General features: G+C 35.9%; 2 protein-coding genes, 2 long non-coding RNA genes and 1 pseudogene across 8 annotated transcripts; 3 read left to right on the top strand and 2 right to left on the bottom strand.

Annotated features, from left to right (window-relative positions):
- Positions 1-13,300: 13,300 nt before the first annotated feature.
- LOC113294604 lies at positions 13,301-17,333 on the bottom strand. The gene is made up of 3 exons (XM_026542991.1): positions 16,664-17,333; positions 15,528-16,187; positions 13,301-13,428 (listed from the first exon to the last, which is right to left on the bottom strand). The coding sequence occupies exons 1-3, from the start codon at positions 17,331-17,333 to the stop codon at positions 13,301-13,303; spliced, it is 1,458 nt and encodes a 485-aa protein (XP_026398776.1).
- A 19,703-nt stretch (positions 17,334-37,036) lies between these two features.
- LOC113297183 (ceramide kinase-like) lies at positions 37,037-44,209 on the top strand. Of its 2 annotated transcripts, XM_026545600.1 has the most exons (15): positions 37,037-37,539; positions 38,165-38,332; positions 38,426-38,593; positions 39,292-39,384; positions 39,958-40,050; positions 40,291-40,495; positions 40,606-40,632; positions 41,017-41,101; positions 41,586-41,735; positions 41,832-41,916; positions 42,010-42,014; positions 42,351-42,749; positions 43,313-43,379; positions 43,474-43,634; positions 43,892-44,209. In XM_026545600.1, exons 1-14 carry the CDS (start codon positions 37,354-37,356, stop codon positions 43,609-43,611), a joined length of 1,869 nt encoding a protein of 622 aa, XP_026401385.1. In that variant the 5' UTR covers positions 37,037-37,353; the 3' UTR covers positions 43,612-43,634; positions 43,892-44,209. The 2 variants fall into 2 exon arrangements, with proteins under 2 accessions (XP_026401385.1, XP_026401384.1); XM_026545599.1 differs by lacking the exon at positions 42,010-42,014 and having other exon boundaries at positions 37,040-37,539; positions 41,832-41,933.
- A 2,026-nt stretch (positions 44,210-46,235) lies between these two features.
- On the top strand, positions 46,236-48,360 carry LOC113292621 (annotated as a pseudogene).
- An 842-nt stretch (positions 48,361-49,202) lies between these two features.
- Positions 49,203-53,629, bottom strand: LOC113297182. 3 transcript variants are annotated; one of them, XR_003333361.1, is made up of 4 exons: positions 53,402-53,629; positions 53,093-53,240; positions 51,068-51,287; positions 49,203-50,900 (listed from the first exon to the last, which is right to left on the bottom strand). It is a non-coding gene; the product is annotated as an uncharacterized LOC113297182 (long non-coding RNA). The 3 variants fall into 3 exon arrangements; XR_003333359.1 differs by having other exon boundaries at positions 53,093-53,629; XR_003333360.1 differs by having other exon boundaries at positions 51,077-51,287; positions 53,093-53,629.
- A 12,205-nt stretch (positions 53,630-65,834) lies between these two features.
- LOC113297180 lies at positions 65,835-69,855 on the top strand. Of its 2 annotated transcripts, none has more exons than XR_003333357.1 (2): positions 65,835-68,658; positions 68,783-69,855. It is a non-coding gene; the product is annotated as an uncharacterized LOC113297180 (long non-coding RNA). The 2 variants fall into 2 exon arrangements; XR_003333358.1 differs by having other exon boundaries at positions 65,835-68,688.
- The last annotated feature ends 2,234 nt before the right edge of the window (positions 69,856-72,089 follow it).

Genomic DNA, 72,089 nt, shown 5'->3' with positions numbered 1-72,089 from the left:
AAATATTGTGGAATCACAAACGATGAGACGAAGATGTTTGTGACTACTTTTATATCTTGCCTATCAGAGATATTAATCTCAAGCCAATCGTTGCGATTGTACTCAAAACGATAGAATCAGCAAGATCAGATCATACAACTACGAGAAAGTAGTATCGGTCTGGCTTCACAATCCCAATGAAGTCTTTAAGTCGTTAACCTGGTTTTCAAGAAGAAACCTAAGGTTAAAGGAGAATCGACTCTAGATAATACAACTAGTATCACACAGGAGGTGTGAGGATTAGGTTTCTCAGTTGCTAGAGTTCCCCCTTATATAGTCTTTCATATCAGGGTTTGCAATCAATATTAGCTAGGTAACAAAGCATTCAATATTCACCGTTAGATGAAAACCTGATTAGATTCAAGCTAATATCTTTCAACCGTTGGATCGAAAACTTAGCTTGTTACACACAAATGAAATGCACGATTTTAGGTTTGTGTAACCGTACCCAAACATGTACATTTGTTGGTTCAACAATAGTTAACCAAATGGCTAGCTATATGAGCATTTTCATATCAACCACATTCTTCTTCACCATAATTAGTTCAAATGACTCAAATGAACTAGTTAGAGAGTTGTTCAATTGCAAGGAAATCTTATGTAACTACACAAGACACAATCGAAGCAAAAACGATTTGACTCACTCGCAAATCGGTTCATGAACTTTATAGCCACGGTTTGCATTTTGCATTCCTTAGTTAATATAAATATAAGTTCACAAAGAATCGTCTTTAGATATAACCAACTTAAGTTCGCAGACTTAGTTCGTGGACTTAAGCTCCCGGAAGGAGTTCTCAAACTCCAGCAGAATTTCTCGGGAAGAGAACTTCCGCCAGTTCGCGGACTGAGTTCACAGCTCTTGTTCCGGTTCTCTTGATCAACAAAGTTCGCAAACTTTGGTACAAGAAAAAAGGACTTATACATATATGTGTTACCACACAATGCTTATATCCATCATTGGTTATATAATCTAAATTCTCATTTCAATCATTGAAACATTCTTAGAGGACGTTATTATATAGTTGTTATTCACAAACTATTTTTCGTCAAAGTAAGCAATTTTCAAAGTGATTGAAACATAACATGACTTTCGTCACTAGGTAAAGATGAACTTGTCCAAAACAAAAGCTTACCAACACATATTTCGAGAAATAGATAGGCGAGATAAACTCGGCTCGAAATAGCAAATGTGTATAATCAAAAACTATATAGCAAAACGACTTTTGTCTCAAAATAGGAGATAGAGTAAATAGACTTTTGAGTGATAGATAAGTTCAAGTCTCCACATACCTTTTAGTCGATGAAGTTCCACCAGTTCCTTAGGTGGTTCTTCGTCTTTTATGATGATTTCCATGGAGTTCTTGAGCTCAACTACAATTTCTATCCTAGTCCGAGACTTAGCTATAGTATACTAGAAATCAAGACTTATAGTTTTGATCACTAACATTGACAAACATGCTTGAGATAGCAACGCATGCGAGTTCGACCGAGCAATGCTCTAACAATCTCCCCCTTTGTCAATTTTAGTGAAAAACTATCAATACATATGGAATACGAAAATAAATGAATTAACTTTTGTAGCTCCTATTCCACATACGAAAATAAACTCCAATATACTTTCAAGAGAATCAACTAGACTCAATCTTAACAAAGTACATCAAAGAGTTGATATCTCTCTTTCTCGATTCAATTCTTACTCAAGCAAATAGTAATCTGCGAGTCTAATTGAATACAAGAGAAATCACTTGAACGGTACCAAAGACCAATGTTCAAGTATCAATCAATTTCAATCAACAACAAAAGGTCGGATTTCCAATTGATTGATTCTAATGCACAACCTGTGATATTTCAATTATATAACAAAATATAATGCGTAATAGAAATACAGTAAAACCTCTGCTTCAGAATATTATTTGGACCGTATAAAAATATTCTTATATAGATTTTATTCTTATATGGAGGTAAGTTTTACAAAGATTAAGCCAAATTGGGACCAGAGTTTTTAATAGGTTATTCCTATGTAGAGGTTTTACTGTAACACAGACACCAGAATTTTGTTAACGAGAAAACCGCAAATGGAGAAAAACCCCGGGACCTAGTCCATATTGAAGACACATTGTATTAAGCCGCTATAGACACTAGCCTGCTACATACTAACTTCGGTCTGGAATTTAGTTGAACCCCAATCAATCTCACACTGATCCAAGGTACAGTTGCGCTCCTTACGTCTCTGATCCCATCAGGATACTATGCACTTGATTCCCTTAGCTGATCTCACCCAACTCTAAGAGTTGCTACGACCCAAAGTCGAAGACTTTAATAAACAAATTTGTATCACACATAAAAGTCTACAGTAATAGATAAATCTGTCTCCCACAAAAATACCTACAAGTTTTGTTCCGTCTTTTGATAAATCAAGGTGAACATGAACCAATTGATAAATCGGACTTATATTCCCGAAGAACAGCCTAGTATTATCAATCACCTCACAATAATCTTAATCGACGCGGCAAAAGAAGATATTGTGGAATCACAAACGATAAGACGAAGATGTTTGTGACTACTTTTATATCTTGCCTATTGGAGATATTAATCTCAAGCCAATTGTTACGACTGTACTCAAAACGATAGAATCAGCAAGATCTGATCACACAACTACGAGAAAGTAGTATCGGTCTGGCTTCACAATCCCAATGAAGTCTTTAAGTCGTTAACCAGGTTTTCAAGAAGAAACCTAAGGTTAAAGGAGAATAGACTCTAGATAGTAAAACTAGTATCACACATGAGGTGTTGGTATTAGGTTTATTAGAGCATAGCTCGGTCAACCTTGCATGCGTTGGTATCTCAAGCATGTTTGTCAATGTTAGTGATCAAAACTATAAGTCTTGATTTCTAGCCTACATAGCTAAGTCTCGGACTAGGATAGAAAAGTGTAGTTGAGCTCAAGGACTTCATGGCGATTCATCATACGACGACGAGGATCTATACAAGGAACCGTGGAACTTCATCAACAAAAAGGTATGTGGATACTTGAACTTATCTATCACTCAAAAGTCTATCTCTTCTATCTCCTACTTCTTATGAGACAAAAGTCGTATGCTATATAGACTAGAACATACACATTTGACATTTCAAGCTGAGCATTCATTGCTTATGTTTTATCTCGAAGTCGTGTGTTGGTAAAGCGTTTCGCTTTGATCAAGTTTATCTTCACCTAGTGACGAAAGTCATGAAAAGTTTCAATCACTTTGAGAATTGCTCTGACGTGAATCGGTCTGTGAATAACGACTACATAGCGTCCTCTGAGAATGTCTCAATGATTGAAATGAGAGTTTAGATTACATAACCATGTATTCCTTGAACCGAAGTTTTCCAACTTTGTTGATCAAGAGAAATCGGGAGGATTGTGGAATTGGCTTGCCAAGTCCGCGAACTGTCGGAAGTTCTCGACCGAGAATTTCTGCTGGGATTTTCCAAAACTCGTTTGTGTGCTAAGTCCGCGAACCCAGTCCGCGAACTGGCGGAAGTTCTCATCCCGAGAATTTCTGTTGAGTTTGGAAAACTCAACCGATTAACTTAAGTCTGCGAACTTGTTTGTGAACTTAAGAGGTTATGATCTAAGGATGTGCTCTGAACATGAAACATTAAATTACTAAGGAATGTTTTATGCAAACCGTGGGTATAATGTTCTTGAGCCGATTCAATCGAATCGAATCATATTTGTTTCAATTGTTTCTTGTGTAGTTATATAAGATCTCATAGCAATTGAACGACTCTTTAACTAGTTCATTTAAGTCAATTGAACTAGTTATGGTGAAGAAGAACAAGGTTAATATGAAATGCTCATATGGTTAACCTTTTGGGTTACTATGTTGAACCAACATACACGTACATGTTTGGACATGGTTTTCACGAACCCAGTAAACGTCTACCCAAGTGTGTGTGACAAGCTAAGTTTTCGATCTAACGGTTGAGAAATATTAGCTTGAATCTAAATCAGGTTTTTATCTAACGGTGAATAAGGATTGCTTTGTAACTAAGGCAAAACCCCCACACGTCTGTGTGCTACTAGTGCGTCCACTAGAGTCGATCTCCATTAACCTTTGATTTTCTAATCTAAAATCAGGTTAACAACTTAAAGACTTCATTGGGATTGTGAAGCCAGACCGATACTACTTTATCGTAGTTGTGTGATCTGATCTTGCATCTTCTATCGTACGAGTACAATCGATTGATTGGCTTGAGATCGTGAGAGTTCTCCGATAGGCAAGATAACGAAGTCACAAACATCTTCGTCTCACTGTTTGTGATTCCTCGACAATCCGCTTGTGTAGTCAGAAAGGATTGTAGAGAGGTGATTGATTAATCTAGGCTGTTCTTCGGGAATATAAGACCGGATTATCAATTGGTTCCTGTTACCTTGATTTTATATCTAAAGACGGAACAAAACCTAGGGTTTATCTGTGGGAGACAGATTTATCCTCTTATAGACTTTTCTGTGTGAGACAGATTTGTTTATTATCAATCTGTGATTTTGGGTTACAGCAACTCTTGGTTGTGGGTGAGATCAACTAAGGGAATCAAGTGCGCAGTATACTTCTGGGATCAGAGGCGTAGGAGTACAACTGTACCTTGGATCGGTGGAAGAATGATTGGGGTTCAACTATAGTCCAGTTCGAAGTTATTTTGCAGTAGGCTAGTGTCTGTAGCGGCTTAATACAGTGTGTATTCAATATGGACTAGGTCCCGGGGTTTTTCTGCATTTGCAATTTCCTCGTTAACAAAATTTCTGGTGTCTGTGTTATTTCTTTTCCGCATTATATTTTATATAATTTAAATAATACAGGTTGTGCGTTCGTGATCATCAATTGGAAATCCAATCTTTGGTTGTTGATTGATATTGATTGATCCTTGGACATTGGTCTTTGGTACCGTCCAAGTATTCCTTGTATTTGATAAAGACTCGCTATTGTTTTTAGCTTGAGTAAAAATCAAATCAAGAGAGAGATATTAACTCCTTGATATACTTTTATCTAGATTGAGTCTAACTATCTAGTTGATTCTCTAGAAAAGTATTTCAGAGTTAGTTCATACAGATTGCTAAGAGAAATATTGGGTGGTGTTGTTAGACCCCCGCTTTTTCAATTGATATCAGAATGGGAAAACACGTTTAAGACCTCATCAGCCTGTGTTTGTAGCGATCTGACTCAATGGACAAGAGTATTATCTCTGATAACGCAACATCAGGTCAGGGTTATTCTGATAAGATTTAGAGATATGAAACCTTTGAGAAAAACTCCTTCTCGTCTCCTTCTGCCGAATCTGCATTCAACTGGAAAAAATCTCTTGATGAACAGTTGGATGATCTTTCAGATGACAGTGATTCAGAAGAAGAACAGAGTGTTGATAAGGAAGTTTCTCAATATATCATGTTGTTTAATCGTGAATTAAAAGAAACCAAGACAACTGCTTCCCTAAGAAAATTCATGGGTCCTCTCTGTCAAGAAAACAGAAAATTGAGAAAACTCTTCAAGGGTTATGATGGTGGATACACACTATTACAATCTACCGTTAAAGATCATGAAGAAGAGGTACGCTCAAAAAAACTGAATACGATAATCTTCTTCGTAACCTCGGTGTGTTAAAAGAAAGGCTTGACGAAACTGAAGCAAGATATGAATCTCAGCGTAAATGGTTCAAGGACAAAGAACATCAGTTTCTTACCAAAGAAAAATCCTTGAAAACTAAACTTGCGGCTGCGCTTGAGAAGGTAAAATCTCTGGAGGAAAATCTGAAGAGATTCAACATTAGCTCTATAAAGATATCATCTATGCTTGGAGCATGTAAAGAACATCGTGATACACATGGTCTGAGCTATAAAGGTATAGACATTCCAAGCACAGGTAAGATCAACTTTGTTAGAGCCGTTAATAATACTTCATGTGAAAGACCTGCGTCATCTTGCAAGAACAAGGATTCTACTCCAACAGTCTGCTAGTAAGAGAACCACTGAATATAAATCCTTTCACTGCTATTTCTGCGGGAACAAAGGACACTCGGAGCAAAGATGTCGTATTCGGAAAAGTAACGAAAAACTTCGTAACATTCTTACGTGGATGTCTAAAGAAATTGTTAAACCTGTATCACAAATTGGCAGAATCAAGGACTCTCGCTATCAAGGGATGAAGTGTGATAAAGTTGATCCTTGTCATGTTCCTTCGAAGGATTTGTACAAAGGAAGAAAAAAGAATGGCAAAAGTCTAACGGATCTGTTAAATCAGTCTGAAAAGAGAAAAAGGAACATAAGGAAGAAAAGGTCAGGTTCCTCAAATTCTCTCAAAAAGGACTGTAAATCCAAGACTTCCAATTCAGACTTCTTACATGTCAACAATCGTGTCTCTGATCTGAAGATTCACATAAACAGACTAAGACGGAATATCAAGAAAACATGGAATGTTGTTAACCCATGTACTTATAAACCTTCTCTTGATAATACTTCTTCAACTAAACCAGGTAGTTTGTTAAATACCGATGGAAAGGAAAAATAAGAAGTAAACAATGATGAGCAAGATGCTCATCTTATTACACCCTGACATGTTCATGTTGCATCTCTTTTTAATTTATGTCCTGTTAAAAAGGGATGCTCTTGATTCTCAAGATTTTTCGTCTTGAGAAAGCTGTCAGGATTGTACTGCATTCGTTGTTACTTTATTCCGTTTGCTCCTCAACATCTTTTTTTTTTTGGGCTTCCTGGTCTATCTTAGGCCCATTTCTCTAGCACACGCACCAACCCTCACGAACGTCATGGTTCCTAGGGTTTGAAGGAATTTCTTATATATATATATATATATATATATATTGTGTTCCAAAGGTGCAGAAAGATTTTCTAAAAGTCTTTTTGGTGCACAATGAAGGGAAGCAACAAAGTTGATGATGTTGAGCTATATCATGTTGATATCTCATGCTTTCATGCTCTTGATCATGAAAAGGAAGACAAACTACCAGTTCAGATTTCTTTACAATTGGTAGGAAATCTTCTTGGAGACTTTAAGATCGTTCGCGACAACTTGGTATCACAACACGGAATCTAGACTACCTAAAAGACGAACTAAGGAAGGAAACTGAGGAACTCGTTCTTGTTCAATCCCTGGTTGCAGACAGGATTTAGCGTTTCGTCTGATCTTGGTTCTAGTTGTTTACCTAGTATGTCTTCCGTTTTGGATTAGTTGGAAGGATAACTAGTGCTTTGAATAGCGATGATTGTGACTACACATAGCTATTTTTGTTTTCATCTTCTTATGTTATTATTTAGGTTTATCGGTATTAAATTCTAAAAATATTTGGAGGATGATGTTTATTGCAGTATTTTAATGGTTTGTGATATTGCAATATTTTTATGGGATATGTATTGTTTACGTCCGTGAACTTGAAGGTCCCATGTTGTAGTCAAAAGTAAAGTCGTTCATGAATCGGTATTCGTATTGATGAAAGCACGAATGGACTTTTGACATATACAAAAGTTAAGCCTATGTAATCATTAATTTGATGGAAAATAGGATAAAATCTTTTGTTCAACAAGGATAAAGTCTATTATGCCGTTATGATGGAAAATAGAATAGATCCTTGTATGTTATCCACGGTATTGATCTTCATTGATCCATTTTATTATGTTTTACCATGAAGGCTCCATTGTGTGTCTTATGTTGATCACCTTACAACTAAGTCGATTTACCTTGGCTTTGTTGGTTGTTCCATAAGATGCTATATGTTGAGCATTATGAACTAAATTAATCAACTAGTTTGGTTATTTAGTTCGTACTCCATAAGTTTTCTTTCTTATGTCGAGTACATGTACGGTTAAGGTTGTCATATCCTATGATGAACTTAGTCGGGGTTCCATAAGTTCTTTTATGTTGAGCCCAAAATAATTAATTGATTACTTCGGTGATTAGTTTGGTTATTTGTATTCCAATTAGATTAATTATAGGTTCTCTTGTAATTAATCTAGTTGAGTTTTCATATATTCCACAAGTTCTTGTGTTGAGTATATGAAAGGATACACTATCATGTTCTTTGGTTAATGTAGTCATATATTCCATAAGGTTTTCCTTATGTTGAGTATTTGAACGGTTAAGTTAGTCATCTCCGTGTGATTGACTTAGTCGTAGCTCAGTGAGTTTACTTATGTTGAGCACTTTCAATTAAATTGATCACTTTTGTGGTCTGACTTAGTTGCGTATTCCAATTGAATTAATCATGGGTTTACTTGTGGTTAATTTGGTTGAGATTTGGATATGGAAAATCATTCCTATGGTTTTTGGTGTCCAATATAAAATGCTTCTTTTCTTTCGAAATTAAGGTCGCTCTTGTTGTTCTCTCGGGAAAGACATCAAATGGGGGAGAGTTCTTTTGAACTTGTGCTTAATGCTAATATCTTGCGGGGAGTGCGGCTGTGGAATTTTATAGGGGTTATCTTGTATCTTAAAACTCCTTGATGAATGTTGTTAGCTTCGGCTATTAGATTGCATCCAAATTAAGTTGGTATGTATTTTTTTCTTTTGGTCATTAAATGTCTCTTGTGGAAATTTCATTATGATCCCATTCTTGTACCTTTGCAAATTTTATTGACAGAAAGGGGGAGAAATATTGTAGTTCACACTACAAATACATATGGTTTTCGGATCATTGTGTAAAGGGGAGTGGTTTCCATGATCGAGATGGAGTATTGACTAAGGGGGAGTGATACATATCACCGTAGTATTGTTGTTAAAGTCGTGATACAATTGGACTTTGATGTTATATAATAATACTATGACACTGTATAATAATGATCGAAAATCTCGATTTCTCTCATTGTTATAGCTACGGATCTTCAACAACGATGGTGCTAAACTTACAACCTTTGGGATCATTGGAGTACTTGGAAGGACGAAGATTTCAAGGAACGTTGAAGATTAGACTATGGAATAGGAGCCAATAAAGTTTATCTTTTTTGTAAACCATATGTATTAATAGTTTTGTCACTAAAATTGACAAAGGGGGAGATTGTTAGAGCATAGCTCGGTCAACCTCGCATGCTTTGCTATCTCAAGCATGTTTGTCAATGTTAGTGATCAAAACTATAAGTATTGATTTCTATCCTACATAGCTAAGAATTGAACTAGGATAGAAAAGTGTAGTTGAGCTCAAGGACTTCATGGAGATTCATCATACAACGACGAAGATCTATACAAGGAATCGTGGAACTTCATAAACAAAAAGGTATGTGGAGACTTGAACTTATCTATCACTCAAAAGTTTATCTCTTCTATCTCCTACTTCTTATGAGACAAAAGTCGTATGCTATATAGACTAGATCATACACATTTGACATTTCGAGCTGAGCATTCATTGCTTATCTTTTATCTCGAAATCGTGTGTTGGTAAAGCGTTTCGCTTTGATCAAGTTTATCTTCACCTAGTGATGAAAGTCATGAAAAGTTTCAATCACTTTGAGAATTGCTCTGACGTGAATCGGTCTGTGAATAACGGCTACATAGCGTCCTCTGAGAATGTATCAATCATTGAAATGAGAGTTTAGATTACATAACCATGTATTCCTTGAACCGAAGTTTTCGAACTTTTTTGATCAAGAGAAATCAGGAGGATTATGGAATTGGATTGCCAAGTTCGCGAACCTAGTTCGCAGACTCAGTCCGGGAACTGTCAGAAGTTCTCGATCGAGAATTTTTGCTGGAATTTTCCAAACCTCGTTTGTGTGCTAAGTCCGCGAACTGGCAGAAGTTCTCATCCCGAGAATTTCTGTTGAGTTTGGAAAACTCAACCGATTAACTTAAGTCTGCGAACTTGTTTGTGAACTTAAGAGGTTATGATCTAAGGATGTGCTCTGAACATGAAACATTAAATTACTAAGGAATGTTTTATGCACACCGTGGCTATAATGTTCTTGAGCCGATTCAATCGAATCGAATCATCTTTGTTTCAGTTGTTTCTTGTGTAGTTATATAAGATCTCATAGCAATTGAACGACTCTTTAACTAGTTCATTTAAGTCAATTGAACTAGTTATGGTGAAGAAGAACAAGGTTAATATGAAATTCTCATATGGTTAACCTTTTGGGTTACTATGTTGAACCAACATACACGTTTGGGCATGGTTTTCACGAACTCAGTAAACGTCTACCCAAGTGTGTGTGACAAGCTAAGTTTTCGATCTAACGGTTGAGAAATATTAGCTTGAATCTAAATCATGTTTTCATCTAATGGTGAATAAGGATTGCTTTATAACTAAGGCAAAACCCTGATTTGAAGGCTATATAAAGGAGACATTTAGCATTGTGCAAAACTAATTCCCACACGTATGTGTGCTACTAGTGCGCCCTCTATAGGCGATCTCCATCAACCTTTGATTTTCTTCTCTAAAATCAGGTTAACGACTTAAAGACTTCATTGGGATTGTGAATCCAGACCGATACTACTTTATCGTAGTTGTGTGATCTGATCTTGCATCTTCTATCGTACGAGTACAATCGATTGATTGGCTTGAGATCGTGAGAATTCTCCGATAGGCAAGATAAAGAAGTCACAAACATCTTCGTCTCACTGTTTGTGATTCCTCGACAATCCGCTTGTGTAGTCAGGAAGGATTGTAGAGAGGTGATTGATTAATCTAGGCAGTTCTTCGGGAATATAAGACCGGATTATCAATTGGTTCCTTTTACCTTGATTTTATATCTAAAGACGAAACAAAACCTAGGGTTTATCCGTGGGAGATAGATTTATCCTCTTATAGGCTTTTCTGTGTGAGACAGATCTGTTTATCATTAAGTCTGTGATTTTGGGTTACAGCAACTCTTGGTTGTGGGTGAGACCAGCTAAGGGAATCAAGTGCGCAGTATCCTGCTGGGATCAGAGGCGTAAGAGTACAACTATACCTTGGATCGGTGGGAGACTGATTGGGGTTCAACTATAGTCCAGTCTGAAGTTAGTTTGCAGTGGGCTAGTGTCTGTAGCGGCTTAATACAGTGTTTATTCAATCTGGACTAGGTCCCGGGGTTTTTCTGCATTTGTGGTTCCCTCACTAACAAAATTTCTGGTGTCTGTGTTATTTCTTTTCCGCATTATATTTTATATAATTGAAATAATACAGGTTGTGCGTTCGTGATCATCAATTGGAAATCCAATCTTTGGTTGTTGATTGATATTGATTGATCCTTGGACATTGGTCTTTGGTACCGTCCAAGTATTCCTTGTATTTGATAAAGACTCGCTATTGTTTTTAGCTTGAGTAAAAATCAAATCAAGAGAGAGATATTAATTCCTTGAGATACTTTTATCTAGATTGCGTCTGACTGTCTAGTTGATTCTCTAGCAAAGTATTTCGGAGTTAGTCCATACAGATTGCTAATTGAAATATTGGGTGGTGTTGTTAGACCCCCGCTTTTTCAAGTTTCCCAGTTGCCAGATTTTTCCCTTATATAGTATTTGAAATCAGGGTTTGCAATCAATGTTAGCTTGGTAACAAAGCATTCAATATTCACCGTTAGATGAAAACCTGATTAGATTCAAGCTAATATCTTTCAACCGTTGGATCGAAAACTTAGCTTGTTACACACAAATGAAATGCACGATTTTAGGTTTGTGTAACCGTACCCAAACATGTACATTTGTTGGTTCAACAATAGTTAACCAAATGGTTAGCCATATGAGCACTTTCATATCAACCACATTCTTCTTCACCACAACTAGTTCAAATGACTCAAATGAACTAGTTAGAGAGTTGTTCAATTGCAAGGAAATCTTATGTAACTACACAAGACACAATCGAAGCAAAAATTATTTGATTCACTCGAATCGGTTCATGAACTTTATAGACACGGTTTGCATTTTGCATTCCTTAGTTAATATAAATATAAGTTCACAAACAATCGTCTTTAGATATAACCAACTTAAGTTCGCAGACTTAGCTCGCGGACTTAAGTTCCCGGAAGGAGTTCTCAAACTCCAACAAAAATTTCGGGAAGAGAATTTCCGCCAGTCCGCGGACTGGGTTCGCGGACTGTATTCGCGGACTGAGTTTGTGGACCGAGTTCACAACTCTTGTTCCGGTTCTCTTGATCAACAAAGTTCGCAAACTTCGGTTCAAGAAAAAAGGACTTATACATATATGTGTTACCACACAATGCTTATATCCATCATTGGTTATATAATCTAAACTCTCATTTCAATCATTGAAACATTCTTAGAGGACGTTATTATATAGTTGTTATCCACAAACTATTTTTCGTCAAAGTAATAAATTTTCAAAGTGAATGAAACATAACATGACTTTCTTCACTAGTTAAAGATGAACTTGGCCAAAGCAAAAGCTTATCAACACATATTTCGATAAATAGATAGGCGAGATAAACTCGGCTCGAAATAGCAAATGTGTATAATCAAATTCTATATAGGAAAACGACTTTTGTCTCAAAATAGGAGATAGAGTAAATAGAATTTTGAATGATAGATAAGTTCAAGTCTCCACATACCTTTTAGTCGATGAAGTTCTACCAGTTCCTTGAGTAGTTCTTCGTCTTATATGATGATTGTCATGGAGTTCTTGAGCTCAACTACACTTTCTATCCTAGTACGAGACTTAGCTATTGTAGACTAGAAATCAAGACTTATAGTTTTGATCACGAACATTGACAAACATGCTTGAGATAGCAACGCATGCGAGTTCGACCGAGCAATGCTCTAAAAGTTTCCATCCACTTAGACTGGTTAGTGTCATCCTGAATTGGCACAAATTTCTAGGCTCTGGAGTTTAATTTTTAATTTTTTTTTATTTTAAAAAAACGCACCCCGATGGTATATTATTAAAGAACAAGGTCAAGATTACAGGGAATGGTGGGCAGCCTAGCAACAAGCTGCACTTTGTTTTTATTTTTATTTTTTTTATTTTATTGAAAACTAACTAAAAGTTTTTCCCTCACCCCCAAACTTAAACCTAACATTGTCCTTAATGTTTCAAATTAAAGTGTAGTATCAAAAATATAAGTAACAAGAGGAATAAAGAGGTAAGTCAGAAAGATAGTACCCGGATGAAGCATAGCAATCCTTCCATGGGAGCAAGAAAGAAAGAAACTAAAAACAAAAACAAAACTAAGGTACAACAACAGCAGGGTCCTCCAGAGGGACCTTAATATAACCATGTATGGGTTGCCTCCCAATAAGCGCTAAGTTTAGTGTCTTCGGCCAGACTTTATTGCCCGTAAAAATTAATCCTGGTAGACAGGATCTCTCATCTCCGATTCTTCTATTGCATGACTGGGTAACTCAAAGAATGGTTTCAACCATTGACCGTTAACCTTGAAAGTTTCTCCATTCTTAGGATTTTCAAGTTCAACTGCACCATGAGGAAAAACAATTTTGACAAAAAGTATGGTCCGGTCCACCGAGACCTCAATTTACTAGGGAAAAGATGTAGACGGGAATTGTAAAGGAGAACTTTTTGCAGTCTACGGTGATCACCAGTAATCGATTACGAATCATTACGAATTTCTTCTAACTCATTGAGTTGCAGTCTACGGTGATCACCAGCAGTAGATAGGTCAATGTTTAGTCATTTAATGACCCAATAAGCTCGGTCTTCTAATTCTACAGGAAAATGACAGGCTTTACCGAAGACAAATCTATACGGAGACATCCCAAGTGGAGTCTTAAAAGCGGTTTGGTAGGCCCACAATGCTTCTACTAAGCGCAAAGACCAATCCTTTCGGGTAAGGTTTAAGGTCTTTTCTAAAATCTGTTTAATCTGCCTATTAGATACTTCAACTTGGCCACAAGTTTGTGGGTGGTAAGGTGTAGAAACCTTATGGGTAATGGAGTATTTCTTCATGAGCGTCTCGAAAGACCGGTTACAAAAAAGGGAACCTCCATCACTAATGATTGCTCTAGGCATACCAAATCGAGAGAAAATATTGTCTCTAACAAACTTGATCACAACATGACGATCGTTTGTCTTGGTAGCTATTGCTTTTACCCACTTAAACACATAGTCAACGTCTAATAAGATGTAAAAGTTACCATGGGAATTGACAAAGGGACCCATAAAATCTATACCCCATACATAAAATATTTCCATTATTAGTATAGGACTAAGTGGCATTATATTACGTCGGGTCATCTTTCCTAACTTTTGATATCTCTCACAACTTTGACAAAATAGGTGGGAGTCCTTAAACAGAGTTGGCCAATAAAGACCGGATTGCAAAACCTTCGCAGCTGTTTTTTTAGAACTAAAGTGACCCCCACAAGCTCTAAAATGACAAAAAGTCAAAACACTGGATATTTCGTTGTCAGGAATACAACGACAGATGATCTGATCAGGGCAGTATTTAAATAAGTATGGATCATCCCAGAAAAAGTATTTAACCTCAGACAAGAATTTAGCTCTATCCTGTTTAGACCAATGGTCGTGGATTTGACCAGTTACCAAATAATTGATAATGTCAGCAAACCAGGGTAACAAAGAGATGGAAAATAATTGTTCATTAGGGAACGTGTCAAGGATCAGTCTCTCAGCATCTCTAGTCTCATCAAGGATACAGGATAAATGGTCAGCTACTACATTTTCAGACCCTTTCTTATCACGAATATCTAGAGTAAATTCTTGGAACAATAATAGCCATCTAATCAGCCAAAGTTTTGAGTCCTTCTTTGAAATGATATATTTGAGGGCGGCATAATCAGAATAGACTATGACCTTAGACCCTAGGAGATATGATCTAAATTTCTCCAAAGCAAAAATGATGGCTAACATTTCTTTCTCATTGGTAGTGTAATTCAACTGGGCATCATTTAGGGTCCTAATAGCATAATAAATCACATTATGTGCTTTATCACGTTGTTGGCCAAGGACAGCACCAACCGCATAATCGGACGCATCACACATGAGTTCAAATGGGAGGTTCCAATCGGGTGGTTGGATGATAGGGGCAGAAGTCAACAATAATTTTAGTTTCTCAAAACCTGCAACACAAGCTTCATAAAACACAAAGGCACTATCTTTAGCAAATAGGTTCGATAGGGGTAAAGAAATCTTATTAAAGTCTTTGATGAAACAACGACAAAATCCAGCATGACCAAGGAAAGATCTAACATCTGTTACATTCTTAGGTGGTCTTAATTTTGAAATTAGTTCAACCTTGGCTTTATCAACTTCTATTCCCTTAGAGGACACCACATGTCCTAACACTATTCCATATTTAACCATAAAATGACACTTTTCCCAATTAAGGATTAAGTTCTTTTCTTTACAACGTTCTAGAACTAGTGTAAGGTGGTGCAAGCATTCATCGAAAGAGGATCCAAAAACCGAAAAATCGTCCATAAAGACCTCGAGAAATCGCTCAACCATGTCCGAGAAGATACTTAGCATGCAACGTTGGAATGTTGTGGGTGCATTACACAACCCAAAAGGGATACACCTGTAAGCAAAATTACCAAATGGACATGTGAAGGTTGTTTTCTCTTGGTCCTCCGGTGCTATAGGGATTTGGTTATAACCATAATATCCATCTAAGAAATAATAATGGCTGTGGCCAGCTAATATTTCTAACATCTGGTCGATGAATGGTAAAGGAAAGTGATCTTTCCTAGTTGATGAGTTCAGCTTACGGTAGTCTATACAAACTCTCCACCTGGTAGTAACACGGGTAGGGATAAATTCATTGTTATCATTCGCAACTACCGTAATCCCAGACTTCTTTGGGACAACCTGGACAGGGCTGACCCATGTACTATCAGATATGGGGTATATGATACCCACATCTAATAGTTTGAGCACCTCAGTGCGAACAACTTCCTTCATATTCGGATTTAAACATCTCTGCATTTTTCTTGAGGTTTTGGCACCTTCTTGTAAGTAGATGTGGTGCATACAATCAGCATGACTAATTCCTTTCAAATCGGCTATAGTCCACCCTATTGCATTCTTATGCTCTCGGAGAACACTAACTAGTATACTTTCCTGGTCGCGCTCTAAGTCAGGGGCAATTATGGCAGGAAGAGTATTCTCATTACCAAGAAATACATATTTCAGCGTATCTGGTAGCGGATTTAATTCAAGGGTGGGGGCCTTAACTGATGATGGGAAGGGTTTATCTATGGTCAGAGGAAGAGGTTATGGTTTACGCTTCCATTTACCATAGTTCATTAATGGCGCGGAATTTAACAACGCATTAACTTCTTCAAAATGACTATCCTCATCATAGTAGGCTCCAAAGTGGGCCAAGCACGCCTCTAAAGGATCATTAACACTATTAGTGGTAAAATTATTCTCAACTAGAGAATCAATCATGCATATAGACTCATAGTTTTCAAGGTCCGGTGGGGCTTGTAACGCCTTAAAAACGTTCACCGATATTTTCTGATTCCCAAAGGAAAATTCTACTAGGCCAGTTTGACAATGTATGACTGCATTTGTTGTGGCTAGAAATGGACGACCTAGGATGATTGGGATATTAATATCTTGACTAGAGACAGGTTGAGTGTCTAAAATCACAAAGTCAACTGGATAGATAAAGTTTTCTACCTAAACCAAAACGTCTTCAATAATTCCACGTGGGATTTTGACTGACCTATCGGCTCTTGTAGTGTTATCCTAGTTGGTTCCATCTCACCTAGTCCAAGTTGTTCATATACCGAGAACGATAAAAGATTCACACTAGCCCCAAAATCTAAAAGAGTATTTTCTATCTTTTGGCTACCTATGACACATGTGACAGTAGGACAACCAGGATCTTTAAATTTGACTGGGTACTTTTGTGAGATTATGGAACTAACTTGTTGGGTCAAAAATGCCTTCTTATGGACACTCGATTCTCTCTTGACAGTGCACATCTCTTTTAGGAACTTGGCCATAGCCGGTACATGTTTTATTGCATCTAACAAGGACAGGTTGATCTTAACTTGCTTAAAGATGTCTAGGATTTCAGCATATGTACTAGGATTTTTATTAGCGAGTCTCTGAGGAAATGGTGCAGGTGGTATGTACACTCTCTCAGGGATATCTTCCTCACTTGGAATCTTAGCACTCTCAGGCCCATTAGGATCTTTAGACGAAGTTTGGTCAACCTCAGTCTCTTTTTTAGCTGGACTACTATCCTTAGGTGGTTCTACCGAGTTCTCTAAAGTTTTACCATTCCTAAGGGTGATAACTGCTTTGATATGTTTATCGTGGTTAGAACTACCTGATCCATTAACCTGGTTAACTCCTTTCGGATTTGGAGTCAGTTGGATAGGAAACATCCCATTCTCCCTATCATTTAATCGGTTCGAAAGTTGACATATCTGAGTCTCTAAATTGATAATAGCTTGACTAGTGTTCTGTTGGTAATGTTGACTCGTCAGGACAAAGTCATCGAACTTTTGGATACTTTGGTTAGAATTTCGGGTACTAGTTTCCATAAATTTTCTTAGAGTTTCCTCTAGAGACAACACTTTTTGCTAAACTGGGCTCGGTTCTTGTACTTCTGTTTGGTTCCTATGAAGACCTGGTAGTGGGTTGCTAGATAGGCCACCATGATGGGTACCTTTAGACCACGAGAAATTAGGGTTATGTCTCCAACCAGGGTTATAGGTGTTAGAGTATGGGTCAAACTTGGTTCGACTCTCTTATTTAGAGTTCATACCACCATGTAGGACACTAACCTGGTCACGGGTTGGTTCTCTAGGGTAAAACAGAGGACGGTGAGGTCCAATATGAGTTTAATCACCACAAATGGTACATGGATAGGTTCTGGGCTCACTATTACATCTCATAGTTTGGTTGGACCCTTGGTTCATCTCTAAGGCCTCTAGACGCCTAAGGATATCAGACCCATTATCGACTCTATTGACCCTATGGATAGGGTTTCTAGTTATTTCGTGCTCCCTCATTGAAGCCCATTGACGAGTCTTTTCAGCTAACTCGATGAACTCGTCAAAACATTCATCTGGGTCTTGATTGGTAAATTCTCCACTACTCATTATTTCTACCTGCATTCGGGTTTCACTATCAAGGCCTTCATATAAGATATGGGCCATGTGGGCTTTCTCAAAGCCATGGTGCGGGCATTGGTATAACAATTCATTAGGCTCTCACCTATTTTCTGCTTAAAGGTTTGGATAGACTGCCTAACAGCAGCAGTCTTGTGATGTGGGTAGAACTTCTTAACAAAGACCTCTATAAGGCCATCCCAGGTGGTGATTTTTTAGAGGGAATTAAATGGTACCACTCATTGGCTCTCTCTTCTAGGGAAAAAGAAAACAAACGCAACCTAAGCACATCTTTAGGGATACTCGGGTAACTCATTGTGTCACAGATCATTTAAAAGTCTCTTACGTGGGTATACGAGTTTTCATTCTCTATTCCCCTAAATTTTTGAAGAATGTTAAATGTCCCAGGTTTAATATCAAACTTAACGGTAGTGGCCGGTAAAACTACCCCAGGTTCACGTATCACTCTAGACGGGTTCAAACGGTCCCTAAGGGTTTTGGTTGGCGGGGCTTCACCCTCATCATTTTCATTAACCATTTCGGTAAAAATAGAAGTACCACCGAAATCCGTGTAACGGGTCGGAATCAAATTAAAAAGGTCGTTTTCTACAAGTCTATCTCCTACCCGTTTCCAACGCCGCATACACAAGCAATAATACTAGTGAAGCAAGAAAATCGTGCACATGCAAATGCTGGGGTTCACTAATTTAGGTAAGCTTGGGTTACCTACAAAAAAATATACCTACAGTCAAAGACTGGTCACAGGTACTGGGCTGAGGTTTGTGGTGTTTCGGATGATAACACCCAGAGGGTTCACCGTACTAAACCACGTGTTTTCCTAAAATCGGTGCCAGACGAATAATGCAATTGGTGTGTGCACGTGTATATATTTTTATTTTATTTTAAAATAAAGAGAGAAATATATACAAAAGGAAATAAAATCTAAAAGAAATAAGATTGTTTCTAAAAATCTAAAAATTAATGAAAAATGTTTGGGTTTTGTTACTTACCTCTTTTGCTAGGCAATTCCACAGTAAATGCAGAATATTACCTGCACAATAAAAACAAAAAAAATACCCAAGTAAAATCAAAGAAAATCAAATAAAATAAATTTAATTAAACTAACTAAAACTAAAATAAAAATCTAAAACCTAACCTAAAGGCAAGGCCGTGTCGACGGCGCCAAAAACTGATGGAGTTTTTACAAGTGGTAAGTAGAAGGTTCGATTCTCGGACTGCTTTCAAAGGTTTGGTTCAAGACAAAGAAAAGAAAATATGCTAAATAAAAATAAACTAATTAAATTTTTGTTGGTAAAAGAGATGGAGAACTAGGGTTGGGATTCCACTATTTTGATGTTGCAAATTCACTAATTATAACTTCTACACAATACTCAAAATTACTCAAGGCATTTTCGAACTCAATCTCATGTCTTGGACGATAAAACGTTACAAGCTCTATTTTTATGACTTTGTCATTAATCTTAGGCATAATTCTACTTCGCCTATAAAAAAATCAATATTATAAATTATTCAAAACAATTTAAATGAGGCATGCAAAGAAGAGAGAATTTTTAAGAAATTATTAGTACAAAAGGGGAGTGAATGTGATAAGAAAAATAATTATTTAAATAAACTCATCAAGAAAATAGTTTCCTCCTAACCCTAGAAAAAAAACTTAGCTACTTATGAATCGAAATATGGAGAAAGATTGATTAATCGTTGTATTCAAAAAGTATAAATATGCTTACAACGATATTTAGTTGCTAAAAGTCTCAGCCACTCAGACTGCTCTGGCTGAAAGTGCTATAGCAACTGAAGATGTAAAACGATACTGCACTTATGTTGTTGAACATCGACAGTATTTGTGATTGTTTCTGACAGCACGTTGTTCTTCGTGTTCTTGATTAACAGCAGCAGCAGCAACTTCCTGAGAATTCTTATTTCTCGATTCCTAGCTCTATATTTCTTCTCCAAAGTCTCTGTTGCCCTCTTTCACCTCCCAACAGGCCTTTATATACTCCACAAGACCGCTGAATCTCCCAAATCTTCACGCAATAAAAGCTTTCAACACGGAATATTTTCTTTCCTGTTGTAGCTCAACATGCATCTGCAACTGGAATATTTTCCTTCTATATCTCATCCACGTTCCAAACACATTGTCAATACCACAAAAATTGCGTCAAACCCTTGCCAACCTCCAATTGTCACGGAACAGAGAAAGATAAACCCGTGAAACCCTATTTCTCTGTTTTCTTTAAACCCACGACTCTAGCCAATTCTGGTTGAATCGGACACCCTTAACAATCCTATTAGGCCCATTTGAATAAACCCATTTAGTTTCAGCGATTGAATCTCTGTGGAACACCTCCGTTTCTTCAACCCTAATTCCGGCCGGTGACTGCAACAATTGTTCCCGATTATCCAGACAACTTTAGGCGAATCAAACACCCATATCATCCCTGTTTAGCCCAAATTAATAACCCCAATCAGTTTCAGTCCTTTAGTCTCAGTAGAACTTGACCAAATATCGAACCATAATCTGCTGCCATTGAAATCCAGTTTTCCCACCAAATTTGAAAATTCAAAAGGTGGAAGATGGACACCCCTTAACCAATTGTTGTGGGTGGTGCTAGTAAATGGGGTGCCCCGTAGTAATTTTGGGGTGTCTTTATCAAATTCCATGGGTGTTTTCAACACTTCTCCTGGGGTGTTTTTAGCACATTTTGGGGGTGCCCATATCCAAAGTTCGGGTGCCTTTAGCAACTTTTCTAGTTGATTTCTCCAAAAATGTTCATTTTCCAAAAATACCTACACAAACATAAAACACCATAATAAGTACAAAAATGAGCACTAACAATGTAGAAAATTATGGACAATTCAGACACATAAATGTGTCTATCAATACCCAGTACACAAATCATAAAAGATCTGTGAGTTCCTGAACTCGTTTTTGTCTTAAGGTTACACATACCCCCTACACGTACTATGGGAAAAATATTCACGAACAGGTATAGTACACATACCAGCTACCCATACTTTCCCTGTCGAGTATTTTCAGATGCATCACAATTATTTCTATGAGATAATCGGCATTTGAACAACTCTTTAAGAAAAAACACTATCCAGACATAATTAATCACATTTGTGACTCAAGATTTAAGTCTTAAAAGTGTTACATGAAAATGGTGAAGCTTATCGTTCGATTGGCTCGTTTCGGCTAACCTTCATGAACAAGTCTTTGTACACGGTTCGGTTATGGTTAATTCTAACCAGAGTGTATATTCTTCTATGTTAATCTCAAGTCATGTTTTTCGTCTAATGGTTATTATTGATTGCTTGATTCCAAAGCCACCTTAGCTTAAATCTAAATCAACCTTGATCTTGAAAGTCTATATAACGAGAACCTCAAACAATTCAGATTTTTGAATCCATGACACTATTCTTGTGTGTCCTAGTTGTAAACTAGAGCCACCATCTTCTTAAAACCCTTCTAGGGTTTAGCGACTAAAAAGACTTCACCTAGGGATTCGTGAAGCCAGGTCCAACTATCTTTATCTTGATATTTCGTGTATCCTGATTTTGTTTTGATTTTTGAGCCTACTCCAACAAACAAGATATATAAGAATCACAAAGTTTCTTCGTCCCAGACTTTGTGATTCCATAAGTTTATACTTGTGAGGTGAATAACAATCTAGGCTACTCTTCGGGAGTCATAAGACCGGATTTTGAGGTTTTCTAGAATTTGTCTATTCAAATCGATTTCCCACTTCACCTTGATCTTTGATTAGCACGAAAATCACACATAGATTTATTTGTGGGAGGAAGATTGGTTTAAAGTCTTCAATTAAGTTGAAGCAACTCTTAGGCTGTAAAGGACGTCAGCTAAGGGAATGAATTGCGCAGAGTCATGTTGGGATTCAAGAGGCGTAACGAGCACGACTATAACTGAATTGTTGTGACGGTTTAATTCGGTATCAACTACATTCCAGTCCGAAGTTCTGATAGTAGGCTAGAGTCTGTAGCGGCTTAATACAACTTGGTGTTTAATCTAGACTAGGTCCCGGGGATTTTCTGCATTTGTGGTTTCTTCGTTAACAAAATTTCTGGTGTTTGTGTTTTTTTTTTTTTTTTTTTTTTTTTTTTTTTTTTTTTTTTTTTTGCATTATATTGTTTATCTTTGTAATTGAAATATCACAGGTTCCACGTAAATCAATCAAAGTAGATATATCCATCCTTGTTTGTTGGATATACAGAATGGAGTCTGTTAACAATGGATGATAACAAGTCAACGCCAGATCAAAAAACAGATCTGAACTACCGCTAGTCTCTTTATCTAGGTCACTCAAACTATATAAAGAGACTAGCGGTAGATAAAAGATGAGTGATTTACCACCATGGCAGTGAACATATTTTTTGGACCGTGATTTTTTTTTAGATAAAAGATGAGTGATTTACCACCATGATACTCGCCTCCATTTGAATAAATATTCAGATTGCGATTTACAAATTATGAACAAACCCATAATGAAAAATCAACATGGATGAAAAACCTATTCCCCAAAAATCCAGATTGCATATTAAAAATCTGACAAAAGCAACCGACCTCAATCAAACCAATGAATGAGATGTTTTGAGGAAGGGTCTATATGGCTTCAAATATCCAGAGTAAAGTTGAAAATCAACATTAAAATACTGCCCAGTAAGATGATTAACTTTGTATAGTTTTTGGTCCTAACTTGGATAAAACTTAAATGCCTTTCTTTGTTACTTTTTGGTTAATGATAAATATTGTTGTTGGTGTAGATAAACCTGCCTAATTCCCACTATTTCTTCCCTGTTTCGTTTCAAAAACATAGTCAAACTCATGCTCCATCTTGCTGCCAAAACTCAACAAAAACACCACAACTCCCTGGCAAAACAGTTCCCACTATTTATTCCCTGTTTCGCACTGCCGGCCATACAAACTCTGTAGAACAATCCACCACCATAACAAAGAAGCCACAACAACCATAGCAGCAATTCACTTCTTTAGACTGAATTCTAGCTCAAAATACAACCAAAATCAGTCCCAGACTCACCCCTTAATCAGCTGTAGACTTGCACTGAACTGTTACCACTCTTCTCTTCTCTGTCAGCATCTACTTCATGTCCTAATCTTTCATAAATACCCACACAATCACTTTCAAATCAATAATGGTCCTAAAGCTACGGCGGTATGCATGAACATCTTAATTCAAAGCATATTGTTCAAGACGTAAGATATCAAGGGAAATCAACGGAATACCTGTTTTGCAATCCAAAAATAATAAAATAGCTTCAAGACGGAAGCTATGAAAATCTTTGTGATATATTATTGTTTGGTAGATGGGGCTATCGTCGCTGGATTTGAAAGTAACTTATCACATGACCCAAAAAACAAAAATGAATCCCTGACCCAAAAATCATACACATAAAAAAGAAAATTAAAACGATTAAGCAACAAACCATGTATTGGAAATAGTACCCTTAATGCAACACCAAGAGCTTCAGATAGTTGATATTCTTCCTTCCATGACAACCTATTTATGCCAGCTTATATAAAACAAATCGAAATGCAATACAACATTAGCAAGAGAGGGAACTTGAGTTTTGACCTTACCATATAGCAAGAGACTCACTGCAATTAATCAATACCAAGGCAAGTGAGGGAAGCACTCTTTTCGATTTCTGACCACTTGGACAGATATTTAATGGAGAACACAATTCCACATGACTGATCATAATAGTAATGGAGAATGTCAACTTAGCCAGCCCCTGACATGCATACAAATAACTTCTCATGTCATCTATCTTTCTCAAACTGATATAGGGTTAATATTGATACATCTAATCACAAATGCTTTTAAAAGCAGTAAATATTAGATGTAGAAACAGTAACCCAATTCAGTTTGGATCCATAACTAAATGTTGCATCAAAATCCACCACTCCATCTGTTGCTGCCATTTTGCTTCTCAGTCATGTGTTGGTTGTGCAACAATTTTACTGCAGTATCAACAACCCCTTCTCAGTCATGTGTTGGTTCCTCAACAATTTAAAATACTTATCTGCAATAATCTATGACTAGATGCACATCTTACCCAGAAGTGTGTAAAGATATAAAAGTTTAGAGTTGAAAAAATTACTTATACCTGTAATAGTACAAACTTACCACATTATTATATCAATGCGATCTCTTTGTACTAAGTTCATCACGGCTATCTCGCATTAGCTCTCAGACGTGCATCCTATCGATATATTATTCTACTTCAATGAACAAAACATCATCTTTTATAATGACTAATTGTCAATTGGCCAACATACTATAGAGTTTATATGAATTACATTGCCAACTCAATAAACTAAATCAGGAGAGATTAGTCATCAATAATTAAGTACTTCAGCTATACATAAAAAACTTGAAAAATTTCAGTATTCTATAATAGGTAATGTATACTTACTGGATTTCAAGGATGCTAAATAATTAGGCTTAATTGATCAGATTTATACTAAATGGCTAAAACAACAATACGATCTCAAGGATGCCTCAAAATTGGATGGCCCTAAAACAGTGAGCACATAAAACATTAATTACATATACTAAAATGTATGGTAGCTTAGAAACAGTGAGCACATAAAACCCGTTTTCAGCTTGAACCCGTTATGGGTATCATGAGTATCATCTGCAGTTCAAAAAATAAGTGAACGTTAACCTCCTGAAGAGGAAACCACCTCCTTTTTTTATCCCAGCAGTTTCCTGCAGCAAAGTTGGATTCTACTCCTCTATCCAAAGAATGCAAAATTGGATTCTACGCCGTTAGCAAAAATATGCACCATTCTTACACAACAACGGTATTATAGATCAACCCAGTATGCCCTCTGTTACATTTCATAAAAATCTATTATACCATATCTATTAGCATGATTCAAATACCAATTAACTTAGATAATTCAGATATCAACATGATAAAAAAATATGCTCCATTCTTATCAAAATTAAGATTATGTCCTCAGTATTTCGTCACTAATGAAGATATTGTATTGATCTAAACAGTGATTAATACTTACAAAATATTTCAGAAATCTAAAAACATCGATACAAACAAAGAATTAAAATAAAAAAAATTTAGGGTTACCTTGTTCTTCTCTTCCTCAGCATCGTCTTTCTGATTTTACTTTGCGTCAAGGCACCAAATTTGGTTTCTGATCGAGCTTCTTGAGATCTCATAGTATTTACTGATGAATCGTAGATGGGTTTACATGGATTTGAGCAAAGATAAGAAAGTCTATGAAAAAGATGTCACTGCCATGGATTATTGAGTGGAATTAGAGAAGATTAAGAATGAATCTAAGAGTTCATGTGGCTGTAAGACATGGAAACTCTCAATTTCTGCCTATGTTTCGATCTGAATCAGCAGCAGCCGCTGCTTTGTTGAATTTCTTTTCTGTGAACGGGAGAGTGAGAGGAAATCTCATCGAATTTTGACGGAGAAACAAAACAAATCATCGAGTTTAGGGTTGTGTAATGATTTGGGTTAGTTTTCACGGGAGTATTCTCCACCTTGACGACGTTACTTAACGTCCAGTTAAGTATTTGATGTAAACAGAGTGTAACAAATTAATTTAAGTGTAAACTCTAACATAAGTATTGTCTACCTATCTTTCAGAAAACGGTGTTATTAACGGCCGGTGAAATAAACTGTGTAAACAGAGTGTAATTGATGTTTTAATGTCTCAACCAATAGAGTTCCGCCACTTGTCGTTTTCAGAATTACTCTAGTTGAAAGCTTTTATCTAATTTAATTTGAGGGGGTGTCATACTCGGAGCTCATATGACTTAGTTAGTGTTTCAAAGGAGGGGAGATTCATTCGAAAATCTTTTAAAAAGATTCTCAACAATTTCGAATTGGGATCACACCTTGAGTATCAAGGAATATCTTTGAACAATTAATAAACAAGATTTCAGCACATGTTCAAAATACTCATTATGTCGACATCTTGAACTTTCCGATTTTGCAAACCCAATTTCCAAATCACACAAACCCTAAAGTGTACGTGACTTGGAGAAATCGATTTTTACTATTGGGACCGGTTCTACCTTGACTCCCAACATAGGTTAGGATCGGTTTTGTCAACAACATTTTTCTTTTTGTAGTTATTATTTCCTTTTATGAGAAATACTAATCAAGAATAATATAAATTATACTAATACATGAGACTGATAATTTTTCTGCCGAGCAAATAAATTATAAAATTAAAAATTATTATCAACCCCAACTATAAAATCACAAATGCTAGACATATTGAAATATCTATAGATATCTCCCGGAAAATAATCTAATTGTTTTTAAACGATTTTTTTAGCAGTGGGATTTGTGCAGTTAAAATGAGGTATATATATTTATATGAGGACAAACTTTGGGATTTCCCCCGCAATAAATTCATCATCTTCGTTATAAAATACAAACAACTCTTGTGGTTGTTGTTGTATATGTATGGATATATTGTGTAGGAAGCGAATTATAAAGGTCTTTGCCAATCAGAATATTATGAAGGTACACTTCTAAACACGACGACTCATCTTCAACGTTCACAAACTTACTCAATGAATATCAAGTTTATATATCTAGCTAAGTAATTGAGATCAAACTTAACTCAATTAGGCCAACTTTTACCTTATAATGCACGGGGATCAACATGTCATTCATGTGTGCAAATATATATTCGTTAATTATTATAATATTATACTCCCTCTTAATACTAATTACGTTACGTAAGTAATTTTTCATCACTACAAAGCCTGAGTTTTTGGTAAGTTCATTCTAATGTTCATGATAATTTAAAAAGAAGTAAAATTTACTTAATGAGCAACACAAGTTCATTATCTGTTATTTGCATTGTGTATACTTTTAAAAAGAGTATTATAGGGAGTTACCAAATCCATATAAAACAAAATAATTTTTACTAGTGGATTCGTTAGATTTATAAATTTCCGTGGATTTTGGTAACTCCTTGTAGCAGTTTTTCCATAAATGTCCATACTTGATATGCTTCCTAGTTTCTAGCCTAGGAAACGTTTTAAATACCCTTTATTATTTATTATTTTTTTGAAAAAAAAACTTAAGGGGTATATTTTAAATGGATAATAAAATTGAATTAGTACTTTTTTGGAAATTGAAAATGAACTAGTACGTTACTGACGCGTAAAAAACGTCAACTCAACCTCCAGAAAATGTTGAATTGACTTAATAGAATATTAGACGTGCCAAAAACTAGACCTTAAGAACTTAAATAATATCCCTTAGGGCAATTCCTACGCAATGTATGAAACAATTTTTTTGTTGAGCTAGGTGGATGGTCAAACGCGAATATGCATTATGGAAAAGAAATGGGCGGTTGAGCGACAAGCGCCAGGACGAAGCGGTGCCGCTGGCGTTTGAAGGACAAACGTTGGCGTACGTGCGTATGTAAAACGTTGGCGTTTGAACCAAGATCGCCAACAGTTACTTTTAAACGGTCACCAGAACAACTATTTTCTACCTCCATAAATATAACTCGATTTTTATCTCACAAATTCACAACAATCTTTCATCCTATCAATCTTTTCTTAATTTCAATTACTTTCGATTTTTAACCATGAATCCTGATTTAGGTTCTTCTGAGGAAGATATGGAGATGGATGAAATGTTGTATGAAGAAGAGGAAAAAATGTGTATGGAGTTTTTGCGTCAAATGGATGAAGATACAATTCAAGATAGAAGGAGGCGAAATTTTATGTTGCAATTACAAACCGGGATCATACCAAAGCCTTTAGAGCCATATGAAGTTACAACTAGAAGATGGACGTGGCGAGATCGACATTTTTACCACGACAAGATGATGCATGATTATTTTAATCATGATTGTGTCTATTCTGATGAGGATTTTCAGCGACGATTCCGCATGGGCCGCAACTTGACGCAAAGGATTATTGCCGAGCTTTGTCAGGTACAACATTTATTTAACTATCAGTATGATGCACGACATGTACGAGACTTTAGTCCCGAACAAAAGGTCACTGCGGCCCTCCGTATACTATGTTACGGGGTACCATCGGATTTCACGGATGGATTACATCCGTATTGGGAAAACAACCGCCTTTAGGTATCTCAAATTGTTTTGCGAAACAATAGTCGAGCATTATGGTCCAACCTTTTTAAGAAAGCATACTCAGGAAGATGTTCAAAGAATAACTGCAGAAAACACTGCGAAGGGTTTTCCATGAATGCTAGGTAGTCTTGACTGCATGCACTTGACGTGGCATGCGTGTCCGGTTGAATGGGCATGCCAATATAAGGGTCATTATCCAAAACCAACTGTAATTTTGGAAGCTTCAGCTACTTATGATTGTTGGTTTTGGCATGCTTTTTTTGGACTCCCAGGTTCAAACAACATTTTGTATAAGTCACCATTGTCTGAAGATATTAAGCATGGGATCGCACCGCACTGTAATTTCACCATTAACGGAATCTATCCAGAATGGTCAACTATGGTTCAAGCTTATAGTCAGGTAGGTTTTGGGCCGACGACTTCGAGGGAAATGAAGTACTCTAACACCCAACAAATGAAATACAGAAAGGATGTTGAACGCGCTTTTGGCATACTGAAAAGGAAGTTCGCTATCATAGCTGGGCCGACACGCTTTTTTGATCTTCAAGAAGTGAACAAAATTATGCTGACTTGTAACATTCTGCGGAACATGGTCATTGAAGAAATCAGACGTGACCCAACCTGGACTAGTTTTCCAGATGAAGATTTTAGGCCGAATCTTGTGGTGCAACATGGACGTCCGGCAAGAGAATATATACTTTTCACTGACAGAATCCAAAACCGGGGAATCTATGGACATCTAAGAGAAGATCTTTTTTTTTAATAGGAAAGAAAGATCAATTGATATGGAAGAATTACATATCATCCTCGTCCTTCTGAATGAGGGTATTTACCTATTCTGGACAATTATTAAGCCAATTAAAACAAAAGGAGCTAGTTCTTGCAAATTTGGCTAAGGTATCAGCCAAGTGGTTTGCATCTCTATGCACTTTGCTACATTTCCAAAATTCAAATGTTCTAAGAAGAAAAATTGCATCATTTACTACATTTTGAGTAGTCCACTTCACAGCATCAAGCTTTCCATTTATTGTTGTTATCACATTTTTACAATCACCTTAAAGTTCAATCCTTTCCCACCCATTTTGCTTTGCCCACTTCACTGCTTCCAGTACTGCATTAGCCTCTGCCTGTTCAGGGTCTATTGCATCACATGCCCCTCCCCGCAGTCCATTGATATTTCCTGCAAAATCTCTAGTTGTTAGTCCCCATCCTGCAAAATTATGTTTATCAATAAAAGAGGCATCAAAGTTGATTTTGATTACTCCACAGGCTGGAGGTTTCCAAAACTTATCAATCTGTATGGGAGAACCATTATCTGGCATTCTTAAAGGTTCACCCTTTTCCAATCCTCCATTTGCAATCTAACATTATTAGAGATCTCTATGATGTTAACATTTTTGTTCTCAAAAACTTTAGCACACCTAGCTTTCCAAATCATCCACAAAGTAAAACAAACCACATCATAAAGAGATAAATCTCTTTGCACAAGATTACTTGGTATCTGAAAGAAACTAGAAATCCATTGGTATATGCTCTGATTCTGCAAAATAGAAGTAAGATTAATATGCATATTGTTCCAAATGGAGCTGGCTACAGAGCATTCATAAAACAGGTGATGAGGCGTTTCTGTATCATTTGTACAGAAAGGACACTGGTTATCTTGATGCCTAGTAAATCTGGATAACCTGGATTTAGTTGGCAGACATTGATGTAAAAATTTCCACATAAAAGTATGAACTCTAGGAGGTAACTTGTGTTTCCAAAAAGCTTTCCAGTTGATGGTTAAATTGTTTTTAGTATGTTTGACACTCAGCTGATCATCCAGTATAGCCCTATAAGCAGATTTGATTGTGAAATTTCCATCATTGGAAGGTTCTCATCTTACCTTGTCCTGACCAAACATAGGGATTCTAATATCAGTAATGTTTTTGATAGTATTTCCGTCAAACAAAGCATTTAAAGTGTCAATATTCCAATCCTTAGTATCAGCATCAATCAATTGACTAACAAGAGTCATACCTGTACAGCTAAATTTTGATGAAGGAGGTTTGTGCATATTTGGAATCCAGTTGTTTTTCCATATATGAACATTCTTACCATCACCAATTTCCCAGACATAATGTTTTTTCACAATGCTCAGACCAGTGCATATACCATTCCAAATCCAAAAACCTTGGTTTCCTATGCAGTCACTTAACAAGTTTAGATTAGCAAAATACTTCTCCCTTAAGATAACAGCCCATTGTTCATCTGGTGAATTTTTCAGCCTCCAAGCTAATTTGGTAAGCATAGTTAGATTAATGATATCAGTTTTCCTAATATTAAGACCACCTACCTCTTTAGGGAGAGATATGTCATACCAGCTTTTATGATAGTAACCTTTCTCACCTTCCTTTTTACCCCACCAAAATTTCATTTGAATGTTGTACATTTTGTCAGTGAATTCCTTAGGCATAGGGAAGACAACTAAGTGATGATTAGCAAGGCTACCTAACACAGACTGATTCATGACAGTTTTACCAGGTGGAGAGATAAAAATAGTTTTCCAAATGTCCAATCTACCTTAATGGTTATCTAGAAGGTGACCAAAAGTATCATACTTCCTTTTCTGCAACAACAAAGGTACTCCTAGGTACTTCTCCTGTAAGGACATTCTTCTTATTCTAAGGATGTTAGAAATTTCATTCTTAACATTAGGTGGCACTTTATCACTGAAAGCAAGAGCTGATTTATCAAAGTTAACAGCTTGGCCAGAGAATTTGCTAAACTGTTCTATTATTGTTGCTAAATTTCTAGCATCCTTAGTTCTAGCTTTGATAAAAATGAGACAATCATCAGCAAAGAATAAGTGAGAAATAGCAGGACAGCTCTTAGTGGCTTTAGACCCATGAATTAAGTTATTTTGTTCAGCATGGTGAAGACTTCTAGATAGAGATTCCATACAAAGGATGAACAAGTAAGGAGACAAGGGGTCTCCCTGTCTAAGACCCCTTTGTGGAGAATATACATTACCTTGAGGTCCATTAAGAAGGATTGAAGTTGAAACTGTAGAGATACATTGTTCTATCATAGTGCACCAATCATCAGAGAATCCTAGTTTTTTGAGACTAGCAATGAGAAAACTCCACTCAACCCTGTCAAATGCCTTACCTATATCTAATTTTATTGCCACTCCCCCATCTTTGGCTTTAGTTTTTTTCATGCTATGAATAAGTTCATGAGCTATTATGATATTATCATGAATAAGTTTACCAGACAAGAAAGCTGTTTGGGCAGGAGAAATAATTATATGTAAGACATTTTTGAGTCTAGAAGCCATGAGTTTAGAGATGATTTTATAAGAGACATTGCACAAGCTAATAGGTCTGAAATCTACTGCACTCTTGGGATATTTATTTTTTGGTATCAAGGTGATGAAATTATGATTCAGTTGTTTTAACAAATGATGGCTATGAAAAAAGGCTTTTACCATTTTAACAACATCAGGACCAACTGTTTCCAACATAAGTTGATAAAATCCAGGAGGGAAACCATATGGTTCTAGTGTTGTCCATGGCTTCATTGCAAAAACAGTTTTCTTAATTTCATCATCAGTAGGCAAAGCAGTTAACATAACATTATCAGCATCTGTGATACTACCAGAAACAGTATTAAGGAAAACATCAGGATTAGGAGGAAAAGAAGTTTTACTCATGCTGCTAAAATGATTTAACAGTTCAGCACCAATATCATCTCTATTATCCAGCCAAATGCCTAAGTTATTCTGGAGGGATTCTATTTGAGTTATTTGTCTTCTATAATTGGCCCTTTGGTGAAAGTATTCAGTATTCCTATCATCCTGAAGGATAGCCTCATCTTTGTTTTTCTGTCTCCAGAAATCGGATTCTATATCATACCAGTATTTAAGATTCTGAGTTAACTCAGAGATTCTACTAGAATTAATATTTCTACCAGAAGCAGTTAAGTCAGTCAGTTGAGATTCTAAATTCACAATTTGAGCATTTATGTTTCCAAAATGGTTGTAGTTCCAATCTCTAAGGCCAAACTTAGTATTACTAAGGCAATTCACAAGCTGAAAAGCAACAGAACCATTCGTATTACTAATCCATCTAGATTTAATCATCTCAGGGCAGCTAGAATCTCTAAACCAAGCTTTGTTGACTCTAAAAGGCTTTTTTGTGTTGTTTACATTTTTACTAGTTGTTAACATGATATGACAATGGTCACTACCTACAACAGTAAGATGATACAGAGCAGCCTGAGGATAAAGATCCCTCCAGTCCATGGTAACACAAGTTCTGTCTAGCCTTTCTAGGATTAATTCAGCACAATTTCTCTTGTTTGTCCAGGTAAAAGGATTACCTATATATTGAAGACTGTGAATATTATTTCTGCTCAAAATAAAGTTATTTTCATCAATCTTAGTTTGTCTAGGTATGTTGCCACCTTATTTTTCATCTCTGTGAATTATGAAATTTAAATCCCCTATTACAATCCAAGGATTATTATATGCCAATCTAATATCTCTTAAATGATCCCATTGTCTCCGTTTGTCAGCATCATTGAGAGCTCCATAAAGGCAAGTAATTAAAGAACTCACATTTTGGCTGTCTAACTTGACAAGGCAGTTAATCATGTTTAACTGTCTATCAATGATTTGAAGGTCAATGTTATTTTTCCAAAGGATAACTAAGCCACCAGAGAGACCTATTGGGTTCAAAAAGATAGTATTTGGATATTTAAATCTAGCAAAGAGGTATTTCATTCTCTTTTCTTGGTTTTTGGTTTCATATAGAAATATGATATCTGGATTTTGGGATTTTATGAGCATATGAAGATGGTTTCTGGTGTCTTTGTTCCCAAACCCACATACATTCCATGATATGATTTTCATGTTTTGAAAACTATGATGATGAAAACAGGTATAAAAAGAAAAGACAACAGAAAAACTAATTTCAAAATAAATTTCACCAAGCTTGAAATAAAAGAGAATAAGAGTTTTGGATGTTACCTTAAGCTCTCCTGAGATGTTATTTGATTGCTTCTCCTCAGTTGTGAGTCCATCTGCAGTTTGTGTATCCAATTGCTTATCATCTTGAGAGTTGCTAGCTTCAGTTAATCTAAGTCTCTTACCCAATCTTGCAGTTTCATTCCCTTCCTCATTCCAAGCTTGATTACTAGACATTGGACCAATGAAATAACCATCCTTAGGGGGAACAAAAGCAGTAGCTTTAGGTTCTTTCTTCTTTTGTTGAGTTGGGATAGAAACCATAACTTTTCCTTCCTCAATCTTGTTATTATTGCTAGCTGCGGTTTTCCCAAAGAAATAAGGTTTTGCATGAGATTTTTTGAGAAAATTTGTTGCTGCTTCACAGGCCCCTGTAGTGTGCTTGATGATGTAACAATTAGGACAGATATTATGCGGCTGTTTCTCGTAGAAGAACTTGATCCATCTTGTCAGACCAGCATTGGTTTTTGCCATTGATCCTCTTCTCATAGGGTTATTAATATCAATCACAACACAGACTTTTACACCATCTTTATCAACTGGGATTGCATCTTCAGGTTCAATACCTATTACTTCCCCCATCAGTCTTCCAATTTTTGTTACAAAAGTAACATTCATGTGTTCAGGCATGAGCTTCTTCAGTTGCAACCAGAAGCATTGATGATCCCAATCTAACTCCTGATATATGACAAAGGAATTGTATGGGTACAAAATAACTAGACTCTTATTTATGCTCCATGGTCTAGTTTTGTAAATCTTGTCTTTTGTTTCCTCCTCTTTGAATTTGAATACCATTACATTTTTATCAACTTCCGCCACTTTAACTTCCCCTTCTGGAAAAAAAACCCATAAGAATTTGATATGATGCTCCACAGCTTCGAAGCCTATTGACCCTTCTTCCATTATTATCATACCAATCAGACAATGCTCCCATTATTCTTCTTCATTGTTCACAACTTCTTCAGAGAGTTGATTCAAAGTTTCTATATCATTATCCAAATCAAGCGCAGCTTTCTTGAATTTTTCTGCCAGATCTATGACTTGGTTGTCAGAACTTGTTGCCATGGGAACGTTTCTAATGAGATTAGGGTTAACTTCTTCTTCTTCTTCTTCTTCTTCTTCTTCTTCTTCTTCTTGTGTTTTAGGATTTCCTATATAGTAGTAGCCTTCTAACAATACAAGATTTGGATTACCATAACAAGAGATTTCCATGCAGTATTTTTGGTGATAAGATATATTGTATTTACTGAGTGATAAATTTTCGCCAAAAACAGTTGGAACAGCTTCCATTATGGTGAGGAAAAAAAAGGATTTTGTTTCCTAATTTGTATCGGCTTTTTTGAAATTTGAATTTGCCAATCTTCCGCTTTTTTTGAGGTTGACTTTTCTGAGTTGAATATCTGGATCGGGTTTGATATTTACTAACTCGTTCCTTGTTGGTGACGAACTTCTCAAGATGATGTGACAATGAATACACTTTGGCTTCAAAAAACATCATAACTAACAGAGCAAACGCTTTAAACACAACTATAAACTCGGCAAACGCCATTGAGGAGAGAACAATCTGTAAACACATTAGAGGAGATAAAGATTAAAGTTAGCAAACCATTTTTAAGATTTTATGAGAAAACTTTTTTAACAGTTCAAAAGGAAAAAGGATACTTAGATTAATCTAAGAAAGTATTGAAAAAAGAAATTTGCGATGCATAGAACAGGATTTTAAAATGACATATCATGGAAAAATGGATTAAACTAGAATAACGAGGAAATAATTTGAAAGAATTTTGTTACTGAGTTACTCAGTTCTGTCGCCCGATTTACAGAGCGAATTTCTCCACTTGGAGCCAAAGGACTAGTTGCTAGCATAACACTGTGGTCAGTGTTCTAAGAGAAGATCTAACTAAGCACCTTTGGGTTTTAAAAGGAGCAAAAAACGATGTGCGAGGGAGAGGTAGAGGCAAGGCATCGACAGACGATGCATGGGGGCGAGGCAGTGGCAGAGCCAAATAGATGTTATTTTTCAATTTAGTGTTGTTTATTTTGATTAATGTGTTATTTAATTCAAAGTTGTTTGTATTTAACTAAACGATTACGCTTAAAATTAAAATTAAGGCAATTACATTAAAAGTAATTTTAACTAAACAATTACATTTAAATTAAACTTAACTACTAAACAAAAATTAATATCAATTATCAAGACTGTATTCATCTTCATTTTCTTCCAAGGCATCATCTTCGTCTTCTTCAACATTCTCATACTGGCCAGTTTGTTGAGGGGCTTGTTGTTCCGCCATATCCATTTGCTTAGTCCATACAACAAGTTGTCGTGGATTCATTATTGAAGTGTTCAAGGAGAGTAGCTTGTTTAGCTTACAATCCCTGTAGTATTGCTCTCGCGAAAGACGACTTTTTTGTTGTTGCTTTATAGAAATGCCACGGTCCATGGCTTTATCTGCTTCTATCTTCAACTCGAATTCCTTGTGCTCAGCATAGTTGAACTCGTTTGAACCTCCTTTTAATAATGTCTGTTGGGCTACGTCTCTTGCTGCTTTTCCAGCTTTCTGACCCCCTCCTTTTCTTCTCTCGACGCTGGTGTTAGCGTCTCGATTAGATTTATGTTATTCCTAACTACTTAGAGACCCAGTATATGGAGATCCAGTTCCTTCAGGTGAGGAAGCAGACCCACCATTTTGAAAATCCTGTGAGATTGGACCATGTGGTGATTTTGCACACACTTGATTACCTTCCAACAAGTATGGATTAAATTTTTTAAGCACCCTCAAAATGGTGAAACATGTTTCATGTTGGAAACTCGTTCTATGGGATCTTTGCCACTCTTCCCGACATCTTCGTTTCCACTTCTGGTTCACCTTCACCAATTTTTTTGTTGCGCCATATTTGAATGATCAAAGATACATATTCAGTAACAGATGCTGAAATTGTGTGAAAACGATGAGACAACCCTTCGGCATCACGTTTATTGATGTTACCGGTTTCTTCACAAATTTTTTGTAAAATCTTTTCATAAAAAGATTTTTTTTCTTGATAAATACCATTGATTTGATCTAATGTATATAATACATAATTCCTACAAATTGACTCGTCTTCATCCATCGCATACTTAACACCACGAATTCTTGTGTTTCTTGGTTGTGATTGTGGTATAATTTGTTGTGTTTCTTGTTGTCATTGTTGTTGTGATCGTTGTTGTGATCGGTGCGGTGAGGATGCCATATTTGTTAGAAATGAAATTGATAGAGATTTTTTCTGGTAGATTGAGTTAATATGAATAGTTGTGTTTGAAATAAAGGAAAAGTGAGTATTGAGATGGTATGAAATTGTGAAATTTTGAGATAGAGATGAAAAAGGTGTGAGTTTTAAGTTTGGAGACGAGGTGAATTTATAGGGAAACAAAAAAAAATAACAGCTGTTGGATGACGAGATTGGAAAGTAGCCGTCCGTTTTTCATGTTTGTTGAGTCCATAGTGGGAACAAAATGAACAAATCTCATGTTTGTTGAGTCCATAGGAAATGCTCTTAGTGGTATTATGTGAACAACCCAAAAAAATGAGGGGTATTTTTTTAAATATTCACTTCTTAGCTAGGTATATGCAACCTGCAGAAGACTGGTAGGTCATTAGCACATGATTGCTAAAGGCGGATACCGATATTAGCGGGTCGGGTACCAAACTATATGAGACAAAATAATCCTGGCTGTTGGATCCTGGATCGGTATCCGCCTTTAGGCCAATTGCGGCATCAGCCTTTAGCAATCATGCATTAGCGAGCTACGCGGGTCACCTGGTAACATAACCATACCGGTATTGAAACATTGATCAAAATCAAAACCCAGAATGGAAAGATCAGCACATCATCATAAAAATAGAAGATAGACAGAGAGAGATCAGAGAGAGAATCTGGTAAGTGAAGGTGGGGATTTCATATTTAAGGAAGCTTTTATAGACAAACCTACTTGTAAATTACCCAAATCCATCTTTGTCTCGTTAGTATCTTATGTTTGTTTTTTCGGAATTGAGAAAGGTTTCGTTCTGAATTCAAATTGAGAAATACAACGTTCAGATTCATAACATTTTCAGTTTTGAATTTCTCCTAACTTGATGGAGATAAATGGAGATGGCTATGGAGAAATAAGTGCATTTGATCCCGAAATTAAGATGGATGTGAATGGAGGAGATGAATTGGGTTTAAGTCCGAATTTATTTTTGGATAATGTAGGGGAAGTTATTCTTACAATCAATTCAGATGAGTTGTCTTGGAAATCACTAGCATCAACAGATAATAATGTAAGATTTATCCCCCCCCCCCCCCCCCTTTTTTTTTTAATAATTCAGTTTGTGTTAGCACTTTATATGTGGGTCAAAATCAGTACACTTTTTACATTGTAGAATTCACATTCTAGAATTCAAGAAAGGGTTTACCAGAAAATGGCTTACTCAGTGATTCATAGCCAATTTCGTGATTAATGTTTCCGTGTACAGAGGCTGATTGCATCGAATAGGAATTGCACATCATTGAAACATGATGGTAAACATAAACCATCATTAAATTATAAAAAAAATTCCTTGGAAACAAATAGTATTCCTAGTAACCTCTGCTAGCTTGCCACAGTGGTTTCCGGTGTAAGTTTCGACATAATTTCAAGTGATAGTTCAGTGAATTGGAAGAAACTGTTTGATGTTACTTACTTCTTGCTCAGGGAACACTGATTTTGTGACTGACAGGAATCACTTTTACTCACAAGAGGGGGCTCTTATGCCGGCCACTTATTTCATTGTTTGGATTTAGAATACCACCATTCATGCATCACAGAGTGTCTCTACAAGCCTTGTGCACATTCATGGGATGTAGGGGTACTTAAAAAAAAATAATTAAATTTTGAATATTTCATTGTTTTTTCTATCTGTCTAGGATCTGAATTCATCTTCTTGTTTGGGAATAAAGCTTAATACAAAAGCTGAAACTGAACTTAAAATATCAGATATATATGCTGTTGAGTTCAAGAACTGGGGTTTGATTCATCAATCAGTTATTTCAAGTGCAGGAGCAGCTCTTTTAGTGCGCGAGCATGGTGTTGAGGTTACTACTTTTTTGTCCTTTATTTGTGAACTCCTTTTGCCTTCAGGCTGCTCTATAATTATAATTACAGATCTATTTGCATTCCTCCTGCAGATGTACCGCTTTGCAGTTCATGGGTTTAAAAGGTCTAGTACCAAACGTTCTCTTTGGGTCCTAGCTACATACATATTTGGCAATGCAGATTTGCCAACATGCCAAAAATGGGTGGATAAAATTAATTCTTTCGTAAATAAGGAAGTCGGGAGGCCTAAGAGACTTTTGGTATGCTGTTTTAATGGTCTCACATTTAGTTAATTGGTAGCTTTTCCTTAGTTTCATTTTTTTATACCCACCCTTTATGTTTTTCTTTGTCCAGTTTGAACTATTCCTGTTTAGCAGTTTTGATGACATAAGGCTCTTCACCCTGTAGAAGAGTCATTGACTAGCTGCAGATTGTGATGGCAATCAGTTTTGAATATTGGTTTTCTACTCCATGGTCAAATCTGCCTGGAACTTTGTGAAATGATAAATCTTTTCATTGTTAAGTTGCTTACTTGTTTCCCATGGTATGCGTGGTCAAACGGGCATTCTGATGGTTTTTCATAACTCTGAATATGGTTTCTTTGTTTTTCGATTGAGTTTGCTGAAATAACCCAGGTTCTAGAAAATTGACCAGATAATTCCATTTTAACATTGTTCACTAAATAATGTTATGGCAAGTTGTGTGTCAGTTTAGTCTTCAGCTAATAGACTGGTGACTATTTTGTTATTCAACTACTAGTTTATGACACCTGACCAAAGTTGAGAGGTTTATGTCATCAAAACGACTAGAAACTAAGGACTAAAGGTCATGTCAAAACTAAAAGAAAAATATGAGGAGGTATGTCAAAAAAATACAAGCGGCTTCTAGGCTTCCTCATGAAACCAGAATAGGGCTATATATATGTTTACTTTTTAAAATGTTACCTGTCTTTGCTTAGGTTTTTGTTCACCCGTTAAGCGGGAAAGGAAATGGTTGCATGACTTGGGGAACTGTGTCTCCTATATTTTCTCGTGCCAAAGTAAAAACGAAGGTGGGTTGAGGGAAAGGTATTTCAGTTCTTCTATTTCTATCTGGCAATTAAATTGCTCAATCTTAATATGATGAGCTTCAATTTTTTACTGTAAAATCTAGAACTTTCTTTACTTCTACCACATGGATGCTTGTACATGTTGATAAGTCCCTGGAGTTGGAAACTTGTGGAGGGGCAAAACACTAACCCACTCGCTCCACACCACATACCCCACTAGCATCTTAAATGTAATACACATTCATCCGTAGAATAGTATCTTCCATGAAATGGACTTCATGGACAAGCTCAAAAGTCTGTACATAGTACAATCTTTTGATAAAGTCTTCATATCAAATGGCTAAGAATTTGAAATTGGCTTGTTATAGTTATAAATTCAGTCTAGGGTGGCAAGACTATAGTAATTCTTTTGTTGATGCAATATGCTAAATGTCATGTTTTGGGCATCACAGATTAAATTATCACCATCCCGACGTTCCTTTTCCCTTTCCTTTTGTGGTTATTCAGAATATCAGATAGTGTTTTTGTTAATGTTTACTTCTTACTTTTGATAGTTTATTCACATTTATCGGTCAGGTAATTGTGACAGAGAGGGCTGGTCATGCTTTTGACGTGATGGCATCTTTGTCAAATAAGGAACTTAATTCCTACGACGGTGTTGTTGCTGTTGTAAGTAATTAGCTTCTGAACGTCTCTGATTCTTTTCCAGTTCATGTTTGTTAAAATATAGCTGGGAAAACTTTTTATACTACTTTAAAATCTATATCTTATGAAGCACCAGAAGATTCAAGGTGATTCATTTTACCATCCTTATGAACCCTATGCAGCAATAAACTGATCAGATAGGTGAGTTAGTGTCTACTTGGTACTTGGCACAACTTAGTTTTTTACATTTGAATGTTATTCCAGGGTGGTGATGGTTTCTTCAACGAAATCCTAAATGGTCTTCTGTCGTCAAGGCACAAGGCTCCTTACCCACCTTCGCCAGCTGAGGTTATTGATTCTGCTAAGAGCAGTGGAAGTACATCCCATCCAACTGAAACAACACCTGAGATTTTTCAAGAATACAAAGAACAAGATCCACTTCTTCCGAGTGAAGCGCCTACTAGAACAGGTTACCAAATTTCAGTATGATTGGTGAAAACGCATATTTCGTCAAAAGATACTTTAGATTGGATGCCAACTGGGAGTCTGATTTGTTCTTGCACTTGCTTGAAATTGCAGGTTCTGGTTGTGACTCATGCGCCACAGGTTAGTTTACTGTTCACATTGTTGGAGTTGAAGGTGAAATTCTTCCTACATAAATTAAATTGTGTAAAGATTTATTTTTCGGAGGTTTTATTCAAAGGTTCTTATGACAAACACTATATGTTCCACATCCCACATTCTTTTGACTCGAGTTTCCTTTTCTTACGGACCTTTGGAACAGATACAAATAGAAAACATCCTGATAACATAATAGTGACTGTGGGTTCAAAGAGTGTGGTATTTAGTTCTGCTTGGCCTATAAACACACATGCTAAGAAGTGTTCAGGACCAGTGGTTTCTTATCTTTCTAATGATTTCTTAAGCAACAAAGAAGTGTTTTGGTGATGTACAATGCGTATGTTCCTGTTCTAACGAGAATCTATGCAGGTGAAAGCACGCCATTTCCTCTCCCGAATGAACGGTTTAGATTTGGAATTATTCCTTCCGGATCAACTGATGCAATAGTGATGTGGTACATTTCTCATACTCTTTTTTTCTTCCCTGTTTAAGTTCAGTATTTTCCTGCATCTGTTAGTCATACTTAATTTACTTACAATCATATCATTCCAGTGTTTTTCGTAGATGGGTAGTCTTCAACTCCTATTGTCAGTTGTACATTTCATGGTAGTTCTTAGATTTTATTATGCTTTGTAAAGGTAGACATAACTTGTTACGGATAAATGTGATGTCTAAAGAATTTATATGTACTCTTGATGCTTAACTACTGTCAATGGCTGTAGGAAAACTAGAAAAAACATATATATGCATGAAAGAACAGAAAAGCCCAAAATAGAAAATGAGTCCAATTCGGTGCACGATACTTAAAATGATTACTTCTACTTTGTTATCAAAGGTGGTGAAAATTAAGGGAAAACTACTAACTATGCAAGTATCTTTTATTTCTTTTACTTTTGTAAGTTTACTTCTAGAGGGAACATCAACTTATCTTTTTGCAGTACAACTGGAGCTCGAGATCCTATAACATCTGCTCTGCAAATTATTTTGGGTAAAAGTGTACGTCTTGATATAGCACAAGTTGTCAGATGGAAAACAACAGCATCCTCAACAGATGCACCTTCTGTACGATACGCGGCTTCTTTTGCTGGGTAGGCCTTCGCCGCTATTCATTTTTCATTTTTCTTTTAACTTATATTATACTTCAGCCTTTCCGATTTTCTTAGATTATCCCACTCTACCACCAGGTATGGCTTTTATGGAGATGTCATAAAGGAGAGTGAAAAATATCGCTGGATGGGTCCCAAACGCTATGATTATGCTGGAACAAAGGTGTTTTTAAAACATAAGTATGTTCTGAGTTGATTGCTCAAATGTTTTTTGATTGGAACCCTCTTGTTAGTGAAATCAATATTTTGTTTTCAGGAAAAGTACGGTACATTTATCAGTTCTCTTCAAACGCTGATCCCAGCTTCTTGGCTATTCTGTTCAAGAAGTTTTTGAAAAGCTAGGGCATGTTGCATCTTATTCCCGTTATTTGCTACTAATAGAAAGTTTCTGAGAACAAATGTGTTTAGGAAAATTTCTGGTTTCAGTGTGCACCTTATTTAATTTTGGCCATCTTGGTTGATTGACTTAGGTTTTGGCTTGATTTTCTTCCAAATTTGCAGGCCAGAACACGCTGCACCTCAGCTTTGCTGATTTGTTACCAGCAGATAACTTTCATGATTTTGTTTCATACTTAGTCATGATATTTCATGTCTCAGGTCATATGAAGCAGAAATAGCTTATCTAGATGTCCAAACAGAAACGGTAGACTCAACATCTAAGAAAGATCTCTTGGATACTGGCATTCAACAACTATGGCGTTCATGGATTCCATCAAAGAAAACGAAAAGAGAGATTTGTCGTATGAACTGCCAAACCTGTAATGAATCCCCGGAATCCAATCATATGCCTGCTCGCAATCCAACTGCAACACAAGAAATGAACCATGGACACTCTGGATGGTTGAGGTGTAAGGGACGTTTTCTTAGTATTGGTGGTGCAGTTATTTCCTGTCGCAATGAAAGAGCTCCTGACGGTTTAGTGGCCAGTGCACACCTTGCCGATGGGTTTTTGGATCTCATACTGATTAAAGATTGTCCTCATGCTTTTTATTTATGGTAATAGTTTCTTATCACTATAAGCTTTCGCAGTAATGCAATTTCCATTATATTTATCTGCATTTTCTGTAAAACAAAGATAGGAACATTCGGGTCTTGCAAAACACTTACATGTACTGAAGTTTCCACCATGGATTAGGAGACTCCGTAGGGATTTTATGTGCAGGAAATCTTGTTGTTTGTACATGAGAATCACAGTACATAAACTTTAACTTTAAAATGTTCGATGTAAAGCGTCACAAACCATCCACTTTTCTAGTTACTTGAGAACCTACTTTCTAAAAGTTATAGCAAGATGATGATGATTATATATGGTTTGAATTTATCCCTCACGAAAAATCATCTCTTGAGTTAACTTTAATGTGTTCTCTATTTGCTACTATAGACGAGGCTGAAAAATAGTTAGGCTGTTAAAAACAAAGTGTGTGGTTGAAAGTTTAGTGTTCCACTATCACATGATTAGCCTCCATTTTAATCTAACTTCAATCATTTATTTTAGGCATGTCAGAGTTTCAGTAAGCTGCATTTGGCTTGGTGTGGTTCTTATAATATGATATTTGCAGGCACCTTACCCAACTAGCGAGGAAAGGTGGAAAACCCTTAAACTTTGAGTTTGTGGAACACTTCAAAGTATGTTTAATATTCTCTCGTCTTTTTATTTTTGATCTCCAATCAACAAAGTCATAAAACTTCTTGTGACATCTCTATTTTGGTTAATGTACAGACGCCGGCTTTCGTATTTACTTCCATTGGGGAAGAAAGCATCTGGAATTTGGATGGAGAGCTATTACAAGCACACCAACTTTCAGCTCAAATATTCAGAGGCCTTATTACTATATTTGCAACAGGACCCGATATCTGAAGTTCTTCTGTATTGACTTCGATGTAAGTACATGGTTTATTATATTCTTCGGAACAAAATAAATTGATCAGATGATGTCGAGCTTTTCGTGATCCCCTCAGCCTCATCATGTTGATTAGTTTGTTTGAGGTCATACCATATAACTCCTATGTGTTTGCGTTAGCTACTTGCCATTAAGATATGTAATGTTTATTTTTCTGATAAGCACCCCGTCGAACATTCATCCAAAACAGAACCGAATACGGACTCTAAAACTATTTCTTGTTGTGATGTTCTGCAGAGGGATGTTTTCGAAGTGGATACAGGTCAGCTATTTCAAGCAGACCAACTTTCAGCCTAGTAATTGAAAGGCCTCTGTTACTTCATTAGCCCATTTGCGTCAGTTACTGAAGTTTGAAAGGTCTCGACAGATATATCTATGCTAAACTTTGTTCATTGTAGCCTTTTTCGACGAACCCTGATTTTGGGCATACCTAAATCTTTCTAGGCATACAAAACAATAGTCCCATCTTGGGTGACCTTATAAGGGGCACCCTATGGGTAGTTCAATTACTTATATACCCTTAATACAAAAATCTAAAATCAGTTTTCTAAAAAATCAAAATCAGTTTCCCTTACCATCTCTTCTTCCTCCTCCTCCTCTAGCCGAACTCTTCCCCCTTCTGCGAAAAAAAAATTAATCACCGTGGTTAATTATCGATTCGTAAAAGTTTGATCGTCGATTAAACTCAACCACATAATGACTCGTACAAAGAAAAGCAGGGATTAGGCAAACCAAATCGTCTTCTAATCCATCAATTGAAGAAGAAGAACCAATTGAAGATGAAGGTGTAGAAACTGAAAATCAACCACCAATTGAACCAGAAATTGAACCAATTGCATCTCGAACTCCGGAAATGAGGATAAGAAAGCAAGTTTTACAAACCCAATCTCCTATTTGCTGTTTTTCATCGATTAAATGACGGTTACAGTGTTGGGTTTGGCTCAAAATTGAGTTGCGTTTTTAGCCGAACTGTTCTTCACAAAAGCTTCCTGTAAGTGTATATGAACAGTTCGGCATGAAATTTCAAGCCGAACCTAGTCACAGATAGAGATGCATAGGGGTTCGACGTATTCGATAATCATAATATGTGCTGAACCTAGCACATTTACGAGGTTCGGCTATTACGATATTCTCAATATGTGTCGAACCAATAACAATATTTTAACCCAAAAAATAATAAATTGATGTTCGGCTCATACGATTTTCGAAATATAAGCCGAACCAGTAATTATTTTTTTTCCGAGCTATTCAGGATGTTGTTCGGCTTACTATGAAACTTTCATATAAGCCGAACTAGTGTCTAGCAAAAGGGTTGGAATTGAAAATTATAGGTTCGGCGCATGCAGTAAACAGATTCAGTGAGCCGAACCTCAATCTGTTTCGCCGAACCATGATCCAAAAAATCATCTAAACAACCTTTATAATTCTGAAAATTATCTTAATCACTAAACAAAATATTTAATCACTAATCAATATTACTAACACTAATACGTAAAGGGCAGATTTGTCATTAAATTTTTTTTGGGTTAAGGGGTAATCTGATTTTGCTATTTCACAACTTTTTTTGTCTTTGTGCAGTATGCCTAGGAAGATTTCAGTATGCCCAAAATCAGGGTTCTTTTCGACTACCACTAACTTTGAACATTATGTAAATATTGTAACATAATTAAGGTTGTGTAAAAATAGCCATATATGGGGCAAACTAAAAGCATAACATAGTTAATCGTCAGAAACTACATCATTTATGTCCGCATCAAACGCAGTAAGCTCGGACAGTGTTTCTTCAAAGAACCATCTTCTCTATGAAACTGATATATCAACAACAAAAGACAGTTAGCAATCAAAGATAGCTGTTATGGTGAGAGAGAAGCTCTGTGGATGGGGGCAACTGAGTTAACTTCCAAGTCCCGTGTCTCCTTCTCCTTCATCTTCTTTCTCCATTGATCTCCCTGTTCTTTTAGCGTTTTGCTCGTGCTCTTTGCAGTGGTTGTGTTTGGTCCTTGCATTTCAGTCTTTGTTTAATTTGGTCTCAGTCTTTTAGATAAAAAGAGTTTAAATCACCGTTTTTCATTTTCATTGTTTTTCTCTCCTTGTTTATTTCAGTTTTCCCTTGTTTCTTGGGTGTTCACCTGTAATGCTGGTCATCTCAATCTAGTTTTCCCTGGGCCGGCTCCTTGGTACTCGAGTTTTCTACTCTGCCTTAAGAAGCTAGCTTTTCTCTAACTAGTGAGAACTTGTGAGAGTGAGAGACACGGCGCATATAGTCATTACTGCATGGGAGACAATAACAAGGAGCCGGCCCAGCTAGTGCATTCAAGATTGAAATAGGAGTATAGTTCACGACGGGTGATCGAGACATGCATGGTGATATTTCCGCCATCATGTTAATGGAATTGACTCAAAATATCCATCAGTGTAGTTGAGCTGAGATATCAACATCTCATTATTAAGTTTGGAATAAGGCCATATTGATTATATCAGTGGAACTAGAGAATAGGAAGTCTTAAGTCTTCCCATTGGACTAGCAAAGTCATCACAGAAGCATTGACTTGGGAATTCCCTGTTGAAACCAACCTTTAGATTTTATTCAGTGGAATTTTCACATTAAACAAAAACCATCCAAGTTAGTATTTATCTCTGGCTCTGCTTTCAGTTCATTTCAACACCATTGCCAATGTCTACACCAGGAGAGTAAGCTCTCTCCCTTAATTATATGTTATGTATCATATCATATGTTATGTATCCTTGTGTTAGTAGTTTTGGTTCCATTGTGAACTACTCCTGCTTTCTAGTTCATTGTCATTTTTATAGTTTATCATCATTGTTTTCTGTTTCTTGGAACTACTTAATTATAGATATGCTAAATTGCTAATTATAGAAAAGTACCATGAATTTACCTTGAGATATTCAGATTCTTGATATCAAGAATTTGTTTCATTGATCTTGTTTCAGATATTATAGATCCCTGCCACCAGTGTGCAAAGTTTATGGAGTATTCTGCTTCATGACCGCTGCAGCTTATCATCTCCAACTTTATGATCCTTGGGTCATATTATCGTTAGACTACGGGCTTGTTTTAAAACGTTTTCAGGTACTTCATGGATGCCTCTTAGCTTACATGCATTTACCTGCTTCGTTCGTATTTTTATCACTTCAAATTTTCCAGATATATGTGATCCAATTATAAAACCAACCCAAGTAGAAAAAAAGAGTCTCAACATTGAATTGAATTTTTTTCTGACTACAAGTTTTGCGTACTTGTTTTAACAATGCAGATATGGATCGAGGCTAGTTTCCATTTTCTTCTTCCTTGGTCCATTCTCAGTCGGGTTTGCGTTTCGTCTTATAATGCTGTAAGAAAACCCGCTCTTTTCAACATACTTTTTGGTCCTGTACTCCATTTTGAATTAGTGCTTGTTTCATTCTCATTCTTTAAAGAGATAGCTTGAGCTTGCGACTAATACTTTGTCATTGGATTTCATAGAGCAAGATATGGAGTTCAATTAGAGAAAGGACCGTTTGACAAGAGAACGGCTGATTTTCTGTGGATGATGATCATTGGCGCTTTTTCACTTTTGGTAAATAGTAAATAATGGCAACTGCAAGATGAAACTTAGCTTATATAAAGACAACTCTCTTTATTGATGTTTAGAAAATATCTCAAAACTAAACACAACCTCTAATCTTGCTCATATGATCAAACCACAACTTTGGTGATCATATATATAGAACTAGAACTTCTTTTTCTAATCATATTTCCTTATTACATTATTCCCTTTTCTTAGAACTAGTTGACTTCTAATTCTCTTAGGTTTACAGCAATTTCTTAATCTTGTCCTAACCAGCTTGTTAGTGACTTCTATATTGAAGTTTAACCAACAGTAAATACTATCAAAGCAGTTTAGATTTCCAATTCTATGGATCCAGTAAGTTTCTTTGCTGAAATTTAACAACAATGCTTTCTTTTGCCTTGATCTGCATTTACTAGATAATTGCTGCAGTTCCAATGTTATGGTCTCCCTTCATGGCGGTTTCTTTGGTTTTCATGCTTCTCTATGTGTGGAGTCGTGAGTTTCCAAATGCGCAAATCAACATATATGGCGTTGTGAGACTGAAGGTACTTGTTGTTTTGAGATTATGCAAATGCAAATGCTTCTTTACTCGGAATATACAACTTTTGGATAGATTCCAGGTTTTAAATTTTCCTTAGCAACCCAATTCACATCTTAGTTTCATGTTACAAAATGTGGTATGTTTGCGGAAATGAAGTTTTGTTGTGTGCATACAGGGATTCTATCTTCCTTGGGCGATGCTTGCTTTGGATTTGATCTTTGGAGCTCCTCTGATGCCAGATATCCTCGGAATTATTGCCGGCCATTTATATTACTTCTTGACAGTGCTTTATCCTCTCTCTGCAGGAAGAAACATATTGAAGACTCCACTTTGGGTGTATCCTTTCTGTTATAATGTTACTCTAGTTAACTAGATTCTTAAAGTTAATCTTTCCCGATAGCGCAAACCATATGAAAACGACTAATCATTCTTTCACAAGTTCGTTAAAGATGTCTAGATGACCGAAGGTTTCAATCACGTTTCCTGGTGTAATAATAAAACTGTCAGTACATATTTTGAAATGTTTATTATGCCATAGATGTAAGTAACGTAGAGACTGATACAGTGGAGTTGTTTTCGCCTTAACATCTTAATTTGCAGTCATAAGTTGGTGGTATTTTGGGGAAAGGGAACTCAAATAAACAGTCCAGTTCAACCTAACCCATCCGCGGGGATTGCCTTTCGCGGAAGCGGTCGAAGTCTCGGAGGAAATTATGCTGTACATCATGAATTGTATAAGCTTTTTTATGTATTATCCATTTATCCTTCTCTTTAGATGATGTTGTTTTCTAAGAAATTTGGCGAACTGAAAGACATTGAAAATACAAGAATATTCTAATTTCTATCTAAATTGTGTTGTAACTAAGTATTTAATTTGTTTTCAGGGTAAAAAAATGTAGGATTATGTAAGAAGAGGTAATCAGTTAAGCTATCGCGTGAAAATCTGAGATCTTTCAAAACAAAATTTACAAACTTGCATACAAACTCTTCCGTGTTTCAAAAGGTGAAATGCAGGAGCTCGGAGTAATTAAAAATAATAACTGGAGAATGAATTCTAGACTAGAATTATGGCAGTTTAGAAATATTAGAAATGCTAGACAAACTTTCCAGGCAAAGTACAATGGGCGGAATGAAAGGCTAAGCGCCAAAGCCATAAGGGAAAAAAACGGTTTAGTCCAAAAACGCGTCAAAAAGTACGGATTAGTCCATTCCGAGTTAACTAGGTACAATTTAGTCCAAAAATTGTCTAAAATATAGAAAATACATAAATAACCTTCCCGATTTACAATTTAATCCAAATATTTACAGTTTAATCCAAAATGACTCATGATGATGTCAACAACCTTAAATAATATAAAAATAACTTAAAAACAATTTATCTTTTGAACCATTCGTCCAAAATTCAAAAACTTTATATATAGAGTACCCATATAACTATATAATTTTCAGATTTTAAAAGTTTTAATTTTCGCTTCATTATTTGACGTGTACAAAAAAGTATACATGCACAAATTTTGCCGTCATTTGTGAACAACATCACCACTTTGTCTTTATCTACAAAACATGTTGGTCATTCATATCCAGACCTACTTTTTCATCGGAATTACACTGGTCCTCCAATATGACACCCCTGCAAAACATGCATGAAACATTTTATTCATAATCACACACAATTTTACTTTTTTGTGGAAGATACACTGGTGCATCAATATGTGCAGCGCTGCAAAACATGCATAAAGTCGATTATTCATAAGCACACCCTAACCTCCTTCATGGGAATTTCATGGGTATACCAATATATACACTCCTCCAATCATGCATAAAATTGTTCATTCATAACCATACACAACCTACTTTTTCATGGGAATCACACAAATGCACATTTACACCCCTAGAAGACATTCATCGATAAAATTGACCATTCATACCCACACACCGATCTATATTTCATGGAAACTACACTGGTGCACATATATGTATACACCATACAATAAATAGAACAAATCAACTATATTCGCCTACAAACAAATCTATTTCATTGGATTTACACAGGTGCACTAGTATGAACACACCTATCCGTATTGTAAAAACATAACATGAAAATTCAGATGGATTTGAACCATCAACCTCCACAAACATTGTGATAGGCTTGGGTGCTCGCTCTACCATTCTGAGCTTGTGACTCCCTAAATTAGATGCATAAAGCGAAAAACAATTGATGTCAAAGGTGCATTGCTCTACCACAATGGATAAAATGAATGTAATGGGTCTGAAATCCTATATATACCCAACTGTAATGCATCGCAAACATTAGCGCCTCTAATCATGAACTAATACATTTGGTGTTGCAAACCCTATATATACATCTAAATTTAATAATACAAATAAGTGCAACAGAGTTCACCTCCAAAAGATGCGGTGAAGCCTCCATTCATTTTCATGTAAATTCCTAGCAAATCAATTCTTGGAACGGAGGTTATCAGCACATCCATTCACCAAAATAAAAAAAAATGGACATGACCAATAGGTGTACAATTATGCACACATTAGCGATCGAAAGGTGTACAACTATGTTACTACTCGTGCAGTAATGTTACTACTCATTCCTAAATTACAATTCATACCCTAAGGTTAATGCTCATACCGATGCTTCTATCCATTGTGGCCCTTCAGTGCCATCTAGCGCGTAGGCAGCGATAGTGCCATCAATCAAAAGTTGTTTTAGAGCACAATCGTCCAGCAACCAAATTCGATAAGAAGACCACATCATATAACTGGTGTACAATTATGTACACACTAAAAATCAACAAGTGTACAACTATGTACACACTACCAATCAACATGTGTACAATTATATATTCAAATTAAGAATGAATATGTGTATAACTATGTGACCGAGGTCTCATCAACAAGGAAACAACCATTTGAGTATCCACAAAATAATGCAAGCGAATACACTATGAGGAATCTCCATAACCAACTATGTGTCATTTTCTAACATGTGCACAACTTCGTACACCCTAGTTACGATAAAAAAGATGAAGAAGATGAACTCATCTAAATCAATGATTTTCCATGTCGCTTGTTGCATATCTTGAGTAATGCACGCAGCTTTCTCTTTACCAATCCTTAGCTACAATAATTATCACCCAGATTAAAATCTTCAACATCACTCTTAGAAACAAAATCATGTAAGAACTATTCAAAATCTTAAAAAGGTAAAAAGAACCTCGGCTATTACAGCTCATGGTTTCAGTCCTAAATGCACCACCAATGCTAAAACTAGTGTCAGCAGATTACCTTTCTTACCTGGAATACAAAAATCCAAGTGCATATCAAGTATCAGCAACTAACGAAGTTAGCGAATTGGAGAAAATACAAACTATCAGCCTTCAAAGATTGATATCAGATCCTGATAGGGATGCTTCAGGGATCTCGCTAGTACAGAATTCAAGTAACCTTGCAAGATTGCAAAAGAGATCAAATACAATGCCCCATTTCTTTGTTGCAACTCCATCACCTACAAAACACAGCTTTGTCTATAAGCTACACAAGATATGGAATCGATGTAAAAAAAATATAGTGCTTATAAGTGAGACAAGACAATGGTGTACAACTATGTACACATCTACAAAATACCGAAAATAGCTAGAACTGACTCATCCACGTTTATTAATTTTCTTATCAAATAAGTTAACAAATTCGAGCAGCTAAGACGTTAACGGTGTCTGAATCCTTGCAATCGTAAAATGTTAATATCTAAAAATGAGGCACGGCAATGGTATACACATCTACAAAATAGCTAGAACTGATTCATTTAGAAAATCCAGAAAATAACTACAAAATCCATAAAACCTAAAAAAACTGATGTCAAAGTGCATCAAAGTATAATATAGTTTTGCACCATTAGTATGTGTACAACCATGTACACCTGCAAATTCAAGTGTACAACTTTGTAGACATAAACAACCAACATGTGTACAACTATGTACACGCTAACAATTAACATGTATATAATAACTATGTACATATTAATATGTTCATTTCACTGTGTCAAATGATACTACTGCTAGTGTTGAATTACAAGGATCTAGGGAAAAAGATGTTACATTCCAAGGAGTAAGGAATCAAATTTATTTAATGGCTAGTGGTCTGTTACATTACTAGCTCTGAAGTTCGGTACTGCGTGTATGAGTTGCATTGGGTCAATTTTCACTACATATAAAGCGGAGCTATACACCGTTTACGCAATAAAAATATTATCCCTTTTCCAGAATTTGGGCTGTCCACAAAATCGGAAAACTCTTTTTTGCAAATAAGTCAACAAAATTTTAGACACATCTACAAACAAATACATCCAATATCACTAATTTTCTACCATGTCTAACACCATTAAGCCAATCGACTAGCACAATTTGACAGAACTACATAGGTAGGGAAACTACCACAATCTATTAAATAGAATTGATATTTTTTTCAGTGTTTATTCTCCCTAAACAAACTGAGTAGAGCTATTTTTTACAAAATTCATAAACCTATTCAAACTGTTAATAGTCAGACTAACATGGCTCAGACAACTAAAACTATAACACCAACAAAAGATAAGGTGAATTCACTTACCGAGCAACAATGCACAACTGATGTTGTCAGTCCCATGTAAAGTTACTGCCCACATTATACATGGAAAATTGGGCTTGAACTAGACCCGTAGAATACAAATAAGCAAATGGAAATCATAGGATATGTCATAGTTAGTATACACCACAAAAATTCAAATATGACTATATATATCAAAATCCTTTATGTGAGATCCACTGGGAGGACAATTTTCTTATGGCTAAAAATGTAGAGTTTTTCTACATTTTTTAGTCCAAGACAATGGCACTTAGTGCACATTCGGTTAATAACTACATCTTTAGCAAAACATAATAAATTGTAACTCTTGCAGTATTTTAAGCTCCAATGCTCTACTTACTGTTGGAGACCTCCTTGCGCTCTCAACAGTCTTTAATAGATTCTCCATAACACTATTATCATAGAGCTTTGCCTCGTGGCCAGGGAGTCCAGTAGTTTTAATTGTAATCCACCACGGACATTACTGTGGCTTAACATCACAATGACAAAAACACCAGCAATAAACTATCCACATTTTCATTGGATACACTCACAATTGAAGTAGTGGCCTTATGTGGAAGGATGAGCCATTCACAATTTTAAATAGGAGAAAGATGTTGTCAACATGGACATGGTACTAGCGTTGAACTAAACAGCATCCACATTTATGAAAGGAAGTAATGGTAAAGAAACTAAAAAAAAAAAAATTACCCTCATGGAGGACGATTCCAACATATCTTCTTGAATTTCTCGGCGAATTTCTCCGCACCATGATGACCACCAATCTCTTCATCAGGTACTGAACAGTTCGAATCGGTTAAAAACCAGACCCATTCAATCACCTAATCGCTTCGAGATACTGCAATCAAACACATTTCATATCATGTGAACCTCTCGCGTAGATATCACCGAATTCATCAACATTCACATCGAATGGAAAATGATTCCACTTATGATGTTCAGCTGGTACAACATCTGTGTGTGAATTCAAAAGGATTGAAGAAAGATTTTGATTCTTACCGGTTCATTTGAGAAGAACCAAAGGTTTACCATTGACAAATTCTAGGGTTTCGTATTCTAAGTTTAGGGATTTGGAGAAAATGAATTCTGGTGATTCGTAAAATTTGGATTTGGATGAGCAGTGTTGATTTAATGGTATTGTTGGAATGAAGAGATGATTTCTGGTGATGATTCGACTGGTATTATGTCTAAGGAGAGGAAGATAGTGAAGCCGATGGAGATGGTATTTTCGACATTATAAAATATGAATTTGGACTAAATTGTTAGAAAATGGATTAACCCGTTCTAAAATCTAGGAATTACGAATAGGTACCATTATAGTGTTCTTAGTTAGTGGCAGGTCCACCCATTAAAGCCCACTAATCAGAGATCCATAATTAAAAGAAAACATGAAAATGAACCAAATTTTTTAAGCCCAGGTCCTGCACACGTGTGGGATATACCACGCGCATTTTTAAAATTCCCAAAATACCCTTATGTATATAAAAGCAGGGTAACTAAATTTCATTTCACTTTTTTGTTTTCATTTTAATTTCTCATATCCAAACCGGGAGAGCTGCTAGAAGAGAATTTTTTTCTTAGGTTTTCATCGCCGAATGCGAGAATTATTTCGATTTTGTTTGATTAACCGAGATTTAGTTAGTTTTAATGTTGTTTTATTTTATTTTAAGCTATTAAGATCTTGATTTTCACTGTAATGAAGAAATTCAATTGAGATACGTACATGAAGTTGTTGCTACCTACAAATCAAGATAATCAACAAAGAATCAGTCAAGGTATGTGGTGTATATTTTATTCTTAGGTTGATTATTCAATTCATCTCAATCTGTTGTTGGAGATCATTATAGATCTTAGTTTTTATTTATTGATGGTAGTACACATAAATCTTAGTTTTAGGTTTATTTTTGTTTTGGTTTGTTTTTTTATGAATCTTGATCGTAATTACTCAATTTTTTGGTTAGATTATGGTGTTTTTAACATATTTGAACTATCGCTTTGATTATCTTGTTGTTTTCGCTTCTTTATTTTATCAAATTCGTGCTTGTCTGTTGTTTCAGGGGTATTATCCAGCAGTACATATGTTGCATACTGATACAAATTGCTTTTGATTCTGTTTTATTTTTAGTTTTATCTTATCACTTGTTGTTGTTCGATCGATAAGTACATATCTTCGATACTGAAATAAGACTCTCTCGATTCCGTTTTTTTGATAGATTCATTACATATGGTTGTTTTTTAGTTCATGAATTAGCAGTACATATGTGTCATACTGATACAAACTGCTTTTGATTCTGTTTTATTTCTTAGTTTTACCACTTGTTGTTTGATCCATAGGTACATATATGCGTTACTGAAATAATACTCTCTCTATTATTATTTGTTTGTTCGTTGTTTTTTGTAAATGATGTGTATAATTTCTTTGATCAGCTTATGCAGTGGGTAAGCGTATTATATAGTTGATATAGAATCACTGAAATGTGGTTTTTAAGCGATTTTGTCCTGGAATCAAAATCAGCTAATGTTCCGGCAGGGGTCCTATGTTTTGTTGCAGATAAATCATATTGTATATACGATGCACTGCAGAAAAATCACAGTATATATACATTGCATTGCTGAACAATCATAACTTAAAAGCAGCACTCCAGATAAAATCGCAGTGCATAAACTATGTATTGACAAGTGGGTGAAGGCAAGTGCATAAAAGCAGTACATAAAAGCATCACTCCAGAGGAAAGGCAAGCTTGAAGTCAAAAATAATCTCTGAAGAGGTGAGAATCCCTCTTGTGACTTGCTAACTGAACAAAGAATCCTTAAATTTTATACAATTATTCATTACAGTTTAAGTTTATTGAGCAAGTGGTCACCATATAAATTGAGTGCATATTTGATGTATTGAGCATGATTATGAAAGATTGTATACGTTAAACTTTGTTAGCTGATATAGTTTTCTAGTGATAAGAAACTAGCAATGTCATTGGTTCTTAAATAATAAAACCACTATTGATATTGAAACTTTAGAAATGTTGGGGATTGGAAATTAATTTTAAATGCCCTTCCACCGAATTGTTGAGCATATTTGTTGTTACCATTTTTTCAAATGGACAGTACCTATGTTTTTGCTAAACCAAATTTAGACGGAACATATCATCTATTCTCTACTGAAAACCCAATTGTCACGTAGAAACATATAGATTTTCTTATCTAAAGGGCAGTTCTTATTTGACAAAGAACCAATTATGGAGCAGGAGAAGAATGGTTAGGTTGTGGATGGGTTTTCCACTAGCAAGGACCACTGCTATTTTGATACATGATTACAATACATATGCGAAATACTGAAATATGTATTGTATTTCTCATTTTTTACTGCATTCTCATGCATTTATAGTGTGTTTGATGGAGTGCGTAATGAGTGCACTGTATTTTCATTTTTTTTTATGTATTATGATGATGGAATGAACTAATACTCATTTATATCTGTTGTTCATCATGGTCGTGTTAATATTGTTATATTTTGGTCACATTTACAGGTTCAAAATATTTAGTTCTAATCCAAACACTAGGAAATTTTTAAGTATGCCATTTATGTTCTGCAGATTAACTAGTTTTGTTTTTAGTATAACATTTATGTACTTCAAATTCATAGTGTCTAACATACGTAGACTCATATATGTAAGCATAAACATGGGTTTTTAGTTAGTATGGAAGTTATGTACCGAAAATTCTGAGTCTTTTTCCGGTTTCTATTAGTGTTGCTTTTTAGTTTCTGAGAGTATATCATATATGTACTGTTATATTTTGCAGGTTTATTATCCTCTAGCATATGCTTAGTTTCTGAAGAAGACGTTACACTAGTTCCTGAAGAAGATGTTGCTTCTTGGTCCTCTTCAAATAAGGATAATCTCATGATGTTTGATTTCTTATGATAACACATTTTTGTTTGGATGAATACATGTTTATACATGTGCATGATAAAACTAAAGCTCATGAGGATCTGCATACTACAAGTCTTATTAATGCATGCATATAATTTCATCTTTTTAGCTTGATTATTTGAACCAATGATAAGTGGTTTAGTTCTTATATGTGCGGGTTAGAGAGTAGAAAGTTGATTGACTACTATTGTAGGTTTTATCTTGGTTGCAGCATGACTTGATGAGATAGAGAAACCCAAGTTGCATCTGACATGTAGTGGTCTCTAATACCACCAAAGTATGTCTCATTGGTCTCCATGTCTGCATATTGATACTCATTTTTATCTGCTGTTCATCATGGCTGTGTCAATATTGTTAGGTTTTGGTCACATTTACAGGTTCAAGATGTCTAGTTCTAATCTAAACACTAGGAACTTTTTGAATATACCATTTATGTTCTGCAAATTCACATTTACAGGTTCAAGAGTTTAACGCACATAGACTCATATATGTAAGTATAAGCATGGTTTTTTAATCAGTATGTAAGTTATGTACTGAACATTCTGAGTTTTTTTTTTTTTTTCGGTTTCAATTAGTGTAGATTTTTAGTTTCTGAGGGTATATCATATATGCACTGTTATATTTGCTTTAGTAGCTGAATTTTACATGAAATAATGCTCTGGTGTTGGTTGTTGTCCATGAAAGGCAATCGATGCTGCTAAACAAGTTAAACCGGGATTTGGGAAGAGCAATTTCATTGTTCTGGGAACTATAGAAGGGTAACTTGTGAAAATTATGGAGGAAAGCCTTGCATACCTGGAGTTAAAAGTGAATGAAAGTGTTTTCAGTCATTATTTTTCTTTCAGTGCATCAATTATGCACTCACTTTCTCAGTATGTATCAGATGTACTGATTTTTTGGTTGTATGTGAAGTACTTGAAATTAGTATGTAATAAACCAACACGCCTTGGTTTTTGCTCAAGCTTATGTAATTTTTTATTTATTTCTTTTCATTGCATCTATTGCTAATTTTGAAGTTTCCATTGTACACTTTTTTTGGTAGTACAACCAATATACATTTTTATTTTTTTTGCAGTACAACCAATATATACTGAATTTAAACTTTTTTGTAGTACAATCAATACATACTCTATTCTTTTTGAGTAGAACAAATACTAACTGAATTTAAACCAGTACATGTAATTATAGACTTAAACTAATTAAAGCAGTGCAACAGATATACACTGAAATTTATCACACTCATACATTGAGTGATCACTATAAATTAATGCTCAGATGTAAATTTATTTGAGTTTTAACTGTGTTTTTTATAACCAATATACATTGTAGTATTTTTTTCATAGTACAACTAATATACACTGCTAGTATTGAGCACCTTTACTTCCATAAGAATGTGGCTTTACTTCCATAAGCGTCCAATGCTTGAAGGGAGGTCCGTGAATGACGATGCTTTGTCTATCTTTTGTAATTGCGCATCACTCAAAGTATATCCACTCAATCTCATGTTGGCTACTAAAATATGTAAGTCTTTGAGTCCATATCTATACAACTTCGTACCAGGTTTTGGCACAACCTTCCCTACAAAAATTTAGTTAATTTTATTTCAGTGTAGCATTTATGCACCGCACAATCATCATGTCTGAAACACAATCATATATGGAAGCATAAACAATGTTACTTAAACACAATCATATATGGAAACATAAACACATTCATCAGTATTGGCCTTATGTACTGCATACCCAAGATCATTATCTCATAAACCAACATAATGATTTTATAGTACAAAAGCATTGTTATACCTCAGTACAACATATATGTATTGGTATGCAGTGAAAAGAAGAAAGAAAAAACACACACCTCATGTCACTTTTGATTGTTATTCAACAGTTTTTGAGTTATGTGTACTGAAAAATCTACATGCAAGAAACACAAACAATCTTATATAGAAGCATAATCAATGTTACATAATCAGTACTGGCCTTATGTACTGCATACTCATATGCCTAAAACACCCAAAATCACATGTGAAAGCATAATAATGGTTGCTATTCAGTATGTGAGTTATGTACTTGATGTTCATAGGGCTTAAATCCAATGAAAGTATAAAAAACTTATTTCTTAAGTACTAGAGATATGTAATGGTGGATCATTATCTCATCAACCAAAAATAATAAACAACATATTGATTTTTTTGAGTATATAAACAATATAGTGATTTTTTACCTCAGTATTGTATATATGTACTGGTGGATCTATGTGTCAGAAAACAATAAAAACACACCGCATGTCACTTTGATTGTTATTCAATCAGTTTTTGAGTTATGTACCCACAAATCTATATGTCAGAAAACACAAACTACAAACACAAACACTAAACACATGTCACTTATGATGATTTTCATCAGATTTTGAGTTATGTACCTCTGATTAAACAGTCAAAATCCAAAAAAAAACATCTTATACGCAGTGATGTATCATATTGGTTAAAATAAATTAGGGTTTTCCCGTACATCATATATGTACTTCTGATTCATACCCTTTTCTGCTACTGATTTCGATACTCTTTTTTTGTTTGTTTGTTTTTTGCTCGCTTATTTGGTTTTTTGTGTTGGTGATTCTTCATAATCATCTTCTTCTTATATAGGAGCAGTACTATCTTCGTAGATTTAGAAAAAAAATCTTGATTCAATATGGAAAATCGAAATCTAGGTTTAGAGTTTAGAGTTTTGGTTTCTCAAAGATCGTAATCTAGGTTTTTGGTTTGTGATTCCTTGATTGAATCACAAGAATTCTCTTAGAATAGAGAAGGGAAAGGAAAAACGAAGAGAGACGAAGATAGAAGGTGTTTTTGTTAACCAGTGGGTTCGAACTTCGAATAGAGAGAATACGTTCACACATATCATGAGGGTCAGCCAGGTCTTTTCCATCTTGTGGACTTAAGAATAATATTAATTTTCGGTTGGACCCAGGAATAAATAACTATTTGGGCCTAGGACCAAACAAGAAAATTTCCTTCTAAAATTGGTGAATTAGGACCTCGTAGTACTAGGCCTGAGAGGAGAGGACTAGAGTGTCCAACCCAACTAGTTTGGGATTAAACGTCAATTTGTACAAGCCATAACCTTTTAGAGGGACAAGGGTGTTGGAGAAATTGAATTTTAATAAGAAACCTAAATATGGATGGTTTTGAGGACTCCTATGGATTCTACTATCCTAAATATGGATGAGGGGGCCTAATTTATCATCAAAAATACAAAAAATCCCTTTGATAACTAAAATAATTACAAACTTAAATTAACTAAATCAACCTAAACCCTAAAAAATAAATCACATCTTCTCCTTCCTCTCTTCTTCTCCTCCATCGCCTCTTCTTCCTTTTTTTTCCCCTTCAACGACAATTAATCATCGATTCTCAGCCAATAATAACTTTAAATGGATAAGAATCGAAACACAACCCCTTTTTATTGCTTTTGATCCCATGAATATGTTAGATTTGATTAAATTAGAAATTGAAAAATTAGCTTCAGAATTGAATAGGTTGGGAAATAATTGATTTCCCAACCGTAGGATTGATTTATGGTGGGAAAATATTAATTTCCTCACCGTATAAATTTTCTACGGTTGGGAAAATATGAACTCCCAACCGTAAGTGATTTACCAAACTTTAGTATACCGTTGAGAAAATATGAACTCCCAACCGTATATTTTATATATCAGTTTCAAAACCTAACCGTAACTTCAGTTTTCAAAACAAAAAAAAATTATCCGAATTTGTGACTTTGATTTTCAAATACTAAATATAAATCAAATGATAAGTTTAATCTTATCACTAATTTTGTTTAACCTAATCATTGGGATAAGGGGTTTTAAAGATTACTATTTGATGACCCGATTTTTTTGTCATCTTGTGAGCCCTCAAAACCAAAATTTTGGTACCCCTATAATAGGTTTCTTTAATAAACGTTTTTAGTTTCGTTGTAGTTGATCATAGAAGGCCTAGTATACCCTGGTGTGTGATTTGATCGCAAGGAATAAGTGAACATCCATAAAACCTCTAAATCCTATAGATAGTACTACCTCCGTTTCTGGAAAAGAGATACTTTCACTTTTTCATTTTAGCCTAAAAATAGACCAAATTGAAAAAGTGAAAGTATCTCTTTTCCAAAAACGGAGGGAGTATATAATATGGGTGGGCGAGTACGGGCAGGCAGACCATACATGGCCCACACTATGTCATATCATATATGCGTATAGCATGCACCAGGTTGTGTGTTGTATATTCAAAATTAATTTTTTTGCGAAGTTTATCTTTAGAGCATGGTCTATGGGTGGTGGAATTTTAAGAGGACCGGTGAACTTTTCTAAAAAACCTCTCTCCTCTCTAGCTTCTTCTCAAAATTAAAAAAAACTTTCTACTCCATTAAAGCTTGCTGTTAAGATCTAGTCCATTTTGGGCTAGATCTGAGCAGGTTTCTTTACTTTTTCTAGTTTTCAAAGATAGTTAGTAGTCTAGGATAAATTTATTTAAGTTTTTGTTTCAATCTCCATTGCTTTTAGGAGATTTTTATGGTGTTCTTGGGGGTGTGCTGCCCTCTTTGTTTGTGTCTTTTCCTTTATGGAGATTCTTTATGCTCTCTCATGGAGTTTTTTTGTGATCTCAATGGAGATTTTAGATGGAAGTTCAAGTGTGAAAATCAAGATTCAAGACTTTGGGCATATTACTATCATATTTTTATGAGAAGATCTCTTTTTCAAGAAGAAAAAACTCTTTCAAAATGGTTGGATTACAATCAAAGAACCGTTCTCTCAATCTTAGGATTGTTTGGTACTCTTGTTGGTAATTTGTTATTTCTCTTCACAAATTACTCTTTGTTAGTACCTTTGAATTGTAATTCGATCTTGATGTAGTTGGAATCCATGTAATCTCTATTTTATCATGAATGAAATTTATGAGATTTATCAAAAAAAAAAAAAAAAATTGAGAGGACTTGCTCAATCGAACAAGTGAACAACAGTATAAGCAAATCTAAAAGAAGCACTACACGGGACATAATCTCCCGTAAAAAATAAAAATAAAAATCAAAGTAGACGGGGGACTATTCCTGCACCGAAAAAAAGTAATAAAAAAAAACCATCAAGACATAGACTGCCCCAGTCTGAGTTAAAACTCGAATCTAAAACCATTTTCGATGGATGTTTTTCCATTCTTCATTCTACTTCTCTTTTTTTTTTTCCACTTTCTCCGTATCAATGTCTTCTTTAGCCTTTTGATCATCCTCATACTATCGTATCTCGCAAAATCAAATGAAACCCACTAGTTAACCATAACAGGTAAATCCAATTAACCTAAAAAACTCATTTTTCCATATCAATATCATCATCTAATGTTGTTTTTTTGTATGGCCTATTTTTTTTTCTTTATAATTTTTTGAGGGTATTGTGCGAATTCATCAAATTAAAAATATGATTGTTGACCTAACCTCTTATTTCATTAGTTTACTGTGATTGATTAATGATTGTTAGTTGTTTTTGATTGATAATTCATTATACTTGTTTTAAAGTCCATATCGAAAACAATGGATTATACTAGTGTGTCTTCTAAAGGTGCAACAAGTCATGTATGCAATACTCTTAATATGGAAAATGACAACTCTTGGTTTAGATTTAGGGTTGGATGGAGCAATTTGCATAATTTGTATGAAATTGTATGTCAACATTCAAAATGTGAAGTGTTTATAACAATTGTGGATTAGGTCGGTTACTTGAGATAAATGTTTTGAAAGATGATTAACAACTCACACATGCAATTGTTGAGCGGTTTTGGAATCTACAATTACTTTTCATTTTCCTACATTGAAATAGCGCTCACTCCGACTTCTCTTGGTTGACGGGTATTTTTTTTCTCGAAAATTAACTTGATATAAAAAGTTAACTAACTAGGTTGATCACCTGTTTAGTATCATGTAATACAAATACTTCATTGCCAGGATATAGTACTCTCTTCTCACAATGTTAATAAGATGAGAAGTAAAGAGAAACTAACTCATGCAACTTTGGCAACCACAATTGCCTTAGGGGAATACAAATTAACATACGAAAGTAGGAAATTATATCTACATTGTTACATAACATTTTATATTTGGACTGTTGTTGAGGATTTTGCCATTGATTTCTGATTTCTTTCACCACCGTCTTGTCATCTACTTGGAGGTTACATCATCTGTATTTGTTATTCTTCATCCATATCATCGCTGCAATAGCTCCGATTGTGATTCCTTCCTTCCTTGATGATACTTTGCATGAGAAGATTATCCTGTCCCTGATTCTGTCACTTTCATCTGTGAACAAATTTATGACCACTGCCTCAGAAAAATGATTTACATAGTAACAGAAACTTGTGATGGTTAGTGTTGGGGTAACTTTTGTTGTTTCCTTATGGTGTAGTAGAGAATGAGTTGGTTTCTGTTCAAAGTTATGGATTGTTGGTTTTTTCTGGTGGATTTGATGTATTGAAGTATTTCACTGACTGTTGTAGTTGGGTTGGCAGGGACATTTTGGAAGCAATTTTTACACCTAGTTTTCCAGATTATCCAACACCCTGCTGCCAAACTTTCCGCTCTCTGCATTAAATCCCTACCATTGTTACTACCCGTATTGAATCAGGACTCTATCCAAACTCTAGTGTTAACATTTGCAGTTGTAGGTATCCTACATTCTAATCCAAACCAAACTGCTCTACTGAAAGGGCAGTGTATCATAACATGGGATATTGTTTCATCTTGACTATCGCAAAAACAACATTTAGGAGAGATATCGGGATTCCATTTACTAATTTTACTCTAACCGGAAGGATATCATTGTAACACTTCCAAACCAATAGTGGAATTCTTGGGATGGAATTTATCTTCCAAATTTTGTCCCAAATAGGATTGGGTAGGGAGACAACATTGGTTTGACTAGTGGAGGAGGAGATCCACTCATAAGCCGACTTGACATTCAATATCCCATTTTTGGCCGCTGGCCATATCAATCTGTCAGGTTGCTGAGCAGTGTTATGGAGATCAATGGTTACCATATTTTCTACAACCTGAGACTTAAACACTTGGTATAGAAAATTTAGGTTCCACGTCCTAGTTTGAGCATCAAAGATTTACTAACCAGTTTTAGAGTATTTTGGATAATTGGTTTGGTATCCTCAGCAGTGAGTTGATTTGGGTGTTGCATAGGGATCCAATTATGTTCCCATATCAAAACCGAAGTTCTTGTACCTATTTCCCATCGACTCCACTGTTTGACCACATTTAGACCTTTCCATAACCAAGAGCTTGCCGGTTTTGTGGTTTGGATTATGGATCATTCTCCAGGATGTTTTGGCCAGCATGTCCCTTGTTGAATTTACTAAAATTTTTGAAACTTAAACTTCTTTGTTTGTTTTTTTTTGCAAAAATTGGTCCATGCTTTAAAACATGTCCCCCTAGAGTTAGATTTGTTGTGCCCTCACTGAAAAGCTCTGTTGCTACTATCCATAGTTTTTATGATGGCTTTTGGTATAACAAAACAAGACATTTGATAGGTAGTCGTTGAATCAGCTACATATTTTATCATGACTCCCTTTCCAGCTCCTGACAGAAGTTTACTTGTCCATCCTGCTAGTCTCTTATTGTGTTTCTCAGCTATTGATTGAAAGCACATAGTTTTGGACCTAGGCGTGAACAAAGGTACTCCTAAATATTTGTCTTCCAATTTTATACTCCCCACTTTTAGGATGTCTATCAGCTTATTAGCACTCTCCTCTGTGACTTTTTTTCCAAAGAAAATTCCCGATTTCTCATAATTTATTAGTTGTCCATAGGCCCTACTAAAATTATCGAGAACACTCAACAGGTTTTGACAATCTCTCTTAGTGGCTTTAGTGAAGATGAGACAGTCATCCACAAACAGCAGATGAGAAATCGACAGAGGCGTTTGGAGAAAGTAACTCCGTTGATCAAATTCTTTGCTTCCGCATCCATTAGAACCCTCGACAGACTTTCCATGCATATAATGAAAAGATAAGAGGACAAAGGGTCTCCTTCTCTTATTCCCCTTGTTGGTTTAAAAAACCCCATAGGGGAGCCATTTATTTATACCGCACAGGATGTGGTACTTATGCATTGCAATATTAAGTTGATCAAATCCTTATTGAATCCCAATTTTTCCATTACTTGGGTTAGAAAGGTCCATTCGACCATATTAAAGGCGTTTGACATGTCCAACTTAAGGCTTATGTAACCATTTTTTATTTTCTTAGTTCTCAAAGTGTGAATAACTTCATGGGCTATTACAATATTATCCGCAATTTGCCTACCAGGGACAAAATATGATTGATAAGGAGAAATGAACTTATCGATGAAAGGCTTTATTATGTTTGCAAGCAGTTTCGAGATGATTTGTAAATAGTGTTACAAAGAGAAATTGGTCTAAAATCAGCCGTTGTTTCTGGTAAATCTCTTTAGGGATCAAAGTGATAAATGTAGAAGTTAATTCCTTTAGAAGAAATTTTGATTCAAAAAGTTGTTAGATCATTTTTGTAACATCATCTTTTATGAGGAACCGATTTTTATGGTAGAAGCTGGCTGGGAAACCATCTGGTCCGGAAGATTTATTAGGGTGCATATCAAAGACGATCAATTTAATCTCTAGTTCCATCGGGATACGAAGCAGTTTTGTATTATCCGATTCAGAAACGCAACAAAGGATGAGGTCCAGGATTTGGTTTTGGGTACTAGGTTTTGTGGTGCTAGCCATCTTGGAAAAATGGCTAAAAAAAGTATTTACAATTTGCTCTCTTTCATGACACCATTCACCATATCTTTTTTCACCGCTTTTATCCTCAACTTTTTGGCCTTGTAGGTTGCCGAAGAGTGAAAATAGCCAGTATTTTTGTCTCCAAGTTGGATATTATTATCGGTGGTCTTTATTTTCCAAAAAGCTTCTTCAAATTCATACCACTTAACAAGATCATTTTGGATTTGTTTGATTCGGGAGTTTTTGAGATTATTTTTTGCATATTCCAGAGTTTGGTTAAGAATTTTTATATTATGTTGAATGTTACCAATGTACTCTCTGTTTCATATTTTAACCTCTTTTTTCACATTTTTTAGTCTAGAAACAAACTTAAGAGCCTGAGATCCGTCTACCTCTACGTCCCAAGCCTTGGCTATAACATCGAAGCAGGAGGGATCTTTCATGTAAATTTCAGACAACTTAAATGGTTTGGCTCCATCTTTCCAACACGTGGAAGTACGAATAAGAATAGGGATGTAATCAGACCCTGTGGGGGCTAAGTGATCAGCCATAGCTCTAGGAAAAAAATCAAATCAGGCAGAGTTTGCTAGGGATCTATCCAGCCGTGCTTCAATGAATTCTATACCACTTCGCTTATTGGACCAAGTCAATGGGTATCCTACAAAACCCGGATCCAAGAGACCAGCGTTGTTTATCATTTGGGAGAAAAAATTCGTCTCACAAGGGTCTATCCTCTTTCCTCCCCTCTTTTCACTTTCAATTAGCACAAAATTCAGATATCATAACACCAACCATGGTGTTTATACAGTTCTAGCTAGATCATTGAAGTAAATACAACTCACATGTTTTTTCATCTTATATGGGCAAGCATAAACAACAGACAACATCGAATCGAATTTTCTAATTTTATCTAAAATCAAGACATCTATCTGGTTATCGAAATTGTGAATGAACTGAAGATCAATTTTGACAAACCAAGCAAGAACAATACCTCCTACAGTACCAGCCATCCCAGTTGGATTTACGACAATCATATCCAGGTATTGAAGTTTTTTAATTATCAGAATGATGTAGGATTCATGGTGTTTGGTTTCCTGAAGGAAAATCAAATCTGGTTTGTGTTTGGTAATTAGGTTTCTAAGATGTGATTTTGTGTTTTTTTCCTAATCCTTGGAAATTCCAAGCAAGAATATTGATAGACATATTGTGAAAATAGGGTAAGGAGATATCATACTTAGAAAAGAAGCACTGAAAATTGATAGAGATTGAGTAATTCAAAAGGCTATGAGGATTTGGTTTTAATCATACCTAGCTTACCACAGAGTTTTTGTTCCCATTGCTTGATCTAGCATTTCAGTATCTGCTCCAGAGGTTGTACTCAATGTCCATTTCTCATCGATTGCTTTTGAGTAGATTTTTAGCGCATTCATCTGCGGGTTTTCTTTGCTAACCTCCAAAGCTCTATCAGTTGAAGAGGGCATGGGAAAAGGAGAGTTTGGTGAAGTGATGGTTTGGGTTTGGGTTTGGCTTGAAGTTTCCAGAGAATGTGGGAATGGTTTAATGGTTGGGTTTTGTTTTTTTGGGGTACTGAAAATGGCAAGGTAGGAGCATGGTAACAATTCTCCAGTAGAGGAAGGAGGAACCGCAAGACTGGTGAGGGTTTGAAGTGGATTCAGAGTTTTTTCCATAAGATGATGAGGGAGCTTGAAGATTGGGTTTAGGATTTTGGTTGATAGTTTCACTGGGATTCTTCTTGATCTCTTCCTTTGTTTGTGCATTCTCAGCTTGTTGTAGATTACAGCACCAGTAGCACCTTTACCTCCCATCATAGTAGTAAGACTATTAACCTCTGCCTTCATTTGTTGCATCTCTGATTCAGTAATTGCTCCTTGTAGATTTGCAGTCCCATCACTTTTTGCCAACTGAGAAGAGCCTTGTTGATTATGATGTATTGTGAACTCCTCAAATTTGTAGCCTTTTTCTCCAGTCTCCTTGTCTCTTAATCGAGTAGTATTTCCTTTTTCTCCCATACAAAAAACAATTTCCTCCACCGTCTGTTGTTTTTCTCTCTCTATCAGTACTCAGTCTCTGAGTTGGGATTTTTATTTTCCCTTGAATCCTGCTCAGGTTGATTCTTTTTGTTGGTATTGTTCTTTGTTTAAACTTTTCAAAACCCGGTGGAGGTTCAGTATACCTATCCGGAGTCAAGATTTTGAAGCAAGAGCTGGTATTTGTATCAAAAGCTATCTTTGTTGGTGGTCCATGCACAAAGCTGAAGCTGCATATCTCCTTCTCGACTCCCCTTTTATCCACTTCACTGTCTGATCTCTACAGTTTTGCTGCTGGTAAGACTTCAATCTCTTCTGGCGCATGACGTTTCGAGGAAGGGACATCACTATCCATCATAGTTTCATGCAGAGTAACTCCAACGTTAAAGCTAGCTTGGGTGGTCTCAGCGGATTTAGGTTTTGAGACCATAATCTCTTTACCTTTCAGCACTAAAGGAGGTGGAGTCTTACTTGATTCACCTTGATACGAGATGATCGAGTTTTTGAGAACAACTGCATTTTCTTCTCCTTGAAAGGCCTCAGCTATTTCTTCAAGCTTCTTTTCAATAAACCTTGCATCTTCTTCCATCTCCATATGTTCATCTAATTGAGGATCAGAAAGCATACCAGGCTGAGCTTTCTTCACACATTTCTTCCGAGGGTGGTTCAGGACTCTACACAGCTTGTAGAAGCCTTTTGGAAGTCTCTCGAAGAACATATTTACTCTCAGCTTTTCTGATTTACCTATGTTAATAGGTATGTGATCCCATAACCTATCATTGACATTGATTTCCACTAGAGCACGAGGACATGTTAGAGTAAGTTCATTTCTAGCTTGGTATTCAACCATATAACATGTAGCCATGTTGCTTGCGATTTCATAAGGTGTTGGTTCTATTGTTAGCTCAGGGGGAAGATTCAGCAGTCGAGCCCACATAGTAACAATATCCATGTTTACGGATTCAGGTGCTACACCATAATGGTATTTTTGTACAACGAGCATAAATGGACTATAACTCCAAATGTTGCGTTAAAGTGCATTTTGAACCTCTTGCTGAGTGTTGAGACAAAAAGTGAAGATATTCTTTACATTGCCTTTTATTACCAGTGTACAATCTGGTTCATAACCGATTTTCCAAATGCTTTGTACAATATCTTTGGCTTTTTCTTTACTGAGCTTAAAATCACAGTTTATCTTAGATATAATCAGTGTTTTGCTTTTATTTCTGATATCTTCTATATTTTTGTCAGATATAGTAAATTCCTTGTTTGTACTCAACTTTTCTTCTAGGCTAATAACAAGCTCCTCTTCTGAGAAATTAGATGACATATTGATGAGAATGAAATCTTTGAATTTCTTGCACCATGGAGTGTATAGCATTTTTACCAAAACAAAAAGTCAGATCCAGAATTCCCACCAATAAAAATTTGTATCTCATTGATTAGCGAGAAGAAGACCACTGGGGAGAAGGTACGCATAGGCCAGGTAAAAACCATTAAAGGCGGCAGGGGACAGGTGATAGACGCATTTATGTGTCTAATTCGTCCTCATTGTTCCCTATTGTTAGTACTCGATTTCGTACTTATTATGGTGTTTTGTGTGTTTGTAGGCATTTTTTTGGAAATAAATATTGTTGGAAAATTCGGCTCGAAAAGTTGCTCGGAGCACTCCGGGAGGACAATTGCTATACAGACCCCAAATTTGTCTAAGGGGGACCCTGGGCTATGTACATCCCAATTTCATTCTCAGCACCCACCTGCTAAGGGCACCCCTACTCTGGATAGGGGCACCCCCTTCTTCTTCCACGTTTAAACAGAATTTGGTGGGAAATTTCATGCAAACTACAGGCAGATTTTGGTTCGAATTTTGGATGTGTTTGAGTAAGACTCAACGACTGAAATCGTTTGGGTAGTTTTCATTGATCTAAACAGGCGTGGTAAGGTCGTTATTGTTGATCCATTTGGGCTGGATAATCACTTGAAAGCAAAACATGGAGTGAGGAAAAAGTCGGGTTTTTCCTGCAATTAAGCTGTGAAGATTTTTGGAGATATTTGGCGAGATTTTTGGCTTGAATTGGATTAGCATCAATCCTTGATGACTAGACAGGGGACGCGTAAACTTTGGGATTGACAGAATCAAACTGTATTTGGAAACACGACAAAATAGGGGAGTTTATTCTCGGAGAGAGATAATCACAGCATTACAACGAATTTTGACATGTACTCACGTGTTTGGATAGAGTTGGATTGCTGAATAAGAGTGAATAAGATGAACAAGGATATTCTGCACGTCATTCACAGCTGCATATGAGAAAGAAAATATTTTCTTTATTACCGAGTAAAGGAAGATTATTGGGAGTTAATGAGCGAGATTTGTTGTTGTTGTGCTATATATAAAGGCTGATGGGATGTCAGTGAGGGCTATGGAGAGTTAGGGGTAGAAAGTAGCGAGCACAGAAGGCTGCAGAGAGTTGTAGTCGGAGTTCTTGCACTTTCAGGCGAAGAAGAAGAAGACGAAGAATAGATCACTGTTTATGTAGTACCTGTCATCTTTTCTTTGTAACAGCAATTGTAACAGAAGATTCTGTAACGCCCTTTCACCGTTGCAATCTCTGCTCCATTATAATTCTTCAATAGAAACACATTTTTGAGCAATGAATTATATTTTGAGCGTGTTTTTCACTATGTGGAGCTAGACCCATCACTGGGACAACGGAGGAAGCAACTTTTCATGATTGTGGTAAATGAATTAATTCTTTTATTGACTTTTTGCATAGATTTAATTGCTTTATGATTTCTATTAATTACTTGTTATTTTGTCTGATGTCGCGTGCTTGGTTTAAATTACTTTTGATGCGTCATGCTTACGACTTACAAATAATGTTTTATGAAATCTATTTTTGGCAAAGAATTAGAGTCAGAACTTCTTTAGTTTGAGCTACATTGTTTAGAGTTAATGATTGAACCACAAGAATATGAAAAGTAGTGAAACCTTGCGTGTCAGTGCTTGTTTATCTTGTCACCATATTTATATATATTTTCCTTATTTTCGTTTATTAAAAATTAAAATCAATCCAACAAAGTCCGAGTGAACGACAACCTTTACCATTATCTAAAATTCGATCAATTTTTGGCGCCGCCGACGCGGATTTGTTTATAGATTTGTTTTTAGGTTTTATTTTATTTGTTCTTTTTACGCATTTTTAGTATTTTTGTTTGCTTTCAGATTTGGAGCTAAGCTAAAGAAAAGAGGAGAAAGTGCCGAAAAGAAAGGCAAATCCCAAAAAGGAAAGAAAAGAGAAATCCAAAAGGAGTGAAGAAGAAGATTTTGTAAATAATTTTATTTTATTTTTTTAGAAACTGTAATTAAGGTTTTTATTTTTGTAATCTTTTATTTTTGGACCTTTTTTTTTTTTTTTTTTTTTTTTCTTTTTGGACTTTATTTTTGGACATTGGACATTATTTTTTTTTTAAACCCTACGGAAGGGTAGTTTCAAATATAAACTGCACAGGGAAGGACGGCAATTACGATATCGCCTCGGCCCCTCGGGTTCGTACATGACATAGGAGTTGTGGCCTGAATCGACTTCAACGGTTCATCCCCTGTCTGGAACGGGAGGTAAGAATTCTAAACACCCGTGAATCCCCTGTCAGCGGGTTTACTGGATGATTTTGTATGCATATATGTTGAGGAATCGAATTCGGCTGTTTTAATTTCCTAGTAAAGGGCAAGGTCTGGCCATACAAGATAAGGGTTCGGATTTCATCACCGTTCTCTTCTTGCCCGCCTTAGGAAAACGAAACTAAACGCGAACCTAAGCCTAAAATTTTGACTAGAATGAGACCGATAGGGTAACGAGCTTAATAGGAAAGTCATTCGAAAAAATATTGGTTACTCTTTTAAGCATACTTCGAAGTTCATGATGGTTTCTGTGAGTTGAATGCGTGACTGCGCCGCCTTGTAATGCGGTGAGGCCTTGGGTATCAAAGCTCCATGCAGCTTCCCTCGCCTCTATTCAACTTACTTTGACTCGGATTGATTCCAGAGGGGTTTGCTTAAATTGTAACGAATTCCCTTTCGAAGGATTAGAAGATGGTCTAGAAACAATCTAAGTGGAGCCATCATGATTTTTGTTTGCTAGATAAAATAGGCTTGTTGCGGTCAAGTCAGCCTTCTTTGTGCTTGTTTAGAATCCCCTTGCAGTTAGGGTGTCGAACTGGTATAGCCAATACAATGATTATCCAACCGAGCAACATGGACATTACTCTTTTTATGATCATAGTGTAAATAGTGGTTGGGAACGCCAACCTTTTCAAGATTTTGGGTCATACCATGGTGAGCCCAATTATTATCCGCATGCGCATCAGTCTTACGAGCAAGAAGATTATAATACTAGTTCTTCGTATTTAGAGGATACAATCAAACTTTTGAAAAGTAGTCCTTTTTATGATCCTTCAGTTCCTATTCCTTCTCTAGAAGAGTCTCTCAGGAATTTAGCTGAGTCATCACGTAAGTTAGTTGAATCGACATACAAATTAGAGGAGGTGAACAGTGTAGTTATGGATGAAAGAACTACAACAACGACTGAATCTTCTTTGGAAGATCTCCTCCATAGATTAAGTGAAAATTAGATCCAACCCTTAGGGGCCTTTCTTTAGAAGATACCCTTGAGAGGATAGCTGAGACGACACGTAGACTTGAGTTAGATACGAACGAAAGTATTGCTCGAAATGACTTGAATTTCCAATGTAGTGTATCCAAAAATACCCTTGAAAATGAGTTTAGTTATTTGCATAATCAAGATATCGAGGTTAGATTTGGTGACACTCCTTGTGTAGATGAGGTTCAGCCATTTTCATGTTATTATAATGATGATTATGATGTGGACAATGTTGATGAAGAATCTGAAGTATTTA

Source organism: Papaver somniferum, chromosome 7, assembly GCF_003573695.1.
Source record: "Papaver somniferum cultivar HN1 chromosome 7, ASM357369v1, whole genome shotgun sequence".
NCBI lineage: Eukaryota > Viridiplantae > Streptophyta > Magnoliopsida > Ranunculales > Papaveraceae > Papaver > Papaver somniferum.
The sequence above is the reverse complement of the archived record's forward strand: the minus strand, read 5'-3'. Positions and strand labels throughout refer to the sequence as shown.

Coding starts and splice junctions, on each gene's coding strand:
- LOC113297183 (XM_026545599.1), top strand. CDS start 37,354: ATGGAGATAAATGGAGATGGCTATGGAGAAATAAGTGCATTTGATCCC. Junction 38,333..38,425: donor TGCGCGAGCATGGTGTTGAG/GTTACTACTTTT, acceptor TTCCTCCTGCAG/ATGTACCGCTTTGCAGTTCA. Junction 41,934..42,350: donor AAGGTGTTTTTAAAACATAA/GTATGTTCTGAG, acceptor TTCATGTCTCAG/GTCATATGAAGCAGAAATAG.
- LOC113294604 (XM_026542991.1), bottom strand. CDS start 17,333: ATGTTTCCTATCCAACTGACTCCAAATCCGAAAGGAGTTAACCAGGTT. Junction 16,188..16,663: donor AACACTACAAGAGCCGATAG/GTCAGTCAAAAT, acceptor CTCTGACCATAG/ATAAACCCTTCCCATCATCA. Junction 13,429..15,527: donor AACCTTCACATGTCCATTTG/GTAATTTTGCTT, acceptor CTCATGGTGCAG/TTGAACTTGAAAATCCTAAG.